The 70,558-nt window shown below is 50.9% G+C and overlaps 1 protein-coding gene across 2 annotated transcripts; it reads right to left on the bottom strand.

The window, feature by feature from the left end:
- Positions 1–16,587: 16,587 nt before the first annotated feature.
- On the bottom strand, positions 16,588–61,950 carry FAM167A (family with sequence similarity 167 member A). Of its 2 annotated transcripts, none has more exons than XM_010384583.2 (3): positions 61,631–61,950; positions 39,552–40,330; positions 16,588–19,742 (listed from the first exon to the last, which is right to left on the bottom strand). In XM_010384583.2, the coding sequence occupies exons 2-3, from the start codon at positions 39,930–39,932 to the stop codon at positions 19,479–19,481; spliced, it is 645 nt and encodes a 214-aa protein (XP_010382885.1). In that variant the 5' UTR covers positions 39,933–40,330; positions 61,631–61,950; the 3' UTR covers positions 16,588–19,478. The 2 variants fall into 2 exon arrangements, with proteins under 2 accessions (XP_010382885.1, XP_030794002.1); XM_030938142.1 differs by lacking the exon at positions 61,631–61,950 and adding an exon at positions 41,915–42,008.
- Between the last annotated feature and the right edge of the window lie 8,608 nt (positions 61,951–70,558).

Below are 70,558 nucleotides of genomic sequence, written 5' to 3'. Positions count from 1 at the left end.
GCATATTTACCAATTTTCAGAGGTTTTTCTTATAGAGGCTGTGGACCAAATTTTAGGCTAGTGACTGAGGAGACATTTAGCAGTTGTCTAAATGTCTCCAAAGTCCAAATGAGTGGACAAAACGTCCATTTCTATTTCCCAGTAGCCATTTCTCCTCTTTTCAGCCTCAGGGTGCTTTTAGCAGACCTGGAGTCCAGCAAGAGTCCTCTGTGGAGGGTAGTGGCCTAAGTTCCAGTGATCACAGGGTTGGACTTGGAGGGAAAATGTCTGGCCGGGGTGGACAGAGGGATGGAGGGTGAGGAATGTGATCAGATACCAAAGGTGGCAGTTCTCGCTAAACTGACTTACTAGGATTCTTGTTAAAACTGGATTTGTTGCGTTTTCCTCTAATTTCATCTTGAGGTTTCTCTAGATATAAATTCTAGCCCTGCCCTGATGGGTCTCCAGGAGGGGGTGGTGGATGTTTACAGTCTGCCTTTCATGGGATGCTTACTTATTCTGGCAGATGGCTTAATGCCTAAGTGTTCGACCTGTGGCCAGGGGTCCCTCTCACAGCAAATTTGTTTATGCTAGCAGACATTCTTGTGGCTCTCAGCTGACCTATGTCCAGTTTATCCCCACCAAAATAAACTCTTCGTAGGAGAGCCCTGACCAGGAGGAGAATCAGGTTTGGTTGTGTCAGTCAGATGAGACACAGAAGAAGATTCAAAATAGATGGTAAAGCCAGGTACAGTGAAGCACGCTTGTAGTCCCAGCTATTTGGGAGGCTGAGGTGGGAGAGCATTGCTTGAGCCCAGGAATTTTGGGGCCAGCCTAGGCAACATAGCAAGAGACCACATCACTAAAAAAAGAAAAAAAAAAAGAAAAAAAACCAACAAAAAAGGATAATGAAGCAACATACAACTTACTACAGGATTTTATGACATAAAATAGTAATTCACTACAGGATTTTATAAGAAAGTACACAGATGAGCCTTGGAGAAGGTTCAGAAGCTCAACTGAAGTTTGGCCATAGAAACCAGAATCCAGCATACCCCCGACATTTTCTTGCAGGAATTTTCCATTCACTGACCACCAAATGCAGGAAGTCAAGGCTTGAAGGAGATGTATCAAGGATTCAAGGTAACTGGATGAAAGACCAAAAGTGGCACAAGGAAGAGGGAGGAGGAGTAAATGGAAAGAAGAGGTCTTAGAGGAGCAAGTTTGGGGAGATCTAAAGCTTCACAAAGAAGCCAACGAAGTTCCACAATATTCTTTGCAAAAATCATGCCAAAAAAAAGGAGGCTCAGGCCTGTCATCCCAGCACTTTTGGAGGCCGAGGTGGGTGGATCACTTTAGCCCAGGAGTTTGAGACCAGTTTGGGCAACGTAATAAAACCCCATCTCTAAATTTAAAAAAAAAAAAATTAGTTGGGTGTAGTGGCACACACCTGTGGTCCCGGCTACTCAGGAGGCTGAGGTGGGAGGATCACTTGAACTCAGGAGGTGAAGGCTTCAGTGAGCCATGATTGTGTCACTGCACTCTATATCCTGGGTGACAGAGTGACAGCCTGTCTCAAAAGGAAAGAAAGAGAAAGAAAGAGAGAAGAAGGAAGGGAGGGAGGGAGTGAGCGAGTGAGAGAGGGGCGGGGGGCAGAGTATCTAGTCAGCAGGGGTTTGAGAAGAGGAGTTTCAGTTGACTGAGAAGTTCCCATAGTAGAAGCAGGATCCAGTAAGGAGCACAGAGAGATCTTAAAAAAAAAAATTACTGGGATTTTGACTGGGATTATATTATATCTACAGATTAATTAGGGATATTAAGTCTTCCAATCCATGGAAATGGTGTGTCTCTCCATTTATATTGCCTCTTTAGTTTCTCTCAACAATGTTTAGGTCTTATACATATTTTGTTAGATTTATATCTAATTATTTCATATTTTCAGGTGCTATTTTTAAAAAATTTGATTTCTTAAACTGACATGGTGAATACATAGAAATATAAGATTTTTCTATGTTGACATTGCAACCTGAGACAGCATTACCCTCACTAGTTCTAATAGCTTTTTTTGTGGATTCCTTAGTGTTTTCCTACATACATGGTCATATAGTTGGCAACAAAGAGAGTTTTGCTTTTTACTTTTTAATCTTTCTGCCTTCTTTTTCTTTTTCTTGCCTCATTACATAGGTTAGGATTTCCAGTTCCTCATTGAAGAGGTTATGAGACTGGGCATCCTTGCTTTGTTCCTAAACAGGAGATGAAAATATTCAGTCTTTTGCCATTAGGTATGATGTTAGCTCTGGATTTTTTACACTTTTATTTATTTATTATGTCAAAGATGTCTTCTACTCTTAGTTTGCTAAGAGTTTTTTTAAACATCAATGGGAATGTTTTCAGAATCTTTTCAATTTTTTGCTACATCTATGGAGATAAGTTTTTATTCTGTTATGGTGAACTACATTGGTTTTCAAATGTTAGCCAACCTTCAATAACAGAGAAATCTACTTTCTGTATATTGCTAGAGTCAACTTACTATTATCTTTATTCTTGAGAGATATTGATCTGTACTTTTCTTTCTTTGTCTAGTTTTGGTATTGGGGTAATGAAGACCTCATAAAATAAGTTGAAAATGGTTCCTTCTTCCTCTATTTTCTAAGAGTTTGAATAGAACTGGTATTCTTTTCATTCACCAGTGAGACCAGTTGGACCTAGAGTTTTCTTTGTGGGGAGGCTTTTAATTAGAAACTTAATTTCTATAGTAGCTATAGGAATACTGGGATTTTCTACTTTTACTTTAGTTAAATTTGATGAATTGCATTTGCTATGGTTTGAATGGGTTCCCTCCAGAATTCAGGTGTTGCTAATGTGATAGTATTAAGAGGTGAGGCCTTTAAGAGGCGATTAGGCCTTGAGGACCTCTCCCTTGTAAATGGGATAAAGGCTCTTAAAAAGTAGCTTCATGCAGCATTTGGTTCTTTTTGCCCTTTTGCCTTCTACTGTGTGAGGACACAGCATTCCTGCCCTCCAGAGGACACAGTGGCTAAGGCTCCATCTTGCAAGCAGAGAGGAGCCCTTGCCAGTTAGCTTGTATTTTGATCTTGGACTTCCCAGCCTTTGGAACCATGAGAAATGAATTTGTGTTCTTTTAAAAATTACCTAGTCTCAGATATTTGGCTGTAGCAGCACAAATGGACCAAGGCATGTGTCTCTCAAGGAGTTTTTCCATTTCATCCAAGTTGTTAAATATAGGTGTCAAGTTTTTTCTACTTCCTTATTAGGCATTTTACAGGAATCGGTGATGTCACTTTGCACTCCTGCTATTGGTAATGTGTGTCTATTCTCCCTGTGGCTCTTGATCATGGTAGTTAGAGGCTTAGCATTTTTACTGATCTTTTCAATTAACTATTTCCTTTTCAATTAACTGTTTTATTTCCTTGATTTTTATATTAATATTTACTGGTTTTGGCTAGGCACAGTGGCTCATGCCTGTGATCCCAGCACTTTAAGAGGCTGAGGTGGGAGGTTGGCTTGAAGCCAGGAGTTCAAGACCAGCCTGGGCAACAATGTAAGACTCCCATCACTACAAAAAATTTTTAAAAATTAGCTTGTTGGGATGGCATGTGCCTGTAATACCAGCTACTTCAAAGGCTAGGGCAGGAGGATTGCTTGAGCTCAAGAATTCAAGTCTGCAGTGAGCTATGATGACATCACTGCACTCTAGCCTGAGCAACAGAGTGAGACTCTGTCTCAAAAAAAAATTATTGTTTTCTTAGTTCTGCTTACTTCAGTTTTAATTTGCTCTTTTTTTCTAAGTTCTTAACATAAATTGCTAAGGTAGAATATTTATTTTAGAGCTTTCTTCCTTTTTAATATAAATATTTAAAGCAAATTTCCCTCTAATCATTGCATTACCTGCAATATAAATTTTAACATATCATGTCACCATTTTTCAATTGATTTAAATTATTTTCCAGCTTCCTTTTTTAAATTGGATCTCCCTGTTGAACCTTTGCTATTTGGTGGTATACTGTTTTGTTTCCAATTATTTGGGGATTTTTCAAATAGAGAGGTGTAGAGAAAGGAAGACCTTCACAGGGCTCACTCGGTGTGCTTCGTATGCCTCTGGCCCCTCTCAAGGATTCAGTAAGACCATGACTTTTCTTTTCATCTGGCAGCTCATGTTTCAAAGCTAATTTTTTCCCCTAAGACCCAGGTGTGGTGTCTTCCTACCGAGGACACATTGAGGCTGGCCACACCTTGAAGGGCCAAGTCTTGCTTTGCTTGTGACTTGCTTTTTCTATGGATAATCGGAAAAAGAGCCAGCAGAGGGGCCAGTGGTGCAGGTAACGGGACATCATCATCCAGCTTTAGAATGTCCAGTTCCGGCTGAGCTCAACTGTAACCAAGCAACAGTGCTATTCAACCCCAAGGACCAAAAGAGCCACTTTTTATATACATTTGAGGTGGATAAGACTTCTGAAGTCATTCTGAGACTACTCATCATCCTCACATTTATTGAGGGGTCTGCCTATTCTGGATGCTGGGATTGGTATCGAGACTCTAAAGAGGAAACTTACAGTCTAATTGTGGAGTCAGGATATACATGGGAAAAGAGAACCACCTGTTCAAAGAGGTGGAGACAATTAAAATAGAGATAGGTAGAGGGAGAGAGAGATAGAGAAGACTGGTCAATGGATGCCTGAAACGCCCTGCCCAGGGACTCTCACTGAATTGCTCTGGAGTCGGACTCTGGCATGGATAAATGTTTAAAACTCCCCAGATGATATGTTTACACTTAGCAATTTAAAGTTTGGTAACTAATTTCAAATTGGCATTTGGACTGGTCCAGAAAGAGCGTCACACATCCAACTCCTGAGGTTGTGGACGTTGCTTAGATGGCTTTTGTTGTATATTCTTGGGTTCCGATCCTTTGTCCATTCAGGTTTTGAAAAAAATACTGATGTAGGTTGCATTATTTCTTGAACCTGAGTTAATAGTAAGCTAAGAAATCCTTTTAAAAAAGTATTTCGTGTCCAAGGGATCCAAACTCTGTTAGGAATCTGTCACAGGAATCTTGCTTGCAGGGGTAATTTATGTCTTGGCATGTTTCCAGGGATAATTAAGGTGCAGAAATACCGGTTGTTTGCACAGAAGGTAGCTATCTGGAGACAGGCGAGCAAACCAGAAAGGCATCTTCTCCTAAAGGTAAAAATAAAAAGCAAGCAAGACCATAACAAGATGAACTGAGACACATCTAACTGGAGAAAATGTGTTACTGGGAAATTGATATTATAAGAACAGATGGCCTTTTGTGAAGTGATCTTTTTGCTTCTGACTCATGGGAAGAAAGGCAGCAACAGAGACGGGCACCAGGAAGGCTGAAGAGGCAAACCAGAACATTTGGTAATGGTCCCAGACAGTTGCCCCCTTGAAGAGACAGCCAAGCTTTTAGCTGCAAGCTGATAAAGATACCAAAGCCAGAGCTTTGAAAGGGGTGAAGCCAACAGGGTGAAATCTGAAGTCTGGGCAGGCGGGGGGTTAATATATGAAAACAAGCGATAGAAAGATGTAGGGATTTCTTGCTTTTCAGTTGTAATGGGGAAAATGGCTACATTATTGAGCAACTGTAGCTTTTCAAAATTAGAAGGAAAGCCCTAAAGTAAGTAACAGATTGAGAAATTTAATAGGTTAATAATGGCCATCTATTTTCTTTATTAAGAATTGGGTTCCAGGCCAGGCACGGTGGCTCACGCCTGTAATCCCAGCACTTTGGGAGGCCGAGGCAGGTGAATCACCTGAGGTCAGGAGTTCAAGACAAGCCTGGCCAACCTGATGAAACCCCATCTCTACTGAAAATACAAAAAAATTAGCCAGGTGTTGTGGCAGGTGCCTGTAATCCCAGCTACTCGGGAGGCTGAGGCAGGAGAATGGCTTGAACCCGGGAGGCGGAGGTTGCAGTGAGCCGAGATCATGCCACTGCACTCCAGCCTGGGCGACAGAGTGAGACTCTGTAAAAACAACAACAACAACAACAAAAACTGGGTTCCAGAGCGAGATAAAACATGAATTTCAGCTTAGATGTCATGAGCAAAACCAAAGCATTCTATGCGTTTTCAGCATCTAATCATTGTGTTTCCCAGAGCAGACACCAGGCTTGGCATGCACAAGATGCTAAAAAGTATTTGTAGAATTTAATTGAATTGTGCAGAGTACTCCAACCATAGGTTTTGGGTTTGAGCAGTGGAAGACAGCATTTGAACTTTTAATTTTTCAGCAAACATGGCAAGTGACAGCAATTGCAAATGCCAAGAACACAAGCAACTATCACCGGCGTTTTTCAAACTGTTTCTCAGAATGCACCTCTAAAGCGATCTCTGTGTCTCCGGCAGGGGCGCTTTAGGATTTCCTTAACACAACGGGTCTGCGGGACACAAGGGAAAAAAACGTTTGTTTAAGAGGCAGAAGGGCAAGACCAGGACAGATTTGTGTTCTCAGACCTCCTCCACTGCGGCTCTGGCAAGGAGAAGGTGGAGGAGGCGCTGCAGGGAAGAGCGAATGAAGAGTTCCGACCACTCCAGCGCCTGGACCTGCTTCTTGTCATAGGAAAGACCCCCCTGATTGCTAAAGCCCTCTGGCTCTGACAGCAGGTACTGCTCTAAGTCATGTGTCCCACCAGCTCGGGGACGATAGAAGGTCATGCCTTTATTAATATTTTATGCGATATAATTCTGAGCCCCATTTCATCACGACAAGTCTTTCTCCTCTCCTTTTTTCCACCAAGACTCGCTTGTCCCTGGGGCTGCCCCTCACAGGTCTGCTCTGCCCCTTGAAGTGGAGGATGGCCTGGGTTCCCAGTGTCATGGCCCCTGTGACGGGGCTCACCCATGTCCCACAGTCTGGCCCGTCTGGGATCACAGCATTCTGGCAGTTAGAGATGCTTCAGTAGCGTTCATCTGGGAAGAAGCCAGGAGCCCTTTCTTCTGCAAGGCTTCTTGGCCCCAACACAATCACTTGTCCACCCCTCCCTAGCAATCTCAGTGGGGAGTGGAGGGTCTGGCTCCCGCAGAAGAAGAGTCCTGACTTGCCTTTCCTCTCACTCATTGAAAGAGGCCATGTCGGTGTTTCAGGGAGACTCACTGTCTCATCTGCTAGAAATAGAAGTGGCTGGAGTCTTTTAAACAGAAATTATCTTACTTAAAAGAAATCAAGTTCTGCTTCTCAGGGTGCCCTGCAACATTTTCATGATGGTTCCATCAGCTGTGTCTTTTCTGAGAGAGAGAGAGAGAGAGAGAGAGAGAGAGAGCGCGCGCGCACAGGCAGCTTTGCAGAGCAGGGTGGCTGGATGGGAGCCCGGATCCAGGAGGTGACCCTGCTGTCCTTTTGCCCGCTGCAGAAAGTGGGCATTGGGGCCTCCTGCCTTCCTGCTTTGGGCCCCCTGAAGGGCTGTGCTGTGTGGAGGTGACCTGCCATAGGCCTGCCCAGAGATGAGAGGGGACTGCAGTGACCTGCCTGGCTGAAGCTAGCTCTGGGTTCACATGGACAATGGGTGATGGCAGGTTGTCTGGCTGGCGGAGTGGTGTGTCAGGGAATGGGGGCTCTTGCAGGGCTGCTGGGTCTTGCATCTGCTCCTGCCCCTGAGTCTCAAACTCAGAAGCTATGATTTCTAGGCCCTGTTCTTAGACTTGACCAGAACATTCTGGAAAGGGGAGAGGGGGGCAGTGCGGGAAAGGAAGGCTGGTTCATGTGCTTGGATATGGTACCCATATCCCATCTTAAAAATAACCTCCTGCGTTTCACTGTTTCTTGCACCTTCCCTCTTTCTTGGCCTTCTCCCCATTTCTCTCTCTCCTTTCCTATCTTCCTCCCTCTCTCTCTCCCCACCTTCTGTTTGCTACCCCTGCTGCTTCTGACATGGGTTTCATTGTGGGTTTGAGACAGGAGTTGGGCAGGGCTGATTTTTGCAGGGTACAGATCACAAAGACCCTGCTGATAAAACGAGATGTGGTCAAGAAGCCGATCAAAACCCAGCAAAACCAAGATGGGAACAAAAACAACCTTTGGTTGTCCTCACTGCTCATTATATGCTAATTGTAATGCATTAGCTGCTAAAGGGACACTCCCACCAGTGCCATGACAGTTTACAAATGCTGTGGCAATGCCTGGAAGCTGCCCTATATGGCCTGAAAGGGGGAGGAACCCTCAGTTCTGGGGATTCCCTGCCCCTTTCCTCAAAAACTCATGAATAATCCACTCCTTCTTTAGCATAGGATCAAGAAAGAACCATAAAAATAGCCAACCAGCAGTCCCGGGGCTGCTCTGTCTATGGAGTAGCCACTCTTATTCCTTTGCTTTCCTAATAAACTTTCACTTGACTCTGTCAGCTCACTCTTGAATTTCTTTCTCTGCAAAGCCACGAACCCACGTGGCCTCCCAGGCTGAACCCTGGTTTGGGGGTTTGTCCTGTGACAGGTCTGTCAAGGGGAACACAGCCCAGAGCAGATTGGCAGAAATATGGTGCTTTTTACCCAGCAACTCAGGTGTGTGCAGACACTGTCTGTGGCCACACAGGGGCAGCAGGACATTGGGCAGAGGCTGTGCCTGTGCCATCTCGCCAGAGGAGGCATCATCCCTCGTCCCGTTGGCACAGCCTGAGGTTTGGATGCAGGGTGAATCCAATATGGTGCAGGCAAAGGTCGGGCCTCACCCTTGTCTGACTTGCCCTCCATCTGTGAAAAGGTTTGTGCGTTCCCCAACAGATTTATTCATTATACAACACGTCTGTACCAGTATATTACACATATTTAGAGCACACTGAAAGCAGAAAGAGGTTTAAAACATTAATAGAAGTTCTCGTCTTTTTGCGGGTGTGTGACAGGGTCTCCTTCTGTTGCCCAGGCTGGAGTGCAGTGGCGTGACTGTGGCTCACTGCAACCTTGACCTCCCCAGGTGCAGGTGATCCTCTCATCTCAGCCTCCTCAGTAGCTGGGACTACAGGCACGTGTATGGCTAATTTTTCTACTTTTTATAGAGATAGGGTTTCACCATGTTGCCCAGGCTGGTCTCGAACTCCTGGGCTCAGGTCATCCTCCCACCTCGGCCTCCCAAATTGCTGGGATTATAGGCAGGAGCCACTGCACCTGGCCTCTTCTTTTCCTTTCCCTCCATCCTGCATCATCTTGGTACTGCCCTGTGTCTACACTGCAAGTCAGAGTCCACTGGTCAGGGTACCCTTAGGGCTGCAGGCTGATGGGGTTTTGCAGGTCCACTCTGGATGGGGTGAGGAAGAATGACAGGCAGTCACTAAGATCCCATCTGGAAATAGTCCAGTTCTCCTCTGCCTGGGGGCCCGGGCTAAGCTGGTACTTCTCTACCTTCTGGAAGTCAGGTTTGGCCATCTGACTTGTTTAGACCAAGGAAATGTGAGCAGAAATGACATGAGTCACTCCCAGGCGGGGGCTTTAAAAGCTGGGGGTTGGGGAGGGAGGAGAGGAAGAGGGGACAAAGAGGAAAAGCAAATCTCCATTGGCTGTGACTGCCATAACAAAATACCATAGACTGGGTGGCTTAAATAACAGACATTTATTTCCTCACAGTCCTGGAGGCTGGAGGTCCAAGATCAAGGTGCTGGCAGGGTTGGTTCCTTCTCAGGCCTCTCTCCTCAGCTTGGAGGTGGCGTCTTCTCCCTGTGTCTCCAAGTGGCCGTCCCTCTGTGTGTGTCTGTGCGTTAATCTCCTTATGCAGATGCCAGATTGGATTATGACCCACCCATATGACCTCATTTTACTCAAGTTACCTCTTACGTAGTCCCATTCTGAGATGCTGGAGGTAAGGATTTCAACATGTGAATTTTGGGGGGACATAATTCGGTACACAATAGCAAGTGAAGCTTTATTGCTGGTGGTGGCAGCAGGCAGAGGTGTGGACAGTCCTCTTGAGAATCACAGGGTTTCCAAAGCTCTTCCAACTGCAGCGATACAAAAAAGGTGCCCTGCTGAGCTGGCTGAAATCCGGGCAGCTTTGGGGATGAGCTCTGTGAGTCACCTCTTCTCGCAGCCTCTTCCCGGACACTGCCTGTCCCTGCCCTTCTAAGGGTTCTGTGAACTCCTAGTTCCTGAATCAGGTCCTTTCCTTCGTGGAAGACCGAGGGGGCTTCCACTTTCTTGACCAAACCCAGACTGGTACAGAGGCAACAGGTTGGAGACACATTTGTCCTGCTCCAGACTCAGGCGCCCCTCCCGGATGAGGTCCAGAGTGCAGTGGGTGGTGGTGCAGAGGTGAGCTCCCTGAGAGCCCTCCCTCCAGGCCTAGGCTGGGCCCACCTGGGTGGGTGAGTCTCTGGGAGAGAGACAAGGAGTGTGGCTTGTCATCTCTAACTCAGGTTTCCCTTGGGACTCCAGCTGTTCTTTAGCAAATGCCCCTTTCTTAGCTTCAGTAGTCTTTGCATGGAGAAGGGGGTAAGAGAATGAGCAGTGCAGGGTTCTCTGTTTGACAAATGGTTCAGGAAATACCCTTCTGTCCTGCAAAGCTGCACCGAGCCTCACCAGATTCTTTCCTGCTAACCATCCTGCAGGCGGGAATGTTCAGCATCGATTTATCTCCTTGCAGTGAGTGGTGGATGATGGATTCCTACAGCCTGCAAACGCCTTTATTTTTTCTGATTAAAAAATAAAAAATAGACAAGGGTGGGGTGTGGTGGCTCTTTCCTATAATCCCAGCACTTCGGGAGGCTGAGGTGGGCAGATCACTTGAAGTCAAGAGTATGAGACCAATCTGGCCAACATGGTGAAACTCCATCCCTACAAAAATACAAAAATTAGGCAGGTGTGGCAGTGCACACCTGTAGTCCCAGTTACTCAGGAGGCTGAGGCAGAAGGATTGCTTGAACCCAGGAGGCAGAGGTTGCAGTGAGCTGAGATCCTACCACTACACTCCAGCCTGGGCAACAGAGCGAGACACTGTTTCGAAAAAAAAAAAAAAAAGATGAGGTCTCTCTGTGTTACCCAGGCTAGTCTTGAACTCCTGGGCTCAAGCAATCCTTCAATGTCAGCCTCCCAAAGTTCTGGGATTACAGGCATGAGCCACCATGCCTGGCTCACACACCTTTTTTCCCTTTTAATTAAAAAAAAAAAAGTATAATAATTGTACATATTTATGGGGTACATAGTGATGTTTCTGTACATGCCATGTCTAGTGATCAAATCAGGGTAATTAGCATATCCATCACCTCAAGCATTTATCCTCAAAGAAATGATAAATGTTCCAACACATCTGAGGTTTCTCTTCCTAAATCAATTTCCTTTGGAGACCGCCTAGCTGTCTCCACTGCTGTTTGCTTCAAGCCTATGAACAGGGTACTTAAAAACAGCTCTGTCTGAAACCTTCAATCTGCTGAGCAGCTCCCATCAGATAGGGCCTGGTTACGACAGGCCTGTCTGCTCTGGTCACTGCCAACTTCTTCCTCTTCTGCCCGCCCAACTCCTTCCCCAAGTCGTCCAGGCCACAGACTTCAGGCTTTGACATGGAGAAGAAGCCAGCGGGAAGTGCTTCTGGTCTTGTTAAGAAGTCAAAGGGGTGTGTATAAACAGAGTTTACCCCCTTTCCAAACATAAGAGAGATGGCATCTCTGAGAGGTCAAGGAAGCCACAGTTTGACATCACCAGTCATGGGGCAGGGCACCCGGCCACTCTCAGCAGGGTGCCAGCAGCTAATGTGGCAGCAGGCCGAGTCTCTGAATGGAGAAGCCGCACCACATCTGAATTGTCGCTCCCACGCTCTCCATACTCTGGTCACCACCTGTTCAGTCTCGATCTCTCCTGGACTTACCCTAGCAACCCCAGGTGGTATGGAGACGGCTGGCCATGCACCTACCTCCAGCTCTGTTGGCTCTCCTGTCCCATGTTCTCTCGTCCCTCTTCCCTCCTGACTCAGTCCAACACTAAGACTGCTCCTTTGCAAAAAAATTCACTTTTGCTGTTTCTATCCTCTGCCACCTGCTTGGCAAATCCTATCTCCCACTGCCTGCCTCATCTCTGTATTGGAACTTCTATATTGGAACGTCTGTATTGGAACTTCTAAATATTGCTGAAAAAATAAATCACTCCACCAGGCTTGCTGGACACACCCCACATTTATGACCACAACCTCAAGTGGGTAACCCCGCCACCAGACCAGACGGTCCATCTTCCCTTTCCTAATTAACTCACCCGTTCTCAGGTAATCATTTCAAAAATGTCTTTGCAGACCTCCGATATCCCACCCTCTCTGACTCACTTCCCTATTTCACAGACAAATAGGAGCGACCTCATGGGCTCCCTTCCTCTACGCCACTGATGTTATTGAAAAGAGGTCCTGATCCAGACCCCAAGGGAGGGTTCTTGGATCTTGCACAAGAAAGAATTTGGGGTGAATCCACAGAGTAAAGTGAAAGCACATTTATGAAGAAAGTAAACAAAAGAATGGCTGCTCCACAGGTGGGGTCTGCTTGGCTGGACACATTTATAGTCATTTCTTGATCATATGCTAAACAAGGGATAGATTATTCATGGGTTTTCTGGGAAAGGGGTGGGGAAATCCTGGAACGGAGCAGAGGGTTCCTGCCCGTTATAGACCATGTAGGGTAACTTCTGGCCTTTGCCATGGCATTTGTAAACTGTCACGGGGCTGATAGGAGTGTCTTTTAGTAGCGAATGCATTATAATTAGCATAGAATGAGCAGTGAGGGCGACCAGAGGTCACTTTCGTTGCCATCTTGGTTTTGGTGGGTCTTGGCTGGCTTCTTCACCACATCCTGTTTTACCTGCGGGGGCTTTGTGACCTGTATCTTGTGCTGACCTCCGATCTCATCCTGTGACTAAAAATGCCTAATCTCCTGGGGATGCAGCTCAGTAGGTCTCAGCCTCATTTCCCCCAGGCCCTGTTCGAGCCAGAGTCGTCCTGGTTCCAACGCCCCTGACAGTATCAGTGATGGGCACCCCTTTAGCTACACCCTGCCTTCTTGCCCCAAGGAGGAAGTGCCCGGTCCTGTTCTCGGAGCCCGGTCTTCACTCGCAGTTGCCGGGGGCTCTCTCCCCTCCTCCAGAGCTGCACTGCTGTGGCTGTCCTCTTCCCTGTGCACATCGTCTCCCTTTCCACAGGCACTGACCTATCTCAGATGCCAACACCTTCATTATATTATACGTTGTTCTGAGAAAACCCCAAGCCACTCTCTGGACCTTATCTATGTCCTTGTCCAACTCCTTGTCTCTACTCCCTTTATGGCACATTGATGCAGCAGGGTGGTCCTTATTTCCAGCCTCTACATCCTCACTTCCTGCCTCCTCCTCAACCCTGGCCTTACCACTGTGCTGAAATGGTCGTCTCCACCATCGCTGCCATCACGGGGGAGGTGGGGGGAGGCTCCCTCTTGCTGAAGCCAGTGTCCACCTATCTGTCCTCGTCTTCCTTGATGTCTTAGCAGCACTGGTTTAGACGACTCTCTTATTGAAACAGTTTCTTCCTAAAGGCTCTCAGATGCCCTGCTTTTCCTTCTACCTTACTAGCTGAATGTTTTGTTTTGTTTTGTTTTTAGTTTTCTTTTTGTTTTTTGAGACAAGGTCTCCTTCTGCTGCCCAGGCTGGAGTGTGGTGGAGCGATCTCAGGTCTCCTTCTATTGCCCAGGCTGGAGTGTGGTGGAGCGATCTCAGGTCTCCTTCTGCTGCCCAGGCTGGAGTGTGGTGGAGCGATCTCAGGTCTCCTTCTGTTGCCCAGGCTGGAGTGTGGTGGAGCGATCTCAGGTCTCCTTCTGCTGCCCAGGCTGGAGTGTGGTGGAGCGATCTCAGGTCTCCTTCTTCTGCCCAGGCTGGAGTGTGGTGGAGCGATCTCAGGTCACCGCAGTCTTAACCTTCTAGGCTCAGGGCCCACCTTAGCCCCCGAGTAGCTGGGACTACAGCTACATTTTTTCCCTAAGTATCCTCTGACCATGCCTCTTTCTCTGTCAGATCTTTAAATGTCGGGGTGCCCAGGCTGCATGTTCACACTTCCACGAAAGCAAGCTGACTCAAAGAGGCAGGGAGCAGAACGGGGGAACTTGAGGCTGAGAGCAGGGCGTGGGGATGTGCTGGTGCAAGGGTTCAGGGTTTCAGTTAGGCAGGAGGAATAAATAATGAGCATTTGAGGTGATGGCTATGTTAGCTTGTTTCAATCATTCCACATTGTACATATAGCAACACTTTGTACCCCATAAATATATACAATTAGAATTTGTCAGTATCCAGTGAAAGTAAATAAATGAATAAACACACACTGGAGTCCCGAGGCTGCCGAGTGCAGCCTTCTTCTCTCCTACACTCCTTTCCTTTTTCTTTTTTCCTTCTTTTTTTTCCTTTTTTTTTTTTTTGGACAGTCTCGCTCTGTTGCCCAGGCTGGAATGCAGCGGTACGATCTCAGCTCACTGCAACCTCTGCCTCCCAGGTTCAAGTGATTCTCCTGCCTCAGCCACCCAAGTAGCTGGGACTACAGGTGTCTGCCACCACGCCTGGCTAATTTTTGTATTTTTAGTAGAGATGGGGTTTCACCATGTTAACCAGGATGGTCTCGATCTCTTGACCTCGTGATCTGCCCACCTAGGCCTCCCAAAGTGCTGAGATTACAGGCGTGAGCCACCGTGCCTGGCCGGTACAGTACTTTTAATATTATCTAACATCTGAATCCAGACTCCCAAATGTATGTCTCCAACATGGGCCCTTTCCCTGAACTCCAGGCCCTGTGTCCAACTCACTCCCCACTTGTATTAAATCGACATTTAAATATACCATGAACCAGCATCACTGCTGCCATCCCTCCGCCCTCATTCATTCTGAGTGAATGGCACCCCCTCTTCCTCCAGCTGCCGACCGGAGGGTCATCCCTAGTTCCTCCATTTCCTTCACACTCCACATCTTAATTGTCCCCAAAGTATGTCCCCAAAGATGTCCCTAAGCAAATACCCATCGGACCACTCCTCACCCCCTCCACAGCTGCTGCCCCGTCTAGATCATGCTCACGTCCACTGCCCGTGCCCCTAACTGCCCCCTGGGCTCCACTTCTGCCCCTCCTCCCCACTTACTCTCTACACAGCAGTAAGTACTTTCTACTTCGATCTTATGAAAGTTTACATCAGATCACATATCATTCAAAAACCCCAGAAAACTTCCTACACCACTCAAATACAATCCCAGCTCCTGACTCTGCCCTACCAGGCTGGAGAGTCCCCGCCAGCCTTTGCAGCCGCCTGCTGCGCTGGCCTCCCTCTGCAGACCTCGGGGTCTGGCACTATCTTTTCCTTCCTGGAGCACTGTCCTGACCTCTGTACAATTGCCACTGCTGCCGGAATAGCTATTCTCCAGGAAGCTTTGACCATCTGGGAAAAGCACCCCCGCCACACGGGGTGCTGTCTCACATTTTTTCTTCTCTGTGGCACTAATAATGGCTGAATTTGTTTGGATGTCACATTCTCTTCCCTCTGGGCTGAAAAAGTGCGTGTGTGGTCCCACTGGCAGGGTGGAAAGGCCCTGGCTTCTTGAATGCCCTTTGAGCCACATGGTCAGGGTGGATGGCAGATTCCCAAGTACCCACTCCCCACCCACCTCACACCCCACGCTCCCCCCAGCAGCTTATACTGTGTGCTGTGTGTGGAAAGAGACATCACAGGCACTCCTCTTGGTATAGGCAGGGGATATCATCTCAAGGGATAGACAGAGATCTGCAATTGTTGTTCAGTTGTTCCTTCTACAAAACGGGATTAGTGACACCTGCTTTGACCCTCTGACACAGGCCTTTGCTGAGAACACAGAGATGGGATCAATGAAAAACAGTGCCTTCCCTTGCCTGCTTTGTCTTCCAAAGGTTTCTCAAAGTGTCTTTGGACCACCTGTGTCCATCACCTGGGGCGTTTGTGAAGCCTGGAGCGACACAGCCAGAATCCCTGGGGCTGGAACCCAGTACTTCTCCTGGGAATATGTATTTGTGACAGCAGCCCAGGTGATTTTCATGCATGCTCGATTTTGAGGTTTAAGAGGTGCTTTAAGTGGCTGAAAAAATTTCAGGCAATATGATCACCTTTGGAAAAGGCCACTGGAGGAGAGTAGGTTTACTTTGGCTCTGGCTTTGTCAAATTCAGGAATAAAGACTGCATTTTTTAACTCTACATCAGCTCGCCTGTGGAACTCCCGATGGTAATAACCACCAAGTAGCTTCCTCAAGGGAAGACACAAGAAAGGAAGAAGAGTGATTTGGGTGAATCCTTGCTTCCATCCCATGCCTCCATCTGGTTGCAAAAATCCTTCTTTCCTTCCTTCCTTCCTTCCTTCCTTCCTTCCTTCCTTCCTTCCTTCCTTCCTTCCTTCCTTCCTTCCTTCCTTCCTTCCTTCCTTCCTTCCTTCCTTCCTTCCGTCTGTTGTCCATCCATCCATCTGTCCGTCCATCCATCCATCCATCCATCCTTCCTTCCTTCCTTCCTTCCTTCCTTCCTTCCTTCCTTCCTTCCTTCCTTCCTTCCTTCCTTCCTTCCTTCCTTCCTTCCTTCCTTCCTTTAAGTTAAATGTTTGGCCCTGTGTGTGCTATAACACGGAAAAACTAAAAGGACAAGCATTTTTGTCTCCTTTTTTTTTATATGGGTATCTTCTATTGAAGTATTTTTATTTCACTTTTTCTAACAGCAATATAGAAACAAATAATCATAAAAAATAAAAGTATAAATTGTCCATCGATTATGTAATAGCACTTGGTATTGCTACAGGGAGTGGGTCTTGGACTCGGTCAGGCATTGTCAAGCCTGCCCAGGCCCTCCAGGCCTCTGCGATGGCTACTGAGCCCCTGAAGGCATCAGACACGACCACACACAGCAGCGTTGGTGGAGACTTCACGTTTTATGCCCGGGGATGCTTGGGGATGGCAGAGAGATGGATGGATGATGAGTACAACTGCAAACAGCACTGTACACATGTGGTGAGCCAGGAGGGTGGGATGGAGGTTAGGCCAATGTTGCTGCTGACTCAGAGATCCACAGAGGGACTTCACAAAGCTGAATGAATGTGGTTCGTTGTGTTCACCGTGGAAAGTAAGGAAGCCAGCCAACACTGGACGATGCTTAGAAAACATCGCTGTCCCCTCCACTTCTCATCCGGGGTCACCTCCTCATCCCATAATAAAGTTCTCTTAGGATAAACTGAGCAAAATAGCTCAGACATTTAACCTATCCCCAAACATGTGTCTTGATCTTAGTTTCCTCCCAGAGAATGAAGAAAGCAAGCAAACACTGGGTTACCTGAGCAACTAAATCACTCAGTTGCATCCAACTTAATTGGATTGACTATATTCAACTAAATCTTTCTGTTTTAGTTGAACCCAATGGTTTCGGTTACTGTAATGACTGATCTCTAAAAGAGAGAAAAACCTAATTTGGCATTTTTTTCAGAATATGGGATGGGCTTTCCTGCATGGGCTCAAGGATGTTTACGGTGTGTTCTCTGTCATGTGAGTGGGTGTGTGTGTGTGTAGGGCAGCCCAAGACCTCAAGGGCTCATCTGGAAGGAGGCTGGCAGGAAAGGAATGCCTCTTCAGGACTTGGCAGTGTTTGTGCCGAGCTCTGAGGAAGGACAGCAGTGCATGGTCCTCAGGCCTGCAGACTTCACTGCATGGAGCACGGCAGACAGTAGATCTCAGCTGTGTTGTTCTACCTACTTTGAAGGTAGCGTAGAACTTCTGGCTCTTTGAAATTATAAAAAAGAGACCAAGTTCTTTTCTGTCTACTAGAGATCCTTCATTTGCATTGTCCTACTCTCAGCCCACAAAAGAAAAGGAACCTCTCCCCTATGTGGGTCATGATGTGTGGGTGGACACAGGCCCCACTGAGATTACACAGGAAGAAGTCACAGTAGACAGAGCAGCCAGACGCCGTGCATAGACCATGGGACAGTGATTAGTGACACATGCCCTGTGGGGCCACTGTCCATGCCTTGCTCCATATTGACCCAAATGTTCTGAATTGCAATACTCTGGGAGATGTGGTGGGGGCTGAGGTGGAGAGTGGCGGGGTTGGCAGTGTGTGGGTTTGGCAAAGCATCAAGACCATCTTTGGGGTTCAAGTTCATTGACATGTGATCTACTAGGCATTATCAACAATGGTTTCACACATCAATATTCTACAGCCTAAAGAGCTGTGCAACCTGAGGGAAGTCCTTCTCCCCCAGGTTTCACTTTGCTCCTTTACTAATGAGAGGACTCGACTAGATGACATCAAAGGTCAGAAACACTTCTGATCTTAGGATTCGATCAGTCTGGCCGAGGAACTCCTGCCATGTGGCATGACCCCAGGTTGACCTCCCTAACCTGCTGGGGTCTTAACTTGCTGATCCTTAAGCCTGTTGTGAGGGATAAACTCTTAAAATCAAATCCTACACACTGTAGTTGACCTGCACAAGTGGCTTCCCTATTTGGACAAAACTCAGTTATTAACAAGTGAACAACACATCAGTAACAGTCTTATTGGATTAAAACTAGTTGTTTAGGTCAGGCACAAAATCTAAAAGGAGGCTCAGGATGGGCCTCTGGGCTCCCTCGATTGTCTTTCTGGAGAGGGCAGTAAGGTGACACCACCAGAATCCAATCAGGAGGCCCTGGTCACGCCCCTCCAGGAGATTCAGTTATGGAAAATGCATTCAGGACCTGCCTGGTTCAGTCACCATTGGTCTCCTAGGCTGTCACCCTGGGGTGTGGGTGGCAGTGAAGAGGCTCTTTGGAGATGCATGTGGCCAGGGGAGACAATGGGGACATCTGTGTTTGTTGCACCCAAGCTACGCTAGTGTCCCCATCACATGTCCCAGCACACGCCAGAATTGACAATTTACACAGCCTTGTAGTGCCAGGGTGGGAGACCGACAGCAGCCTGGGCCTCAGGCTCACAAAAGACTGGCTGCCAGCCATTGGGGCTGCATCTCCAAGTGCCCATTTGTCATGCCTTTTGATTTTCCTTTCCTAGTAGGTCCCTGTCAATGTTGCTGAGTCATGTACTTAGGGTGAATTTGAGACAATACTTAGAGGACAGCAACAGCACGTGAGACAGGCACATGTGACATATCTAATTTCCCCAAGGCCCTTGTGGGAGAGCCTTCTGCAAGAACGACAGCTTTGTGGGGTAGCCTCCCTTTGGGAATCCCAGTTCATAGCACCAGTGATTCCAGGAAACAGGAACGTGACCATGGAGGGATGGATTATGGTGGGAACCCAGGTCTCATTTAACATCTGGTTGGAGCGGCCCTTCTGCAGAGCTCTTTGGGAATTAAGCAAGAGCCAGTCACAGAGACACTGGCACCCACATGCAGGGCCCCTAGGAGAGCACCACTGAATAGGTCCTGGGGCCCTTGAGTCACCAGTCCCAGGGACCCCTGCCTCTGGGAGGCCCACTGGAGTCACTTGGCCTCAGCTTCCTCCAACACCCTCCAGCCCAAGCCCTCTGCTCCAGCCCCTCCGCCCAGTCTGAGGGCTCCTCAGCAGAGAGAGAACCTCCGAGAGTTGATGTTCATCTTGGTCACACCAATAAGCTTGAGTGGAGTGGAGAGGCTGAAGGAGGAGGCAAGAGGGGAGTCGCAGAAGAGGTCGGCCAGCTCGTCCCGCTCCTCCAGCTCGTAGGTGGCGTCGTTGAGCATCCTCCTGTGGAGGCGGCAGGTGTGCTCGATTTTCAGCTTGTTGATGTCGCTGCGCAGGCGCATGAGCTGTCTGGCCAGCTGCTGGTCCTGCAGCCGCATCTCCGTCTGGAAGGGAGGGGGAGCAGGCAGGGTCAGCAGAGAGTGGCTCCAGAGTCCCTGACAGGCACAGACTGGTTAGCAGGACCCTGACTAATGTCTTAGATCATTAATTGGTCCGTCTAGAAATATGAGCACTTTCCCTGCTCAGGGAGGTGAAAAGACACAGAAAGCAAGGTGACAAATGAGGGTGTACTTGCAGAACAATACTTTGTGCTAGGCTAGTTGCTATATCTAAATCTTTCTGAAAGACATGCATATTCGTCCTGGCTTGAGGATACTTCCAGTGCCTTCTCCTTGTTTAGAGTTGCATTCAGATGAAGTAAGAGTATAAAGGAAAGCACAGGGTGACAGCTATCAAATTCAGGAGCATGGTTGCCTCTAGGTGGGAAGGAGGGACTGTGATTGGGAAAGGTATATGGGGGCTTTGACTGTGATGGCCATGTTTTCTTACGCTGGGGAGTGTCATGTTGTTACATTACTCTTTAAACGTTTTAGAAAGTCTGAAATATTTCTTAGTAAAGCTTTGAAACAGCCAAACAAAAATTGGGTTCCTAGGTACTGGATGTTTTCTTATGAAACAGTTCTAAGCCCTTTGGGTCTATTAACATGCAACAGTTAACCGTCACTACAAGCTGTGAAGTGACGTCACCATCCCGCCGCTTATAGAGGAGGACGCAGAGGCACAGCCAGGGAATTAGCTGTGCCAGCTCACAAAGCTCATCCACAGCTGAGCTGGGCTGAGGAAACTGGACAGCTGGACTCCAGAGCCCAAATGACTGACAACTGAGTTCTGCTGCTGCTCAAGGACGAGCTGCAGTATGCTGTATGGAGCTAGCTGAGTGCTTAGTGACCTTGTAGAAGGTTCCTAACATATTTTTTTAATTATTATTATACTTTAAGTTCTAGGGTACATGTGCATAATGTGCAGGTTTGTTACATATGTATACTTGTGCCATGTTGGTGTGCTGCACCCATCAACTCGTCAGCACCCATCAATTCGTCATTTATATCAGGTATAACTCCCAATGCAATCCCTCCCCCCTCCCCCGCCCATGATAGGCCCCGATGTGTGATGTTCCCCTTCCCGAGTCCAAGTGATGTCATTGTTCAGTTCCTAATATTTTTACTGACTTGATGTTTCCTACTGACGTGTAAACAAAAAATAAAATCCTAAGCCCCCCAACTGACTGAACAAGCCCCCTCTTAATCAAGAGGACCCCAGAGAAACCTGAAAACTGATTTCCCAGCCCTGATGGGATGGAGTTCAGACATGCTTTGTTATACCCACCTTGCTTTTGGAGTTTAGGCACAGCAGATTGGCATTAACATTGAAACAGAGCTCATAAGACTGACAACACAGACTCTTTGTGGCAATAAGATACCAAATTCCTGCCTCTGGTATAGCATCACATAACAGATAGCAAACCCTGAAGAAAATACAAATATTTTACCCCAAAATATATTTCTTTGACATATTTTGAAATGGCCCTGCAAAGCCATCTCTTGTGGGAGATATTTACATCTGTAGGGCATTTCCATTAATACAATCAAGCCTTCCCTTTCTAGGCCTTTCCAAGATCTAGGAGAGATTAAATAAGAGTTTGGCAATTTTAAGGTCTGAAAAGAGACTTTTACCATCTATTTTCTCTAAAGGCTTCTATCTGGAGGCTTCATCTACATAACAAGAACCTTGGCCTCCACAACCCTCCTTTGTCTTAAGCATTTCTTTCTCCTGACTTCAAGTCTTTAGACAAAACTTAACTCTTTCAATCAACTGCCAATAAAAATATCTTTGAATCTACTTAAGACCTGTAAGCACCCCCACCCTCCAAGCACCTTCAAGATATCCCACCTGTTTAGGCTGAACCAATGTATACCTTCTGTGAATTGATTTATGTCTTCGCTTGTAACTCCTGTCTCTCTAAAATGTGTAAAAGCAAACTGTAACTGGACCACCTAGGTAGGGCAAGCTTTCTCAGGACCTCATGAGACTGTTCCCTGGCCCCTGGTCACTTATATTGGCTCAGAATAGACCTCTTTTTTACAGAGTGTTTTCTGTTAACAAAGAGATGTGATAATAATTTCTCACCTGGCTTCACACTCCCAGTTTCCCAAACCCACTGTCAACCAAAAGTGTCTGAGACCGGTATCAACAATTTAGAAAGTTTATTTTGCCAAGGTTAAGGACGCATGCCTGGGAGGCAGGTCTATAACTTTCCTCAAAGATGATTTTGAGGGCCTTAATATTTAAAGGGGAAGGAGTGAATATTGGGGGAAGAGGAATAAATTTTTTAAAGGTGTAGGTAGATAAGAGACAAACGATTGCATCCTTTTGGGTCTTTGATCAGCCTTTGGTTGATCAGTCTTTGATCCACCGAATACACAATTTACCTGTGTGTTTAGAGTAGAGGAAAAGTCACTTATGCCTTAGTCTGGCTCACTGAATCTGCATTTTTATAGAAGATAACAGAAACACAGGGCACGTGAAGCAATCAGATATTCATTCGTCTCAGGTGAGCAGAGGGATGACCGCGTTCTGGCCTTTGTCTCACACCTGAGAAGATCAGCTGTCAATTTCCTTTGCCAGGGTGAAATTCAACAGAACTGCTTTAGGGTACAGATCTAGGGGCCCAAAGGGAAGTTCCTTGTGGGTCATTTGTGAGGGAGGTATGTAGATTTTATCTTTGCAGCTATCTTATTTAGAAATAAAATGGGAGGCAGCTTTGCCTGATGCAGCTCCCAGTTTGACTTTTCCCTTTGGCTTAGTGACTTTGGAGTCCTAAGATGTATTTTCCTCTCACACCATCCACATGTTTAAGCCTGATGGGCCTCACAGCCACTCCTGAGGTACCAGCAGGACAGTCTGGGTCCGTATTTTACCAGTCAGGATGCTAGCTGGAGCTCAGAGGGCTGGCTTCTCAGTTGTGACGTGGTACAAAGGGACTGGCTTAGTGCAGAGCACCTTCTGTAAGCAACACTTTGTCACTGAGATAGGTTGCCAACTGCTCCTACTTGACTCGAGATCTGAATCCTTCTCACTATTTCCTCTGTCTGTACTTGTAAGTGGTTATTGTTTAAGTATTTCTGTGACGTGCTGGACATGATCGGCAGTGCCATTTACCTAGTGCCTGGAGCCAAACCGATTTAGAAGAATGAGCCCTGAGATGCCCTGCAGTTATGCAAATGAAGGCAATGTTCTCACTTTCTCCCTGTTAGGTTTATAATAGAGCACATTGCTGGGTAGAAAAATGAAGTGACCTTGCCAGCGAGCATCTCTATGTTCTTTTTTTCTCTTTCTCTCATTTTTTATGCACTTGTACAGATCTCTTTTCTCCTGTTTTCATATATGAGAAAAATCAAGATAGAAAGTCTTACTTGGGAGTCAGCAAGGTATCTGATGGCAAAATTGGGATTAAAGTTCATAGCCACATTCATTAGTTTACTTTTCAATCCTTGGGCCTCAAGGATTGAATAAACTCAAATTTATTGCCAAGTAGATTCTATTGATCTAGAATGGCACCAATTAATGATGATAGGGTGGCTGGTCATTTGTTTTTTTATGGTGTCCCTAACTGAGCCTGGAACTGAGCTAGGTGCTACCTAAACCCTTCTGAAGGAGATGGGGGTCAAACCTGCCTGAAAGATATTGTCTGCGAACACCCATTGCCTAAATACAGTCATCTGTCACTTCTCTTTGGAGTGTTCTGTAATTTGAAAATAGATCTTTTTGAAAAACTAGGAACCCTATGGCTTAGATTTGAGCTATGGCCCCAGGAATTGCATCTTTGGTGTGAAAAGATCCTTTAAAGTCGGGGAATGTGGGGTGTGGCCAGGTGTCTAAGACTGTGAGACACAGGCTGTGGTGGACACATCTCTGTGGGGCAGCAGGAAGGGGCTGTTTTTCTGTGGCTGACAGATCTGGTCAAAGGTCAGAGAACAATTTAGGCTTTAAGACGCATCAGAGGCAGCTAGAAAGAGGGCTGACGGTAAGGCCTGTGTCAGTTTCCATGGACTGGACAAAGGCCGCCTGGATGGCGTTGCCTTGCACGCCCCTGCTGTGCAGATGCATTCAATTCTGCGTAAGGGTGAAAAGAGAAAGCAAGCTGCAGCTTCAATAGGGATGGCGATTCCAGCCAGTCTCCCTGCTTGGGCCCTGAGAGAACATGAGGAGGGGGCTGGGAATCGCAACTTCCTCAGTGGGCTTTGGTTCTAAGTGCGTCTCATAGTGTGAGCATCTCGCTAGGATGCACTGTGGGTTCTAACATTTAGATGCTCACAATACACACTGTGTTGGGACCTCTGCACACAAATCAACAAATCCCTCTCCTGCCCTAAAGAACAGGGTTTGTTCCCGGGCTGCGGGAGCTCTGGCTGTGCTGCGCCCACGCTTGGCTGATCCCTGGGCCACACAGGCATTTTGCAAAGGTGACTTTGCACCTTAAACACTAACTTGAGCCCCGATTAAGAGGTCACTCTGCTGTAATTGAACCAAATCCGCACAAGTTCCCACAGCCTCTGAAGAAATCTGAGCAAAGTGTGCAGGGCTAAGAGCCTTAATTTGTTTCCAGAATTTTTTTCTAGTTGTGATAAAATCCATACAACATAGAAGTTATCATCTTAACCATTTTTAAGTGTACAGCTTGGTGGCAATTAAGTACATTCACGTTATTGCGCAACCTCCATCCGTCTCCAGAGCTCTTTTCATCTTTCCAAACAGAAACTGCACCCATCAAACACTAACTCCCCATTCCCCTCCTCCAGCCCCCGGCACCCACCCTTCTACTTTCTGTCTGTATAAATATGACTACTCTAAGAACCTCACAGAAGTAGAATCACACAGTATTCGTCCTTTATGACTGGCTTATTTCGCTTAGCATAACGCCCTCTGGTTTCTGATTACTAAGAAGCTTTTTATAAATTAATCTTTTTAGAGATTTGCAATGAACATATGTCTTTGCTGGTCCTGTGTGGAGTTAGTCGGGAGGATGGCGGTTGCCAGGGAAGGCACAGAGGGCTGTGCCAGTTCAGGAGAGAAGGTCTGAGCCGGGGCTGGCGTCCCTCCTCCTGTTTTCCCTTCAAGCTCTGCCAAGGGGCCCCTTGGAGGCGGGGATGACAACACAGCCCTGGCTGTGGCCGCACACGTTTGACATAGATTGTTCCATCGCGTTTTCCCACAACTCTAGATGGCAGGTATGATTTCAGTCTGTCTTACAGACAAGGAAACTGTCTCAGCGAAGTTAAGGAACTGCTCAGGGTCAGCCAGCCTATGAATGGTGGCATCTGGACCACACTTGGGCCTGTCAGTATCCAGAGTGGGAGGACTCTCCTGGGCTCCTGTCTGCTCAGAGGTGAGCTGGGCCCAGGGGTGGCAGAAAAGGCACATCCACAGCCCTAGGTTAGAACCCAGGTTCAAGCTGAGCTCCACTCCTCACTCACTGCCACCTGGAACTTCTGTGTCCTCATCTGTAGAAAAGAGATAAGGTCTCTTCTCACCTCTTCCAAGGACAATGAGAATGAAATTCGACAACAAATAGCATGCCAGAAAATATGAACCATGCTGGCCAAATCAAAGGAAGAGGTGCTCCATCACTTAAGTCCTTTCTCTCCAGGCCACAGCACAGAACATGGAACCCAGCGAGGACCTCCCAGTTTTAAGCCCTCACTAAAGAGCCCGAGAAGCTGGCCAGGGTGGCTTAGCTCTCAGTGTGGGTTTCATGCCGTCCCTGGCAAAGGCTCTACCGTAGGATGTGCCGATTTCCAGTCCCTGCTCCCAGCGTGGCCTGGTGTCTGTCTGAGAACAAAAGCACTTGCTGAATTCTCAGAGGTGCAGCCTGTAATCCCAGCAACCCCATAATCAGGGCACAGAACTTGTTGAAAGGGAAGAGATGTCATTGGTCGGGGGCTGTCAGAGCACTGTGGTGACAGGGGGTCCCCACCAGGGTTGGAAGAAGTGAAGGGCGGCAGCCACACGTGGCCCCTTTGAAACAGCTGTGCTTGTGATCTGTGCTACAGATGTTTGGTTTTTTGAGGCAGACAAGAATACTCATTAAGATGTGAGCCACGGCACCTGGGTGAAGTGTTGAAATGTTCTAAAATTATATGTGATGATGGTTGCACAACGCTGAAAAGACTAAAAACCACTGAATTGTACACTTCAAATGGGTGAATTGTATGGTATGTAAAGTTTATCTCAATAAAGTCTTTTTGAAAACATTTTAAAGACCAATTAAAAAAGAGAGAGAGAGCGAGCCAGGTTGTTTCTCAAGGTAGAAGGCAAACCCCCGAGGGCAGGATTAACTCACTAAAGACAGTAATTAAAAGGCTCTGGAAGAGGACAGAGATTTCCTTACTTCTAAGCTTTACTTGGTGAGGGGAGGATGTGGCAAGGGGGCCGGAGGAGACGGGCAAGGAGGCCCTGGAAGAAGGGCCCAGAGAGGAAAAACGCAAGGGGAAGGTCAGCTGAGGACATTCAGATCATAGAAAAGTCTAATGCATCAAGCCAGTGGTTTGCTGGGGGGTCTCTCTGTACCTGGAGATTTTCCTGGGGAGTCAGAAGAGCTGACTCCTACCTTGGAGCTGGGTGGAATAAAAAAAGCCGTAGGAAAGGTGTGGGAAACAGCATGGCAGGTCCTGGAAAGTTAAACAGAATTACCATATGACCTGGCAATGCCACTCCAGGTACACACCCCAAACAAAGGAAGGCAAAAGCTAGAGCCGGCATTTGTACATCCATGTTCACAATCATGAATAGGCAGAACCAACCCAGTGCCCTCCACGGATGAATGGATCCACGCAATGTGGTCTATCCATAAAGTGGAATATTATTCAGCCTTGAAAAGGAAGACAATTCTGGCACATGCTGTAATATGGATGAAGCTTGAGGACATTATGCTAAGTGAATCAGCCAGACACTAAAGGCCAAATACCGTAGGATTCCACTTAGAAGAGGTTCCTAGCGTAGTCCGATGCATAGTGATGGAAAGCAGGACAGTGGTGCCAGGGGCTAGGGAGAGGGGATGAGGAGTTAGTGTTTAGTGAGCACAGAGTTTCCATTTGGGAGGATGAAGTTCTGGAGATGGATGGTGGTGACAGCTGCATAGCAATGTGAATATACTTAGTGAACTGTACATATAAAATTGTTAAAATGGTACATTTTATATTATGCATATTTTACCACCATTTAAAAAAACAACAGTAGAGTCTGCAAATTTAGAGTGATCAGTTCAACCCAGTTTGCCCAGGACCTACCTGGTTCTAGCACTGAGAGTCCTGCATCCAGGGAACCTCCTTAGTCCTGGGCAGATAGAGATGGCTGGTCAGCCTGCCTGTAGCAAGCGTGGCTGCAGGCGCTGGGGAATGGGGGCCCAGCCTGGACGGTTGGAGGGTGGTCTCAGTGGTGCTGTCTCTAGCCCGAGTGGCACTGGAAGCTGACGAGACCCTGAAGAGTAGTCTGAGAGGTAGAAGGGCCTCTCTGTGGGGTTACTGGAGATGGAGGCCACAGAAGGAGGGTATTGGACCAATTGGCAAAAAAAAAAAAAAAAAAAAAAGTATTTTGTTGTTTGCCAAAGGCCTGAGATGCTGGCTGGGGTGACTCAACTCCCAGTGTAGGTTTCATGCTGTCCCTCGCAAAGGCTGTACTGTAGGATATGCATTTGGGAAAGGCAACATTTGTGTGGAATTTGCGTCCTTACTCAACATCCCCTGGCTGATCTGTGTTCACTTGCTTGGCCTGAGTGATTTCTGAGTGATTTCTTCACATTCAAGGGAAGCAAATACTTTTATTCTTAGTCGCCAATGAGATCTGCTCGAATACTTTCTCTGATCCCAGGGACTGATGTCTATGGGTCTAAAACCACCCAAAGATTTTAGGAATTAAAATATTAAAAAAGGGCATGTACTATCATCAGAGCGAAGAGGCAACCTACAGAATGGGAGAACATTTTTGCAATCTATCCATCTGACAAAGGGCTAATATCCAGAATCTACAAATAACTTAAACAAATTTACAAGAAAAAAACAAACAACCCCATCAAGAAAAGGGCAAATGATATGAGCAGACACTTCTCAAAAGAAGATATTTATACAGCCAACGGACGCATGAAAAAATGCTCATCATCACTGGCCATTAGAGAAATGCAAATCAAAACCACAAGGAGATACCACCTCACACCACTTAGAATGGCGATCATTAAAAAGTCAGGAAACAACAGATGCTGGAGAGGATGTGGAGAAATAGGAACGCTTTTACACTGTTGGGAGTGCAAATTAGTTCAATCATTGTAGAAGACAGTATGGTGATTCCTCAAGGATCTAGAAGTGGAAATACCATTTGACCCTGCAATCCCATTACTGGGCATACACCCAAAGGATTATAAATCATTCTATGATAAAGACACATGCACACGTATGTTCATTGTGGCACTATTTACAATAGCAAAGACTTGGAACCAACCCAAACATCCATCAATGATAGACTGGATTAAGAAAATGTGGCACACAGACACCATGGAATACTATGCAGCCATAAAAAAATGATGAGTTCATGTCCTTTGCAGGGACTTGGATGAAGCTGGAAACCGTCATTCTCAACCAACCATCACAAGATCAGAAAACCAAACACCGCATGTTCTCGCTCATAAGTGGGAATTGAACAACAAGAACATACGGACACAGGGAGGGGAACATCACACACCAGGGCCTATTGGAGGGTAGTGGGCTAGGGGAGGGATAGCATTAGGAGAAATACCTAATGTAGGTAACGGGTTGATGGATGCAACAAACCACCATGGCATGTGTATACCTATGTAACAAACCTGCACATTCTGCACATGTAATCCAGAACTTAAAGTATGATAAATAAAATAAATAAAAAATAAAAAAAGATATGTAATTGTCAGACCATTGGGAGCACAAGCAGCAACTCTATGAAGGCATTACCTTTAACCCACCATGGTTTCTGCTTCCTAAAATAAAGGCAATGCACAGACCGCCAGACAGATCCTCCCCTTTCCAACAAAAGTCTTACCTGAAGCCCTATTAATAATTTGCCTTTTTTCTGTCATCTAATGCTTCCATTCTCTGAAGAATGTGGCTGTGTGCACTTTGGCTTATGGAACCCTCTGTTCTTTTAGTTTGGTGAAATAAGGGCTGTGATGGCAGCAAATCTGAAAGCACGTTTGGGGCAGAGATTTCTGGATGCATCTTTAAAGCTGGCTTGAGAGAAATCCCAGTGCACAGGGGCCAGCCAGAGGCGAGGGAGTGCTGTCCTGGACAGCATGGTAATTAGCCCAGAGCTGGGCAGCAGACAGAAACCCAAGTGGCGAAGGGCATTTTGTCTGGTCCCTTCGTCTCGGGCTCTTATCTCTCCTATCCCAGCCTAATAGCTACAATTAGTCTCTGATGCATGCTGAAAAGAGGCTGCGTGTAAAATCCAGGCTGTTTTGCCAGCTGTATGTGCAGGCCCAGAACATGTTCCACTGTCCCACGATTTGGGAATGAGACTTACAGTTCTTGAACCCTGGAAACAATTTGTGTAATCACTTTCCTTATCTTATTTAACTTCACCTGCAGGTCTGCCTTATTATTTTCATCAGTGTTGTGTAGGAGAATCCACTTAGAAGCCTGGGTAAAATTGTATTACATGATGTCGGGTTTGGTCCCTGAGAGAGTCAGATTAACGCTGGCAGGAAAGAAAGCAGGAGTGCCCTTCAAGTGCGCCACTGAAGGGCAACCGGAGGTTCCGGGGAAATGTGAAGAAAGAAACGCAAACACCCCGAGGAACCAGGCTGGTCTTGTGAATTCATTTCCAGGGGAAGGCTGGAGCTTGTTTCGCAGAGGTCTCGATTCTGGGAGGCTGCAGCCCAGCGGGAGGGAGCTGGAGCTGACTCTCCTGGCGAGTGGAGGCCGCAGGCACGCTCTGCAGCCTGGGGCCTGCAGGGCGGGGACTCTGAGCCCGGCTGGTCCTGGGTTCTCTTTCGGGCCCCTGGCCAGGGGCTGTGGGTGGGAGGGGGACAGGTGCAATGGCTCCTGTCACTGGGCTGACTCAGCAAGCAGGAAGGAGACAGCAAGACGAGTCCATCTGAGCCAGTCCTCCAGGGATCCTCCCTGCCAGGGGCTCCTGTGCCCCCTGGGGAATCCTGAGTCTAGTAGGAGGGAGAGACGACAGCCCCAGAGCTGGGCAGAGAGCAGGAGGCTCTTTGGGCCCTGCCGAGGACTCCACAGCAAGAGCCAAGCTCTACCCCTGTGATGAGGCCTTTGATTTTTCAAACTTGGAAGATGTGGGCCAAACTACACCTTCCAGGGTGAGGCTGGCCTTTGGGAAGCACAGTGGTGCATTCTGAAGAGCCCGTGATCTGCCGCTAGGAGCTCTGGGTTCCAGTCCTAGTGCAGCCTCTGATGACATGAGGGACTCTGGACAGGTGGCATGTGCCCTTCACAGAGAGAGGATGGTGATCACCTCACTCCCCTCCCATCAGATTGTATCTTGGAAGTGAGGGGGTTCTGGAAGCTGTACACCCAAGGAAGGCATTATGTGCCCAAGAGAGAGCAGGAGAGATGTGACTGCTGCTGGCTGGGTGATGATAGGCCCAGATCAGTGTCACTGGCACCCACCCCTGCACCTGGGTCCCCTGCACCTCAGCTCCCAGCATCTGGGACTCCTCTCTGCCTGCCTCCCCCTCGCTCAATCTGTCTCCACTCAAGAGGCTGATGGGCAGGTCTCCCCGCTTCTTCAAACCTTTCAAAGTATCATGGGACCCTCCTGTTCCCTTGACCTCTCCAGCCTCCTCTCTCCCACCCTGATGCCCTTGCCCCCACAGGGCAGCCACAGTGGGCTCTGTCCCCTCTCCTGTGGTCCCTTCTCCACCTGTCACCCTTCAGGACCAGCTCAGCCTTTGTCCCCCTCCCTGCAGAGGGGATGACAGCCCCATAGGCGCCTCCTACCACTGCCCCTCCATGCAGCCTCCACCATGGCACCTACGTGTGGGCATCGGTTTCATTTTTTATCATGTGTCTCCCATTAGATGACAAAACACCAGAGATAGAGACTGTGTTTTCCAGGGGCCACCACAGTGCCTGGGGCATGCTCTGGTGCTCAACAGCCATTTGTTAGATGAATGAATCAATGAATCATTCCATTACTTAAATTTCCCCAGAGCCAAGTCTTGATTTTCCACACGCCATTACCCAGTACCTGTCTCCATGGCTGGGACAGTCCTAGAGAAATCACTCCTCCCTCTGCTACCCGGGCTGACCGCTACCCTCTGGGATCTCTTGCTGCCCCCAGGCCTATGGAGAGGCAGCCAGTAGAAAGGACAGAGGAGCAGCCCCTGGTTCAAAGTCCTCCACAACTCGCTGGTGACGCCATCCTGGGCAAGCCACGCCACACCTAAGTCTCAATTTCCTCATCTGCTAAATGAGCATAATAGTACCCACTTATTGATAATAATTGACAATAATTAAATGGGCACACTACTGATCACTTATGAGAATTAAATAAGCCCATATACACACATTTGGAAGAGGACATTGAGTTCCAGAATTACTAGTTCCACTGTATCCTGTTTTCATACACAGAACCACACAGCAAACCATTCAATTACGTTTTCACTTCGCATGTGGCGCTCGCCCCACCTCCTGGCTGTGGGGTCCCTGCAGGAACCTGTTTTGCTACTCATGGCCTGGCTCAGTGTGGATCCCCAGCCCAAGCTTTACCTGCCTTTACTGAGTGCTCCCTTATCTCTGACGACTGTACTGCCGGTCACACGTCACCAAGCATGTTCCGGGGTTGGGTAGGGCTGTGTTATCGTCTCTATCACCAAGTGTTGCCAACATCAGAGGGCTGGTAATGCCAAAGCACTTCAGACTGGAGACGCGGGGGGGACCCTCCTGCTCAGGGGTGTCCTTAGCTTGCACATGAGGAGGGCCAGGCCCACCACTAGGGACGAAGGCCTTCCTCAACTTCCCTGCCACTCCTCTGGAGAGCAAGTGGGGGTCCCGTGAGGCCAACCAGCCAGTCCCAGGACTGCTGCTCCCGCCAGGCTGTGAGCACGGCCCAGGCATGGCTGTTCCTGCTGGGACGCTGGCAAGACCTGCAGGAAGGGCTGGCTCCCTCATCTCTGTGAGCTTGGCCACGCTGCTGGGCCCTCTGGGCCAGTCGGTGGAGGGAGAAGACACCCCTAGCAGGGGCTGCCTTCTTGCTGTGACAGGAGCCCCCTTGCACGGCCTTCTCAACTGCACCTGCAGGAAGGACTGGCTCCCTCATCTCTGTGAGCTCGGCCACGCTGCTGGGCTCCTCCATCTGCAGGCAGGAACTAGAACTGGACCTTCATCACATGAAACTGGAAGCTTTAGCCAAGGTGACAACTGTCCTATGGAAACAGAGGGCCTAAGTGCCCTGGGGTCACCTGAGAGCCCTCAGAAGACCCTGGGGCGCAGCTGGTGGGATTTCTAGGCTTTTCTCGGGTTCTCTATTCCCTGGTTTGGAAACAGATGTCGCGGAAGCTTCACATCTGATGCTGAGCGAGAACACGTGAGCAGGCTGCTGACCTCGAGGGAGGGAGAGCTGAGGGCAGGACATGAGCTGCTGGAGTGGGGCCCTGTGGGAGTAATTAGGGCTCCCAGGCACCTGCAGTTGCTATAGCTTCCCGCCTGCACCTCCAAAGGGAAGTGAAGCAAATCTATTTTCTGTCCCACCCTCCAGGCTAGTTTGAGGCTGTTTTGTTCTCCAAAGTCACTTCATACTCCATTACTCGGGTACCTGTTTTCTTGGGAAGAACATGCTTTGGGCTTCAGCTGCCAGGGTCCTCACAGTTTCCTATAGCATTGTGGGTGAATCCAGACCCACTGCAGGGCTTTGAGGTCAGGCAGATCTGAGTTCAAATTCCTGCTCTGCTGGTTGATCTTGGGCAAGATTTTTAACCTCAGTTTTCTCATCTGTGAAATGGGGATAGTAATCGTGCCTACCCAGAAAGATTGCTGTGGCTATTGAATGATGTGAGGCATGTGTATAAACGTGTAACACAGCACCCAACCATCCCAGGGCCCCAGCAACTGCTCAGTGCCCTAATGCTGCTCATTCCCCTCCTCCCTGCTCAACGAGCTGCCAGGTAGGGATTTATTATCCTCATTTTACAATCACAAAACCAAGAAGGCTTAGTTAATTGGTTTACCTAAAGTCACACAACTAGGATATGGTAGAATCTGACTTGAAGTTGAATCTAATTACAAACAGTATGCTTTTTCGACAGCACTCTTGACCAGTTAATGAGCCAGTTACATCAGAATCACTTGCAGGTACTTGTTAAAACCCCAACACCTCCCCAGGTTTATGGAAGCTGAATTTCCATAGAGGGCTGGGAGGGATCTGCACTTTTAGCAAACGCTCTGATTGCCTCACCCAGTAGTCCCTATCCCATACCGTGGTGTGCTGTTATAATGGGGAGGGTGCCCATAATAGGAATTGGGTATATTATTATAGAAGAAACGTGAATGGGAAATAAGAAGCTTAATGCAATTACATGGACAGGCATGGATCTGGCTGCCGAGGAAGTGAGGAATTTGCGTATTTCCCTTTGGTTAATTTCATCATCCACTCAGCATGGCCCTCAGCTCACCAGATCATCTCAGAACTCAACTTACTGCACCTCTATTAAAACTTTTGTCACACCGTGCCGCTGTGTTTATGTGCCTGTCTTCTCCTTGGAAGGGAAACTCCACAAAGACAGGAACCCTGACCCATCCACCTTGGCCTCACCCCACCGCAGCGTGGAAGCCAGGCGGCTGCTGAATGGACATGGGGCTGGATGAAAAGACTCCCGCCTGCCTCTCACAGCCCCAGGATCACCATGAGCTGCTATTCCAGTGAGGTGCTGCCCCGGGGATCCTCCAACTCCCTCCTCCTTGACCCTGCAAGACAGCCAGGAAAGGGAGAGCAGGCAGGACCTCCCGGTTGGGGTCAGCTGCAGCTCCCTGGCCAGCAGTCCCGCCTCATCAGCTCTCACATCCAACAGGAATGTTGGGAGACTGAAGGCCTTATTTTTTTAATTCTAGGAGATTCTATGCCTTAAACAAAATCTGTAGAGTACAAGGTGAAGAATGCACACTGAGTACATTGGCAAGGGAGAGAAGAGCCTGGTGCTGGCACTTTTGTTTGTTTTTTTAATATTCTCTTTTCCCCTTGATTATACATGATATATTCCTATTTTAGGAATTTTGAAAACTATAGAAATGTCAAAAGAATAATATTACCACTCAGAAATAACGATCATCAAGTTATGATGTATTTCCTTTGCTGGTTCTTTTGTTTATAAATTCTTTAGTAACTCCCGAAAGGCCTCATCTGCCCAGATGAATAGAACAGGAATCTTCCTCCTGCAGGGCTGGTGCCAGACAGGCTGAAAGCCCCGGGCTATGCAGAGAAGACTTAGCCTTGGGTGAATAGAGGCTGGGACTAGAAATTCTCTTGTGAACCAAATCCCTGCTCAGCCAGTACCTTGCTGATGGCTCTGAGCAACTTGCTATCTTCATCCTGAAACAGTACAGCTGCCCAGTCCCTGCTAAATTGTTACGAGGCATTGCTAGCAACTCATTGCTGTGTGACCTTTTGCAAGTATCCTGTTCTGAAGGGTTGAAGCACAGGCTTTCTGTCAGCTCAGGGCCTCCTGACTTGGACATCTGATGTGCCTAGAACAAAGGAAAGAGATCTGGATCCAGAGCCAAGTGATGTGTGTCTGTGTCGTGGCTTAGCCACATCCTTGCATATGACCTTTGCCAAGTCACTTTAAACTTTCTGTCCCCCAGTTCTATAACCTTTCCGAGCCTCAGTCTTTCCGCTGTAAGATGGGAATATCAAATACTTCCAAGCCTTCACGAAGGATAGTGTATATGGAAGTCTCCCTAGATGGGGGGTATCAACCTGGCTGCATCGCCTATTTCCCATCAAAAGATGCTTGGTGAGTATGACCTGCCATTTGGCCATACTGCTTAGCACACATGGATGACACCAGCCTCAGAGGGCTGTCCCTGGACATACCAAGCAGGCAGCACGGGCGACAGAGGGTTAACGGGGAAAGGGCGGTCCCTCGAAGCCAAGCGGTGGCCACAGGGGGGGCAGCTGAGTTTAGGTCACAGGCCTCCTGTGACCTAAGTGACAGGCCTTGAGTAATGAAAACTTGTCAAGGTTCTCCTCCCTTTTCCTAACAGCCATAAACACCTTCTTGGTGCGGGGGGAGGGGGGCAGCAGGAGGAGGGTGTCTGCAGGGATCACACACCTGTGTGAAGCTAAAAGAAAAATATCAGTTGGTGCCCAGGGCTTCTCACTACAAACTGCCCATTAGGAAGCCAGAATGTTACTGTGTTCATTCTGGCACTGCATAAACCACGCAGAAGACTGTATTGCCCTTTTTCTCTGTCTTCCAGGTTGGCAAGGGGAACTTGTGGGTGTGACTGAAGAGAGAAAACAGAAAGGAGGGTCCCTGCTCCCCTGTGCTGAGTGCCCAGGGCTCCATCCCAGGGAGTTGGCTGATGGACCCAAGCCTGGGCAGAGGCGTGTGCGAATGCTCTGAATTCCCGACTCAGCTAGAGAGGAGAAAATCCCACAGCTCCAGGTCATGCTCTTTCTAGCTCCCCTGCTTCCTGAAGCAGTGCCCTCCCCCTACTCCCAACCAGGCTACTTGGCTGCCTGGAAGGTGAAAGCTGGGGCTGTGACCTTCTGGTGACCTGAGCAGCCTAGAACTGCAGCTGCACAATGGCAACTCCCTTGAGCCAGTGTCCCAGAAGCAGAGAGACTGGGCCTCGCCTGGAGGAGTCAGGTGGCCGCAGGCCTGCCTGCCACAGCCAGAGAGCCACACACCCCCAACTCCGCCCAGGGAGCCCAAGGTCAGGCCGTCTTAGCTGGGAGTGGCTCTAAGAGGCTTGGAGGATCTCCATCAGCCTTGTATCCCGAACACATTAGCCTGAAGGAAAATCTGATCCACTTGCTGGTCCCTGGAGGGCGTCAGGAGTGACAGTCATTTCCTTGAAAGCTGAGAGGGAGAGCTGACCCCTGAGAGCTGTTAGGATCCTTCCCAGCCTCAGAAATCAGCCACGGTCAGGTAGTCATTCTGCCTTTTAGCTGGTCTTGCAGGAGGCAGGAGCAGACTAAGACAACGCTTCCAGACCCAGCACTGCCTGCCTCTGGATGGGGTGACATTGACCACTGCCTTCTGGGAGAGCTGCTAGGTGGTCAGAGGACAGGTTAGAGTCTGCCTTCTCCTGTGGTCAGAACTCCCATTGAGTTATGGAAAATATCCACACGACTAAGGGAATTGCAGATTTCCAATCGATTTCCTTGGCCACGTGAGAACAAACAACACATTTGCCCTTGAGCCTAACAAATCTGTAGGAAGGGCTTGCCCAGGCGTAGAGAAAATCTGCTTCTGGGCTTAAAATACAACGAAAAAGGTTATGCAAATCACTTTTACTGAGTTAAAGAACAGGTTAATTTTTAAAGGTGCCTTCAGTGAGTGAAGACGATGAATGAGGGAAACCATGGCATTAAGCTTAACGTTTTGACTGAGACTTAAATAGAGCAGAATGTGTTTGTTCTCAAACGTTGAACTCTCAGTTTTCAATCCAATCAAAGGGTTTTGCAAGTTGCTGTCTAATCCTGGCAGCAGGCGGAACTGCACGTCCAGCCTGCCTGCCTGCCAGTCTGTGTCTGGTCTGCTTTGGGCCTCAGAGTTGCAACCTTCTGAACGAGTGTGGTTCTTGGACCACTCAGAGTGCGATGCTGTGAGTCCGTTCACTGAGGCCCATTCACCGATGGAGCCCCAAGCCACATGGGCAGCTATGACAGAGACAGGGCTCAGAGAGCTCCCTTCTGGGGATCTCTGGGTCTGTTTTCTGAGGTTCCTTATTGATCCCCTGGCCCTGGTCTTGCCTCCTTTCATTCCCTGATACTCTAAGTGTGGCCCAGGCACTAGCAGAATAGTGTCAACTTAGAGCTTGTTGGAAATTTGAAAGCACAGGCTCCGTTCCCAACCAAAGGGACCAGAACCTTCATCTGCACAAGAGCCCCAGTGACCTACATGCACGTTAGAGTTTGGGAGTCAATGCTCCGAGAGATTCTCTATCCTGCAACCAGTATGATTTCTGGAGCATCTCCTTGGTCGCTGCTCTTTGAGCATGCCCAATGGAACCTTCTGTGTTGGACCACCTCACGAGCCTCACCTGCTACCTCTCTCCCCATCGCTCTCTACTCTGTATGAGTTCCAGCCCCAGCTCTGTCGCTCACTCATCATGTCATCCTAAGCAAGTCACCTGACTTCTGTGGACCTCAGTTTATTCGTCCATAAAATGGAAACAGTGAGGGCAATCACGCAGTTTTGTTGTAAGAATCGGAGATCACAGAATGAGGCTGGAAATCATTCAATCCTGTTTCTCTCTCTGCCCCGGCCCCCATGCATTCTGTTGCCTGCTGACATTTTTGTGATTTACATTTTAGGAATCAAACAGTAAAATTGATTGCCTGTGGAGGATGCCATGTCATACGGTGGCTGAGCAGAGCAATAGTAATGCGACCAAATGGGCCAGGGTTTAAATTTCAACTTTCTCATGTATGAATGCATTCTTCTCTGAACCTGTTTCCTCTTCTGGAAAAGTAGGGGTGTCAGGAAGGTCATCCGACAATTAGAAGAGGTGAGTAATGCCTGCAAACTGCCTGGCACACAGGACGCACCCCTGGTGGCACAGGGAAGTGGCTAGAGGAGTGGAAACACTGCAAATATAAAGCATTTTTAATAATGCTAATATTCCCTTTACCCTATGTATGACAGTCTTTGGTAGTCAGATTAGTCCTGACAATTTCTGCTCTGCTGTTGGCCTATGGAGACTGGCTCTACACATCACCCATGGTTGCGCCTCACCCGGAGCCACCCTCCTCGCTTGGCAAGCACACTGGGCAGGGCACCTCATGCTGCTTGGCTCACAGGACTGGCAGGAGATGTGAGCGTGACTTGTAGATTCGAGGCCCAGGCTGCCCATTGGAAGCACGCACGAGCTTTAAAAACCAAATGTGTGGTTATTACCCCCAGACATTCACTGGATTGGTCTTCGGTGTGGCCTAGGCTTTGGGAGTCCTAAAAGCTCCCCAGGTGGTTCTAATACACAGCCAGAGTGAGGGGACTAAAGGATGATGAGCAGGACAAGTTCTAGGAAGCTCCATCCTACTGGGTGCTATGCGGAGTGCTAACTTCCTTAAAAAGTAAAAGCCTCAGCTCCCACAAGCAATAAAATCTCAAATGAACTTGAAACCAACAAATTGTATCTTCGATGAACAGGGAAGTTTTTTGTTCCTCCTTAAGAAAGCAAATCAAAGCGGGTTAGCCCAGCCATTCAAAGAGCAGCTGGGGGGCTGTGAGCGGTCTCTCCTGGGGCACTGTCCAGCTCCCCTCACCTCTTATACCCCTCACCAAGAACACCAGGGGTGACAGAGCACCCCAGAGATGTGGCTGAAATCCGCAGGTGCCTCATCTTCTCCGAAGCCGACAGCATGTGCACCGTCTCATTACTAGTGACGGACACAACAGAATGGTGTATTCTGAGAAGCAACTCTAGGCATCAAGTGTTAAAACCCAAACAGGTTTCCAATTAATCAGTCAGATCCCTGTGTCCCTGAGCCCCGCCCCACTCCAACCCCAGTGAATTTTCTCAGCCCTGAGGCATTCCAGGCCTCATGGGGATTTAGTTTTCAGGATTCTGCAAAACAAACCAAGCAGGCCTCAGCCTACCCTGCTGACCCCAGAGCCACTGCCGCCTCTGGAAGGCAGCTGCCCCTGATGGCCAGCTCACCTGTGGCCAGACTGGCCTGACTCGCAGGTGTCACCTGGGCCTCAGGGGACGGGATGAGGCAGGGGTTGAGAGCTGGGGGAGGGTTAGCTTCATGTCTGGTGCTGCTGAGAGGCTGTCCTGCCAGACATAGGTGATTCTCCCCTGGGGGGTGGGAGGGGACAGGGCACCCAGCTCTGCACCCCCACCCTGTTCTCAGGCTGAGTCACCATGCACAAAAGATGCTCCTATTGGGAATCTGCTTTGCCTATGGGCAAGAAAGTGACTGCTGCAGTCCCAGCTCAAACACAGTGTGCCTTTCGCTCACACCTGGCCCCGCACTGACTTCTGAGCCAACTCCTCCTCTGAGCCTCCTCACCGAGCTTCTCCCCAGGCAGGACCCATCCCGCAGGCTCTGGGCGGCTCCACCACTCCTTACCACTGGAGCACATTCCACACCGAGCCAGCTCCTTACAGGAGTGCCCTGCACAGCCACATCCCAGCCACTGTGCCTCACGGAGCCACCCAGCCAGCGCCCAGCACAGGGAGAGGCCGCCCACCTGCAGAATGGGTGGTCCCCGGAGTGGCAGGCAGCTGGGGTGGACAGCAGGGTGGGGCGGTTCCAGCGCAGAGGGAGGGGCAGTCACACCCCAGGAGCCCCCTTCACAGTCCAGGGAGAAGTGTCTGAGACTCCAGTACTGGGAGCAGTGTTGGGGGGAGAGGGGGACACCTTAACATGGGTTCAAGTTCTCCCAGAAAACACCTGCTTCCTCCATTAGCATCTGCAATTAGGGGCTGATGACACCTGGGTCCCCCCCAACCACATACAAATGAGGCCTGCCCTCAACTCATGGGAATATTACACATGTGCACTTGGTGGGTAGAGAGAGGGAAGGAAATACATGGTGGGGGTGGGGAGACAGACATAGACAGACAGAGAAAGAGAGACACAGAGACAGAGAGATGGTGGCACCTTCTCTTTTCTGGGGATTCTCGGGGGCAGCCACTCACCAGTTCCTTCCTGAGCCAGGCTATAGCTTCATCGATGCTCTGAAAGCCTTCCAGCTTGCCAGTGGACAGGGGTGTGGTGCCCCGGCTGGCACTCCTGGCAGGAGGGGGGTGCTGCCCAGGTTCTCTCAGCAGGAGCAAGGGCTCCTGCCCCCCATGCTCCCCCTCCTCCAAGCTTGCCTGTGGTTCCGCAGCCGGCCTCGGGAAGGGCCAGGTCTGCTCCTCCAGCCTGGCCTGCCATTCCAGGTAGGAGGGCCTGCGGGTCTCCAGCCTCAGTTTCTCAGTGAGGGCCTTCAGGCTCTGGAGGTGGTCATCGGGTGGTGCGGCTGCTCCTGCCCCCTCTTCTGCACCCACTTCTTCCACGTGGATCTGGGGCACAGACATTCTACAGTCTGCCCTGGCAGCAGGACATGTGAGGGGGCGGGGGGCACAGGGGGAGGGTTGGTGGGTGGCACAGTTGGGTCCCTCTCTGGGATGGCCTCATCCAGGTGCCCGAGGGCATTTCCGGGATGGGAGCCGGCCTCCGAGGCTGGGTGGCAGGGGAGCTGAGAGGGACTGTGCAGTGAGCAGCGCAGGGCACCCTCCTGGAGGCTCAGGTCTACGATCCGTCCTGGAATCCTGTGGGTGCCATGCTCCACAGAAGGCAGGAACAGACAGGCATCGCAGGAATCTCGGGACAGCCTGTGCCAAGGTCTATCCGTCCTGAAGGCACTTCAAGACCAGACTGGCAGGAAGAAGGCCCAGAGCTGTCTCCTCTCAGGAAGGGCAGGTGGCTGGAGACCCTGTGGGAGGGATGAGAGAACTGCATCAGTCCCGATCCCTGCCCTGCCACTCAGAGGTGGGCATGTCCACTCCACAGGAGGGGAAACGGAGGCTCAGAGTGAACTAGTGACTGCGCTTCTCATGGCTAGTCCGGAACGGAAGTGAGGTCATTTCAATACCTTAATTCAATGCAGAGAAGTTAATGACCAATTGATAAATTGTACAGTGTTTTTACCATTTATAAAAATGACTCCGCCTCTACTATTTCATTTAACGTCCCCAGCAAGTCTGCAGGGATTTGTTTTTATTCCCATTTCACACACAAGGAACCCACATCTCCTCAAAGTTAAATGACTCACAGAGATCTCCCAGCAAGAAATTGAGGAGACAAGCTCAGGCTGTCTGAATCTGAGGGCACAGGTCTCTCTTCTGTGTGGCAACTGCTGGAGGGTCCTCAGTGCCAGCCAGCAGGGCAACCACACCCCATGCAGGATCAGGTGTGTCTGCTCCATCCAGGTGCCACTGCCCCCTCACCACCTCCACCCACCACAGCCCCTGTCCTCCAGCAGCAGTTTCTACATCCAGGTCTTACTCCACGCTCCTAGCTTCTTCCTCCAAGAACAACACCTTACCTCACCTCTACAGAGACAGAAGCAAATAAACCTGCAGCTGTGAAGGGAAGAAGGCGGTGGCATCTGGGCTGGATGGCTAAGCAAGCAGGCTGTGACTCATTGTTCTAGAACGAGGCTTCTTGTGCTCACCTAAGTGCCCGCATGGCAGCACCTGTTTGGTAAGGACTTCAGCTACGGGATCTGATTTGGCCTCCTCATCTCCAGAGAGGAGGCATAAGCCAAGGCTCCTACGTTAACATCAGACATAGGGTGGAAACCTAACTCCCAGTAAGAAGAGACCACAGCCTCCAGACTCTGTGGCCCGAGGTCCATGGGGCAGGCAGCAGAGATGGGTGAACCAGAGTAGGAGATCTTTGATTTGGACCCAAGCAGTAAGCCCTGGACTTTCAGGGTGTGTTTAAAAAAAAATCTGTGCTGGGGGACATGTGGCTATAAAAAAGAATGAATTGATATGGAATGATATTCAAAATAAAGCTTAAATGAAGAAAAGTACGATTCTCAGCAGCCTGGAGAGTAGGCCACCCTTGGGGTGAAAAAGGAGAAAGAAAGAGGGATTGTTACTGACTTGTAAATGACTAAAAACATCCCGGCCAAAAAAACAAAAAAAGGAATGGAGTAGCCATAGCCATAATTACTTGTTTGGAGTGAGGGGAAGTGGGCAGAAGGGAGGTGAGGATAGAAGGGAAAAGAATTAAGATGAGGGTGGCAAAAGCTGAACAGTGAGCAGGACCACCTCGGGGTGTCCTGGGATTCCTCTCCGACATGGCACGCAGATACTCAAGAAGGAAGAGCAGAACTTTCCAGTCCAGACCTTTTCCTTAGCCCCAGCCTGCAGTGGGGATGTGACCGGAGGACGTCCTGCTGCCCGACCTCTGCCACCCTATGCTATGAGCCTGCCCTGGCGAGGGGCATCCATGGAGAATGAGAAGGAATAGTCCACCCCAACTGGTAAGAAGAGAAACCCGCTCTCACCTCCAGGTCTGCTTGGAGCAAGTGAGAATCCCCCTGAGGAGCTGGATTCTGGTTCAGTTGGTCTGAGATGGGACTCAGACAGCAGTGTCTGCTCCCCCGGTGATCTGAGTGTGCAGCCAGGTGGAGAACCGCTGTCTCCAGATGCAGACACTAGACTTGGGATCAGATGGCCTAGCTCTAGGTCTTGTCAGGCTTGCTAAGCCTCATTTTCTTCATCTGTAAAATGGGGGTGATAAATACCAACCTCCTATGCTCTAGCAGATTGGCAGAACTAAAATTCACAGGCACTCTCTGAAGACTTAGCACGCTAAGTCTGCAAATGCGAAATGTACTCATGGGAGTCTTCCGTGCAGTTTCACAGTCAGAATCTGTCCAAATCTAAAGACTTATCAGCTGCTTTCTGAGGCCCCTCCCAGGCGCCGTCTGCCTCTTTGCTGAGGTGCCAGGATCTGTTTCGAGCGTGTCTGGGGCAGCTGTACCTACAGGGCTTCCTTCTCCCTGGCAGAGGGGCTCTGATTAGATCCATCAAAGCTTCCTGGAGAGGATTCAACTGCAGGCGGATGAGCGGCACCTTCCCTCCCTGAGTTCTGTGAGCAGATACCATGGATGAGGAGCCATGGTGGCCCACCCCTCGCCCACCAGGCCATCCCACTGCTGCTGCCGCTGCTGGGTGAGGGGCTCCTCTTGGGTAGGAAACTGCTACAAGTCTGTAACTGTATTGCAGGGAATTTACGTCAATCATTGGTTTCGGGTTTTTTGGTTTTTGTTTTGTTTTGTTTTGTTTTGTTTTGTTTTGTTTTGTTTTGTTTTGTTTTGTTTTGTTTTGACGGAGTTTTCACTCCTGTCACCCAGGCTGGAGTGCAATGGCACGATCTTGGCTCACTGCAACCTCCGCCTCCTGGGTTCAAGCGATTCTCCTGCCTCAGCCTCCCAAGTAGCTGGGGTGACAGGCAGTCGCCACCATGCCCAGCTAATTTTTTGTATTTTTAGTACGGACGAGATTTCACCATGTTGGCCAGGCTGGTCTGGAAATCCTGACCCTCAGGTGAAGGCCTGCATAGACCACGTCAGGACTATCTGGTGGCAGGGGTGGCAGCCCCTGTGAACTGTGACCAGCTAGTCCTCAGATCTGCTGAGCTTAGTGAGGTGCAGAAAACATAGTGTGCACATTGGCCCATGTGAGCCCCAAAGTAGCCCCCAGAGGCAGGTGAGATCACCCCATTTCACCAAGGAGAAATGGCTAGGTGAGGCTAGGGCAGCTGAAGCGCCTCACCCCCTGGTCACAGGCAGGTGCCAGCAGCTGGACCTGGGCACAGTCATTTGACTCTGTCTCAGCCTCTTTCTACTCCAGAGAGTGTGGGCTCTGGGGTTAGAGCTCCAGGGCAGCCACTGGCTTTGTGACGTTGGCACATTGCTTCAGGACCACTCTGCGCCTCTGTGTCCTCTTCTGAGAAATGAGAGCAACCGGAATAACTACATAATTTTCAAGGCTGCGTGTGAAATGAAGATGCAGGGCTCCTTGTTTAAAAAGTTCTAAGAATTTCAAGACAGTGACAGCAGAGCATGAACCCACGCGAGGGGCCCTGTACCACTGCCCACGACCTTGAGGCCAGTTCTGGCGATACTAACATCTACCTCGGAGGTCATTCAAGGGATTTAATAAGGTTACAAATGTGAGCTCTCAGCACACTGCCTGGTCTACAGGAAGCCCTAGACACAGTCATGTAGCCCTAGTCACGCTGTTTAAAATTAAGACGACGTAACCAATCAGAGTTATGTCACCGTCACATCACAGATCATGCCCCTCCAACTGCACTGAGCAGCCGCCCTGTCACTCTCTGACCTGCTGGGTGGCCAGAGCCAATCCCTGCACCCTCACATCCTTCCCTGGACACCAAACGACACGAAGTCAGTTGATCCCACCTCCCCCAGATTTTCAGGTCTCAAAACTTAGTGGAGTCTGTTCTGCCACAGAAGGGAGAGAACAGCTCCACTTACTTTAAAACCATTCCATGCCCACTCCCTTCCCTCTCTGCTCACATTGTAAATGCCCCGACCACAGCTCGGGGTGTGGGGGAGACTCCACCATGTGCTCTTTGCATGGCAGACCAAGGCCAGGCCCCAAAAGCCTGGTTTCTGGTGCCAGCACTGCTGACAAGCAGGGCATTCAGGCTCAGTCCTCTCCTCGTGGCCTCAGTTTCCTAATTTGTGGAGTGGCTGAGGATCTATGGAACCTTGTATGTGAAAGCTCTCTTTCAACTGCAGAGAGCTGTACCCACCTGAATAGCGTGTGTGCAACGTGGAGAGGCCTGAGTTAGGGAGTCACCATTTTAGAGCACATGGTCACCTGCAGATGGCAGGAACGGGACTGCCCCCAGCACAGCCAGGCCATGAGGAGTTGCTGAGTCAGCATGTGTTTTCCTGGTCATCAGTGTCTGGGGAGCACTATCCCCCTGGGTGTCCTGGTGCCTGAAGAAGCCGAAAGGGGTTTCTTCCCTCCCACTAGGGACAGGAGTTGAGCTGGAATGTCACCCACACAGGCCCAGGGATGTGACAGCAGAAACGCTTGTCATTGCTCACTGGGCACTGAGCTGGACCCGGCCTGAGCTGGCAGAGAGGTGCTGGCTGGGTGCCGGGGAGCAGATACCAGCACTGGGCAGCTTCCTGGGCTGGAAAAGCAGTGGAGGTCTCCCTGCTTGACAAACCAAGGACTCCTGGGGCCCAGTCCCCGGGAGGAACGGGCTTTCTTTACACGTAACCTGGGTTGTTCCTGGGGGTGGAGGAGCCAGAGAAGGAAGCCAAAGGACGCTGCCAGACCTGGGACCCAGGGTGTCTAGAAAAATGAAATCAGACCCTGTAATCCCACCAGGCCCAGGCAGGCCCCTCCAGGCAGGCCACCCAGCAGCAGTGGGGACAAGCCCTTGGGAGGCGTGTCAGGCTTTCTGCAGCTCTGTGCCAGCGCCGACGACCCATGCCACACACAGGGACTGCTGTTCCAACACGCTCCCTGGCTCCCTGGCCCACAGCGGCTCCTTGAAGGAGCCTTCGCCAATCATGAGCTAATTCCTCTGGCTGCTGGAGGAGCCAGGTGGGGGCAGCTCAGCCAACACTTTGTCTCATTATGACCTAATCTGTTCACCTGGAAAACTGTCAAATCCACTTCCTTGATGGGCTCCCAGGGGCAGGGGAAGATGCAGGCACTGCTGACCCATCCCCTCTGCACCTCCTCTCTCCTCACGTGCTCCTGCTGTTCCTTCCAGCCTAGCATTCTCCACTAGAATCCTTTCCTTTCTTCTCCATAAGACACAATCTTTCCAACCCCCGACCTAGCACTCCTGTCCCGCCAAACACCATACTCTCTCACACCCCTCACTCGGCACAAGCTTTCCTCCAGCCTAGAAAGTCCTTCCCTCCCTTCTATGCTTTAGTTCTCAGGGATTTTCTCCTGCAGGAAGTTTTGCTTGATTTGCCCAGGCTGAGCTGTGTGTACCCAGGACAACTGGGGCACATTGGAGAAACAATTACATCATCACAACATTAGCTAACGCTTACACAACACAACACGAGGGGTGGTGCTAAAAGCTTTACATATATTAACACATTTGATCTTCACAACAGCCCTATGAATCTGGGGTATCATCATCCCCATTTTACAGATGAAGAGACTGAGGCACAGACAGGTTCGGTACCTTGCCTGAGGCCACAGAGCTTGTAAGTGGTGAAGCTGGGATTTGAACCTCTGCAGTCTGGCTCTGATCTGGCCCCTAACCACTGGGCTTACCGCCCCTCTTAAGCCGCAGCACTTACACCCAGGGTCTTGTCGATGGTTGCCTCTACCAGACTCTCAACTTCAGGGCGAGAACCAAGCCTTTCATGCTGGACCCTCCAGTACTTAGCACAATGCTGCTCTCTTTAAATGCCGTGGAATGAATAAGCCAATAAAACAGATTTCCTCCCACTCACAGAGACCTGTCCTTACTCAAATCTGAGCCAGCTTGGATGGGCTCAGAGAGGTGGAAAAAGAGACCCAGGCTTCCTAGGATGGTACCTCCCCTCCTGTCCCCACAGATGCCACCCACCCTGTCTGCCCTGACCACAAGTGTCCAGACATAGGTGTGCAGGCTCTGGGCCTGCAGTGGGACAAAGACAGGAACAGCCGCAGCTCATGCCAAATCCCAGAACTCTGTGCTGGAGTTGGAGGGGACAGTCTGGTGTGACAGACCTAGCACGAGGGCCTCCTTGGGGTCCAGTGCAGGATGAGGTCATTTCCATCCAGCAGCTTCCTCCCTCTTCTGGAAAGTGCACTCCCTTTCCCATGGGAGCCCATCCCTGGGGTTCCCTTTCTCCTGGGGTGTGGGGAGACACTGGATGAAGTTTTGGTGCCAGAACCACCCAGAGGCCAGCCTTGCTCTGAGCTGGCCGGTGCCGCTGGGGCCACCGTGCTCACCACATATGGGGAAAGGGTCTACCTGGCGAGCCAAGCCAAGCCAAGCCAAGCAGACAGTGTGGCAACCTGGCTCTCAGAGCCCAGTGGCAAGGAGCTGGAGGCCAGCAGCTGGGCCCTGTGGAAAGCCACCCGCCCTGCCTGGATTACACAGCGTATACCTTCCGCCTTTTATGCTTCAGCTACTTTGAGTGGGATTTCTGACATTCGTAACTGACTGACACAGCACGCACTGGAGAAGGAATACGAAAGAGCACAGTGGATGCTTGCTGTTATTTGTCTTTTGTTGAACTGTCTGTTTGCCATATCCAACCCCCTCTCCTTTCTTGTATAGAGGGAGCTCCCCATTTTGTGCAGAGCAGCAGGCAGGCTGTGCAGCCTTCTCTGCAGCCAGAGGACCATGTCCTCCTCTTCCTGGCTCATGCCCTGGTGACCAGGTGTGAGCATGTGACCCGAGCTTGGCCAGTCAGCTGCTCAGGCCCCGACTCTGAATTGGGTGTGTGCGAGTCTCAGAGGAAGAGATAGTTAGGGCGCATCTATGAACCAGCCCTGGAGGCAGATGAGAAGTGCAGGGGCGGTGGCATCCTCTTAGCCAAACTGTCTGCTGAAGGACTGGTCCGGGACCTCCTGCCTCTGCCTTCTGGATCTGCCCGGGTTCTGCCTGTTTTCTGGTCTTTACCTCCTGCCAATTCTGTGGGCGCCTGGCAGCCTTACAATAGTGTCATTTTCTCTTGCTCCCAACCAAGAGCCCTAACTGAAATGAGACAGGAAGCACAACTCATTTGGGAAAGAAAATATATAACTGAGAGAAAACCAGTGTCATAAAATGTCATGACAACCCAAAGGCTCCCTCCCCAACCATTCCACCTGTGCCTTGGTGGTGGGGGGTGGGGGGGGCGGTGCGACCTCCCATTGAGAACCACAGGGTGGATGGTCGCTGTCCTCCTAATGAAATCTTACTGAGTCTGTCCACATTCAGAGTTGACTTGTCTCCTAACTCACAATCCATGACAGGCTATGCTTGATGAGGACAGAATGACAATTTCCCATATGAGTGAATTTACCCTTGCTCTGCTCCTCTGGCAGAAATGCCACCCTTTCCCTGTGCAAAACGGATACATGCTGGGTCATGGGACCAGCCCAGCTGGGCTACAGCCGGACATCAGGGCAAACAACTGAAGGGCCGACCAGCCTGGCAAGCTGTGCTGTTTTGGGAGTGGCGCCTCTGGGCTGTTTCAGGACTGTGACAGTCCCCAGAGGGAGAAAGGGGTGAGCAGAGGCAGACAGAGTACGGAGGAATGAGCCCGGGCTGCATCTGTCTCCTGCAGGCTGCTGCTTCCTCTACCTGCGGCTCCTTCCCTTCTCATCGTCAGCCTCCACCCCTCGAGGTTGCCTCGGGTCTGTTCCTGCAGCCTGGAAGAGGTGCACTAACCCTATTAAAATCCCCACTTTACAGGTGAGGAAATGGGTAACTTTTCTCATGAAACCAGTGCCCAAACTCCCATAAACAGACATGATGGCCTGAGATCCTGGCCCAGGAAAAAGGGTGCTTTATTTAGCACCTGTGAATGCTGGGGGAATTTGCAGACATGTTCCCCAGCGCCAGCACGGGCAGAGCAGTGGTAGGTCACCTTAAAGTTCACCAAGCGTCAGCACACACATTCAGGTCTCACGTCCTCTGACTCCACACAGGAGAAAGCGGAGGCCACAGAGGCCAGAGGGTTCCCAGAACACAGGCCTGAGGCAGGAAAGCTGGGGCGATCTTCACCCTCCGTCCCCTTCATCACAGCTGCCCCCCATACCCCTGCACTCCTGACCCCTCCGCCTGAGCCTGGGGACGTGGACGCTGTCCCCGTCTCCACAGAGCTTCCTCCTCCAGGCTTCCTCTCCTCTGTCCTACTGCCGGTTATCCTTCTAAAATGCAACTCAAATCCTGCCCCTTCTTAATAACTTTCCTACTAAATAACTTTGTTATTGAAATGAGGTCTCACTGTTGCCCAGGCTGGAGTGCAAGTGGCACAATCACAGCTCACTGCAGCCTCAGACTCCCGGAGTCAGGTGATCTCCTGCCTTAGTCTCCCGAGTAGCTGAGACTACAGGCATGTGCCACCATGCCTGACTCTAAATGACATTTTAGTAACATGTCAAACAGCTAATATGTATCAAGCACTCAACATATGCCAGGCACTATAAAGAGATAGCACCTCACTTATTTGCATGAGAATCTTGTGAAGTATACACTGATTGTCCCATTACACAGATGAAGAAACAGAGGCATAGAGATAATAAGGCACAGGCCCAACAGCACTCAGACTGTACCTGGCAGGGCAAGGACTGAAACCAGGAGGTGCACAGCTCCCTGTGGAGGTGGAGGGGAGGGCTGCAGCAGGAGCCAGGAAGGCTGAGCTGGGGACCAAGACCGGGTCAGAGGCTCTGTGATCCTCTCCACGGTCTACTCAAATAGAACAAAGCAAGAGTGTCCTCTGGGAATCAAGTTGCCCCCGGAGATAGCCAGCTCTGTCTTGGTTCTGTGCTGACCTGTGACACTGGCCACTCCTCACCAGAACCACCTTCATTGAGTTTATGGAGCATGTCTACACTGGAGCATATCTACACTGCAGGGAAGGCTGGGTCTTCTTATCCTATCACGCAGCAAACCGAGGTGGCAGCCTATGTGACCAACCTAGGGCCCAGGGCTCCTCAGTGACAGCCCAGAGCCTACTGCCCATACTCCTTGGGGTTGCTGTGCCATCTTCTGGAACCTACTATCTGGACAGGACTGGCTATCACCCATGTGGAAAGCTTTCCATCTGCAGGTATAACTGGGTTCTCCCAGAAATTTCTGGAAGGAAGAATTAGCTACACTGTGACTTAGGGCCCTGCAGGATCCTCAGTAGGGCAGGTCTTGGGGGATAGGATGTCCTTAGTGCTGGTCTCACTTTCTTGCCCCTGACACTGTCTGGGTTGCCCATGGCTCTGCTGCCAAAGCCAGGGTGGGCTCGGCTGGCGGGCGGAGGCCCATGTGTGTGTGCAAAGCGCTCTGTTTCCTCTGCTAAGCCTGCTGTGCATGCCACCAAGCCTAAAACTCCGCATCAGAGAGAGTCGTAGCTTCACTCAAGGACAGCGTCTTCTGACTCCTCCGTCAACACCTGTCGGGTGAAGGGGTGGCAGGAAGAGGCATCTCCACTCTACCTTGCCCTGATGTTGCAGTTTCAGCCAGGCCAGGCCCATCAGCAGAGGACCTAGCCCTGATTTCAACCGGAGACAAAGGCAGGGGCCATGAGCTGAGACCTGGGGTGGCTTCAGAGGCCAGAGAACAGTGAGGCCAGCCCCACAGCCAAAGGAGTGCAGAGGCTCTAAGTGGTTTCAGAAAATTCAGGGTGGTGCCGGGCAAAGCTCATGCCTGCATCTTTTCCTTTTGTTTTCTGAAGAGGCGAATCCCTTTTTTCTGGTGAGAGGTCAGGAGGTCTGGGACACGGGTCCACAGTCGGCCGAGGAAGGCGGGCCTGGGGTGTGCAGGCTTTTCTGCCTGGGTTTAACCAGAAACACTTATCTCACCCAGAGGTCCAGGCAGGACTGGGCTGGCCTCTGGCTGGGCTCAGCACTGACCAGGCAGCAGCCAAGAGGACTGGGACACAGCCCTGGGCCCCACAGAGCTGCTGCCGGTAGCCAGGCTGCCCTAGTGGTCCCCTCCTCCTCCAGGGTTGCCATGGCAACCGAGCAGGAGGGACCCTGCTGTCTGGCCCTGGCACTCATCTCTTGCTTTTCCAGCCTCATCTACATTCCAACCCTTGGTAAGAGCCGGTGTCGGAAGCCCTGACACGGAGATGACATCCTGCCGAGACCTGACCCTGGCCCCAGTGCTGCGCGTGGCAGGGATGGGTTGCTGGTGTGTGTGTGTGTGTGTGTGTGTGTGTGTACGTGTGTGTGAGAGAGAATGTGGTGGGGTTGCGTTGCTGTGAGTGAGAGTGTGGCGGTTGGTTGCCCTGCTGGGTGTGTGAGTGTGGGGGGTAGTTGCCTTGCTGTGTATGAGTGTGTGGGGTGGTTACTTTGTGTGAGTGTGTGTATGGGGTGGTTACTCTGCTGGGTGTGTGTGTGTGTGACTGTGGGGGGGGGTGGTTGCCTTGCTCTGAGTGTGAGTGTGGGATGGTTGCCTTGAGTGAGTGTGAGTGTGGAGGGTGGTTGCTCTGCTGGGTGTGTGTGAGTGTGAGTGTGTGGGATGGTTGCTCTGCTGGGTGTGTGTGAGTGTAAGTGAGTGTGTGGGATGGTTGCTCTGCTGGGTGTGTGTGAGTGTAAGTGAGTGTGTGGGATGGTTGCTCTGCTGGGTGTGTGTGAGTGTGAGTGTGTGGGATGGTTGCTCTGCTGGGTGTATGAGTGTGAGTGTGGGATGGTTGCCTTGCGTGAGTGTGAGTGTGGAGGGTGGTTGCTCTGCTGGGTGTGTGTGAGTGTGAGTGTGTGGGATGGTTGCTCTGCTGGGTGTGTGTGAGTGTGAGTGTGTGGGATGGTTGCTCTGCTGGGTGTATGAGTGTGAGTGTGGGATGGTTGCCTTGCGTGAGTGTGAGTGTGGAGGGTGGTTGCTCTGCTGGGTGTGAGTGTGAGTGTGTGGGATGGTTGCTCTGCTGGGTGTGTGTGAGTGTGAGTGTGTGGGATGGTTGCTCTGCTGGGTGTGTGTGAGTGTGAGTGTGTGGGATTGTTGCTCTGCTGGGTGTGTGTGAGTGTAAGTGAGTGTGTGAGACGGTTGCTCTGCTGGGTGTATGAGTGTGTGTGTGGGGTGGTTGCCTTGCTGTGTGTGTGAGTGTGTGTGGGGGGTGTTTGCTCTGCTGGGTGTGTGAGTGTGAGTGTGGGGGGTGGTTGCCTTGCTGGGTGTATGAGTGTGTGTGTGGGTAGTTGCTCTGCTGGGTGTGTGTGTGTGAGTGCAGGGTGGTTGCCCTGCTGTGTGTGTGGGGTGGCTGCCCTGTTGGGTGTGTGAGTGTGAGTGTGGGGGGCGGTTGCCTTGCTGGGTGTATGAGTGTGAGAGTGTGGGTAGTTGCCCTGCTAGGTGTGTGACTATATGAGTGTGGGGTGTGTGTTCTGGGTGTGGTTGGGGCTGAGTTAGGGACATGAGTGAGGCTGGATTAGGGGAGCGAGTGAGGCTAGGTTAGGGACGTGGGTGGGGCTGGGTTAGGGAAGTGGGCGGGGCTGAGTTAGGGAAGTGAGTGGGGCCCTGGGTTAGGGAAGTGGGGGGTATGGGTTAGGGAAGTGGGTGGGGCTGGGTTAGGGAAGTGGGGGGTATGGGTTAGGGAAGGGGGTGGGGCTGGGTTAGGGAAGTGGGGGGTATGGGTTAGGGAAGTGGGTGGGGCTGGGTTAGGGAAGTGGGGGGTATGGGTTAGGGAAGTGGGTGGGGCTGGGTTAGGGAAGTGGGGGGTATGGGTTAGGGAAGCGGGTGGGGCTGGGTTAGGGAAGTGAGTGGGACTGGTTAAGGGAAGTGAGTGGGGCTGGGTTAGGGAAGTAGGTGGGGCTGGGTTAGGGAAGTGGGCAGGATCAGGGCTCCACAGGACAGTGCTCCTGGGGTTTTCTCCAAGCACCCTGTGGGCTACACTGCCGGGTGAGCATTCTCTCCAGCACATGTTGTCCAGCCAGGCAGCACTAGCCTTCCCCCTTCCTGGAAGCCTCCTGTTTGCTGCCTGGGTTTCCCCTCCCTGCTGCACACCCTTGTGAGAACTTGACGGTCTCTTCTGAAGGAGGTTGATGCTGTGCCACAACGTCATATGCTGCTTCATGCCTGGTTCTGCTTGAACGTCACCTCCACGCAAACCCCAGCCTGGGCCACAGGATGGAGCCCAGCACTCGCCTCCCTGGTGCTTCCTGGAGTTCATCACTCACTCCATGATGTTGGTTGGTGTCTGTGTGTCCCACCCTTGAGAATGCCAGCTCCTAGCAGGCAGGAGCTTCCGAATTCTGTTCCTGACTGTGACCCCGGCACTCAGAGCAGTGCCCGGCACACAGTGGGTGCTCAGGAAACTTGCTGAGTAAGACAGTGAGTACATGAATGAATGAAGAGGACTTTCTGGGCAGTCCCTCTGGCCCTTTGTCCTTGTCTTTGGCCCTCACCGGTGAGCTAGGGCCTGCACTGCCTGAAAGCTCATCTGAGGGCTCACCTCCTCCCTGAAGCCCTCTCGGATTCCCCACCTTCCAGGCCACCTTTCTCTGAATTCTCCGGGCACTTGCTTTCCTCATGCTGACTGCACACTGGCCCGCATGACCTTGAACTGTGGGAGTCTGTGGTCCTGTCTTCCTGACCAGACATGAACTCCTTGAGGGGCAGGACACTGCTGCACCTTTTGTGTGCTGAGCACAGGGCCCTGCAAACAGCAGATGTTCAGTGTGTGCTGATGATGCTGATGGGGTAAAGTCAGTGAACAAAGTCCAGCCAGAGTCGTTCACAGCTCCAGATGACATCTCCCCAGCAGAAGACCTCCCACAGCTTCATGGGTAAGACTTTCAAAGTCGGAATGCTTCTGGAGGCTGAGTCATCTTTCCTGAGCTGAGATGGGGTAGTTTAGGAGGCCGGTCTCAACTCTATGTCTCATCCTTCCCCAATAGCCTTATGTTTGAATTTGACTCAGTCTTCAAACCTGGGTCAAACAGCACCTCACTCGACAGTCTTCTGTGCTTTTCTAAATGGAGCTGATGGCTTCCTCCCTTCAGACTTCGATCTGAGCACTTTCCTGCCCACTCTCAGGTGCAGCAGTGCACCTGCTGGATGGTTTTACTGAGTCACATTTCTGATGTGCCTGTCGGGTGAACAGATCTATCTTTTTCCAGCATCCCTTCTGTGGACGTCACTGCTGTCTAATTTCAGGTGGTTCTGAAGCGACCATGAGTCACAGCACCTGCCCTTCACCCCAGACCCAGGAACACTCACGACACCCAGAAAAAGACATTCATTTTAGCCCTCACTCTGGCAATAGTGACTGGGCCTGGGGATGTGCACTGGGCCACAAAAGGCCAATCAGAATATTTTCATGTGATGTAAACACAGACATTTGGAGAAATAGGGTCTTTTCATCAGGAGCAGCTCAGCTGGGAGGATATAAGCTTGAAGTTTCCAGAGTCTGGAGAAAGCCCATTTGCAGTAAAAAGGGAATAAGCCCGAGGTAATGAGAACTAAGGGAAAAACAGAGAGAGAGAGAAAGACAGAGCATCCTGACATCTTCTGAGCCCTTACGCCCAGCAGAACCTAAAGAGCTAAAGAGTGAAACACACCAGAAGATCTCTTGCTGTCAAGAGAGGCCAGAACGGCACTGCCCACATTAGACTGGGCTTCAGAAGGGCGGACTCGCCCCTAGTTCTTCCCCCTGCTGCTCATGGCCACCTGCTGGGTGTAACCTGTTCAACTTCTACACATACTTTCTGATAATAAAATAAACACATGAATGACTAGTTTTCTCGCTATCATCCATTTCTCTATTTCTCATTTATACAGAAATAAATGAAAATTGTTAGAAGGAGGAGGAAAAGAAAAGACCTTTTTCCTATTGTGCCAGGCACTGTGCAATGTCTAGTTTAACCCCTGAAATGACCCTGAGGCATGACTGGTATTATCTAGTATCTCGTATTATCTCTACTGCAGGCAAGGAAACCACAGTTCATAAGGAGGTCAGGGAGGGAACCACCATTCCAGCTCAAGTCTCCCCAGCTCCACCATTGTGACCATCTTCCCAGAAGGCTCCATTTGTACAGAAGTAACAGGCATGTGAGCTTTATCGTACTTAAAAAGTCCAGTGTTCCTAGAAACCTCAGGGGCAAATAACAATGCTGAAATATTCCCAAGGCAATGCTTTGTTTTTCTGTAAAGTTGTTCTGGGCAGAAGAGGAAGAAGAGACCGAGCACCTCGGTCTGCGGTGCCCAGCATGCGGGTGCTGTGAGTACGGCTGCTGTGGCGGGAGGGCCTCTTTCTGAGGCTGGGGTCTTAGTCCTCAGGCAGGGCTGGGCAGTGAGGGGACCTCAGCCTAAGGGAAGTTCTGTCATTAACAACCTGTGACCCTGGACAAGTCACACGACTCTTTGGAATTCAACTGGAACAAGGACTCATTTCATTTCTTTCTTTTTCTCTTTCTTTCTTTCCTTCCTTCCTTCCTTCCTTCCTTCCTTCCTTCCTTCCTTCCTTCCTTCCTTCCTTCCTTCCTTTCTTTTTCTTTCTTTCCTTCTTTCCTTCCTTTCTTTCTCCTTCCTTCCTTCCTTCCTTCCTTCCTTCCTTCCTTCCTTCCTTCCTTCCTTCCTTCCTTCCTTCCTTCTTTCCCTCCCTCCCTCCCTCCCTCCTTCCTTCCTTCCTTCCCTCTCTCTCTCTTTCTTTCTTTTTTTTTTTTTTTTTTACAGTATTTTGCTCGTTACCCAGGCTGGAATGCAGTGGTGCGATCTCAGCTCACTGCAACCTCTGCCTCCCAGGTTCAAGTGACTCTCCTGCCTCAGCCTCCTAAGTAGCTGGGATTACAGACTCCCGCCACCACACCTGGCTAATTTTTGTATTTTTAGTAGAGACAGGGTTTCACCATGTTGGCCAGGCTGGTCTTGAACTCCTGATATCAGGTGATCAGCCTACCTCAGCCTCTCAAAGTGCTGGGATTACAGGCGTGAGCCACTGCACCTGGCCAGGAACTCATTTCATTTGTCTGTTTGTTTCGGTTGATGGGGGTGGCTCCTGGGCCAGTCGCAGGGACAACCGTGATGCTGTCCCTGGGGCCACCAGTGTGAGAGGATGGGTACATGGCATGAAACCCAGTACAGGACTCTGACAGGGGGCAGACGCCCTAGTGGGCTATACCCCCAGATTGCCCTAACACTCTGACTTTGGGCAGCCCTGGGTGCCTCCCACCTGGGGTCCCAGCATTGCTGATGGGAGTGGGAGAAACATTTTAGACAGACCCAGCCTGGTGTGGAAGAGAAGAGATTTCCTGGCCTGGGAGTCAGCTACTGGGGTCCCGTCCCACCCTGAGCCACGGGTTTGGGTGTGATGACCTCTGCGCCCTCTTCCACCCTGACACATGCAAAGTCAGCCCACAGCAGAAGGTAGGGGGACCACCATGTCATGGAGCCACACCCATGGGGTCAGGGAGTAGAGGCGCCGACTCGCCTATGTTTCCCTGGGGACTGTCTCCCAGCAAAACCCGGTCTGCAGTGTCCTATGCTAATGGTTGCACTTCAGCTCAGGATTGAAGCTTCTGTTTCCACATCTGGAGCAACAGAACAACCACATGCATTTTTTAATCACACTGCATTTGCAAATTTTTTTCCCCACACACACAATGACCTGGGCTAGGGAGGGCTCCCTAAGAATTATACCACAGAGAACTGCACACCAGAGCCATCGAAAGAACTGCCCCAGGTCCCACAGCTCCATGAGTGGGGCTGGCTGGGCTTGCACCCAAGTCTTCTGACTCCAAGTTGAACTTTGCACCTTGCATCTATTGTCTAGGAAACAGGGAAACCTTGCTTGTCTTGCTGGGACATTATGAGGAAAGAATCTATAAAAATACTTAAGACCTTTGCAAATTCAAAGTGCTGGGTCCATGCTGAATAATTGATGGGCTCAGGCTACTTGGAGCTGAAGCACAGTCCTCCTGCAGGAAGGCTGGGAGTGCGGAAACCTTCCTTTTCATTTAGCCCAGTGAAAGAGGCTGCCAAGAAAATTGCCAAGAAAGCCTGCTTCCCTGTTGGTCAGAAAGAGGCCCTGGCTCCTGGGAGCCACAGATCTAATTTATAGCCTCCCTGAAAGGCAGGGAGAAAGCCCAGGGCCACTGCAGGGAGAGGGGCTCTTGGGACACCCAGTCGCTGGTGTGTCCGTTCCAAGGCTGCAGGGCTCTGGGAAAGGGTGACCCTGGCAGGCAGGGAGAGGTGCCTGAGAATCTGAGAGTTTGATTTTGGAGGAGATGGGGAGGGGAAAGTAGCCGTGGGAAAAGCAGGGAAGGATGTGGTTTTCCTCCCAGGAAATGCTCAACAAGGCATGGATGCTCAGAAGGGCTAAGGTAGTCTGCTGCCGCCCCGCCAACTGCCACATGAGACCCAAGGTTTTTCTGGCCAAAGGCCATGGTGGCAGTGGGGATTAGAGGGCAGAAAGTAGACACAGAGTGGCCTTTAAAGCAATCTGCAGAGATGAAAGCAGAATGCAGCGCGGGCCAGTGCCCTGGCTATACAAACAGGAAACACTTCCCAGCTGGCTGAAGCTTAGACGCCAGGGCACAGCTAAGGACACTGGGGATGTGTGCCCTCCCTCATGGCTCCAGCCCACCAGAGTGGCTCCTCACCAGCTGGCATTGGCCTCAGCCTCCAAACAAGGCAGATCTAGGACTATTCGAATCCACAGGATAATTGGCTCCAAGTTGAAAACAGGCAGAATCAACAAACTCCAGCTCAAGTGGGGATCTGTCCAGATGATCTGCTTTCTATTTTATCCGCAGCACAAAGTCCAAAGCCCAAGACTTCTAAAAGACTTCCTAAGGCCTTTCACGGTGTTCCCTGTGCTTATGCCAACTGGGCACCTCCGTGTTCAGGCCGGGGGTGCTGACCTATCAGGGACTAGAAGGGTCCTTAGGGTTTCCTGGTGTTTGGACGCAGTGGGGTCCCAGTGTGGCCTCAGCCCAGCCAGGACTGCCCAGTGCAGCCTGTAACTGGCTGCAGGCGCAGCGCTATGCCTGCACTGGGGCTTGGCGGGGATATGTGGCCTGAGTGCCTGCGGGCAGGACAGAAAATGGGATGTGTGACTTCGCTTCCCTGCCGTGTCAGCTTGCATTGGGGGTACTGGGCTGCTGAAGCCTCTCAGGTTCACACCTCACAGAGGAAAGGAATCAGGAGCGGGAGAAAGGGATGGAGCAGGTTAGCAACAGGGCAGAGCCGGGTGTCGGGGGACGTGGGTTGGTTGACAGCCAGCCCTGCCACTTACTAGTTCTATGACCTTGATCAACAGATTCAACCCTCCTAGGCCTAGGTTCCACATCCATGAAACAGGATTATAATGGATCGTACCTCACAGTCTTGGAAGGACCAAATGAGATCAAGTTTACATGAATTTTTAGTTACACCTCTAATAGGACTGTCACCTCCTGCTCTTGACTGTGCTTGGCTGTTACTCTCCTTGGTCCATCGAATTAGGAAATGGCTCCTGCACTGCGAAAGTTAACTGAAGCATGCAGAACAGCATCTTACTGTCAACTCAGGACTCCACTGCATAAACCGCCTTTACTCATCAGCAGCCCCGCCCAACTGTATGCTCCCTGAGGGCAGGGCCTTCACCTTCTGCTTCCTTGGTAGGGTGGTGCATTTGGATCCTAAACTCCTTTGCAGAGATGGTGGGCTGTTCTGTGTGGTTTCATTATTCCAGCTGCAACCTGGGTGAATTCAAATCAGTAACACCCACCCCCACCCCACTCGCAGCCACTGCCCTCCCAGCAGAAACATCTGCATCAGAGGCAGCCGGGACAGGCACTTGGGCGTCTTTATCTCTGGTCAGCATTGGGCATTTGATGATTAGCAAAGTAAACATTAGAAATGCGTTCTCATTGGTAAAGACAGAGGTATTCAAGATATGTGGGTTGGCTAAATGAATTCAGAGACACTCTTGACTCAGGAAAGAGCAGGAGAAAGAATCCATGAGAGCTCCAGGGAGGTGTGGTCAGGGCAGCAGAGAGCAGATTGCTGGGCTTCACTGAGCCCACAGGACAGGCTGTACAGACTGGTGGACCTGTGTGCAGGTAAATATTTGTCCAAAAATGTGTACATGTCTGGCAGAATCTGCTCTGAGGCTGCTTTCATTCAAACTTGATAATGAGGTTGTCTTCACCTTCCTCCAAGTTTTCAGCAGCTGCTATCAAACAAATAAACAAAACAGCAGCAGCCACACAACCAAACCTGGGAGGTGCCTTTGTGACTCAAGGGACTTAGGTTAGTTCACACCTGGCATGAGGCTTCCAGAGTGAAGTGCATAGAGATGATCACAGGACTAGCGAGGTAGTGTCACTTTCAACTTGATGGTGGACAGTGGGGGCCAGGTGTCTAAGGCAAGGACCCTCATCCAGAACCTTCCTGGGTGGCCACCACCTTAAGGGTGCACCTGCTGACCTAGGGGCTGCTGTGACCAGCCAGCTTGCAGAGGCTCTGCTGGCTTCCTGGAATGAGGAAATGAGCTCAGCCTTCGAGAAGGCCTGGAACTGCAGCCAGTGCGCAGGTCACTGCCTAGGCTCTTTCCATACCTGCCACTGGACCTGGAAAATGGGGTCTGACCTGGGCCTGTCCCTTTAGGTCTCAAGGGACAAGCCCTGCGAGGGAGCCCTTGGGCATCTACTGCCAGCTTCCACCTTTGGATCAGGATGCCCTGGAAGGAACTTCTGGCCACACTGAAGAAATGGGGGCTTGGTCTATGCCCCCAGCGGGAGAAGGTGAACCCCATCCTCTGCAGGTCTCTGCAAAGGCCCCTGGGGAGGAGGATCACACTTACGGGTACCGGAGGGACCCTTTGGAAACTCCTCAGTGAAGGGAGCTTTGCAGTGGGGGAGCAAAGCCACTCCCCACTAGAGATGACAATTTGGGGGAAGCTACTGTGCACTGAGGCCACGTGGCAGGGCCCTGGTGTGGGGAGGAGCCTGATGCTAGACAGCTGCTGCTAGAGAAGAGAGGCCCCCTTGATGGCTGTGCCCACAGGGAGTCTGGGCTACTGCTCAGCACAGTCCTTCTCTTGAGAGTGGTTGATGGATGAGATTTGATGCTGCCTGGCAGAGCTGAGCAGGCAGGCAGTGCCCAGGAGGAAAGGGGGTGAGGTGGGAGCAGCCCCCCTCAAACTGCTTTGCTCACCTCTCTCCAGGCTTGTCCTTCCTCTCCAACACTTCTCCAGAGGGAAGTGGTAGGGGTCAGGGTGGGGAAGAGTTGGCCTTTAATGGACAGGGCAACGGTCCTAACCAGGGAAAAGCTGAGACCTGCGGCCTACCCGACTCATCCTGGCAACACAGCCCTCGGTGGCAGCTCAGACTCTACAGATGATCTCAGAGTCAGTGAGGGTCACCTGTTGCCCCTTCTAAACTCTTTTCCCACCCTGCCCCATCCTTCCTGCTCCCCACCTCCCGCTGCCTGCCATGTAGCCCATCCTCAGCTCCTCAAGGTCTGTTTCAGTCTGCGCTTTTCCTTCCTCTCTCCACATGACAATCCAAATCTCAGGGGTACATTTGCATAATAAGAGCCAGCCAGGCTAATCCTAAGGGATTTCCAGTTAGTGGCACGTGAGTGCTCTCCCACCCCTGGTCTGGAAACCAGGAGCAAAGTTCTCAGTTATTCATCTTCCGCCTTTGCAAGCAGCTCAAGTCCCTTGGGAAAGCACAGCTCCCAAAGGGTTCTGGGAGTTCCAGGAGCTCCTGTAGGGCCAACGGGGCTTTCTACGAGCAAGATTTGCCTAGAGAACACAGCAGCCAGGGTGTGAGAAGCCTAGCAAGTAGTTTCTTCCTCATTGGCCTGGGGCTCTGTGGCTCTCTCTCAGCAAATAGTTAGGTAGGGCCCTAATTTATTTCCCTGCCAGAGTCCCTCTTGGAGGGGGGCCAAGCTCGTAGACAGGAAGGCGGGGACTGGCAATTTAGTGGAAATCCATGCATGTACTTGGGAGGACCAGAAGAACAGGAGCAAGTGCGCAGGGAGTCTGGGGGTTCTGGGCAGGCAAGGAGGAGAACACGGTGTGGGGGAGCAACCCTTTCTTCTGCTTCAGGTGAGAAGAATTGAGGCTGGCCAGGCCCGACAGCACAGACTTGCAAGCTCCTGATAGAAGAAATGGCTTTCCTGGCTCCACCGGTTTCCTCAAGAAGGCAGGGGACCTTCTCAGGTCACGAGATGAGCCCCACCACATGGTTCTCATTTCATCTGGGTGTGAGTGGTTTCTGTCCCTCTCTGGGCCTTAGGTGCCTCAGATTTCCCAAAGCAACCTTCCTTTGAGAGCACTGTCCCAGGAGTCAGGCACGTGAGGCTGACTGTCTCTGCTCTCTCACCAGGTGTGGGAGCCACACCAGGTCACTTAATTTCTCAGAGTCCCATTGGCAAAACAAGGATAATAGAGTCCCCTTGAAGGGTGATGGGGAGGATGGAGCGGCCAAGGGATGTGAAGGGTTTCGAAGTAGTGCATGGTCCATAAATGCATTCAAGAAAGAAGAACTGTCATCTTTATCTACTCCAAGCACAGCCCATGGCTGCTTTCCAAGCTCCTTAAAAACACACTGCAGAAGTTCCTATCCTGCTGACGCTCTCAGGCAACAGGCGCCACAGCACCTCTGCTTTCCCAAGACTTTGTCTACACTCTCCAGGCTCTGTCCTGAGCTTAGCGAGGGGACAGGACTGTGCCTACTGTGTCAATGGGAAGCTGCTTTGGAGCACGTGTCCCTTTGGGAAAACCCTGTGGATAGGGACCTGATCTCATCTTCTGGGATTCTCCAGCAATGACGGGGAGTTTGTGGAAACTTGACTTCGGAGAACCTGCTTGCAGGCATAAGGCACTGGCCAGCCCCCAACCTAGAGTCAATCCTCCTTCCAGATTTTCCCAGGAGGTCCCAGTCCTCAGAATTCCCTCCAAGCCCCCCGGGGAACAAGAACCAGGCAGGAATGGGTTTGCAAAAAAGCAATACATTCAACCTGACTTGGCTGAAGAAGACACCCCACCCCTTGTGGTCTGCGGCCCCGTGTCTGGGTGACTCAGGGTGCCCACCTTCAAGGCTGACCTGCTCATTCCCGGGGGCCCTTTGGGCTGTGCTGTTCCCTCCGGTCACATTGGCTTGGGTCCTTAGAGCACCCTGGTGCCCACGGGCCCTGGGCCACTTCTCCTGAGTTAGGGATCGCATCCGTGGGGACAGAAAACTTCCATCTCACTGAACCTGAAGACAGGAGCCAGGCTGGGCTTGGAGGTCACCAGCTGCCTGGGAGTGGACCTGCAGAGGCTAAATGGGGCCCTCCCTCTCAGACGGCAGACCCCAAACCCCCACCCAGAATCCGAACCCGGACAGGGCCAGCAGGGAACTGGGAGATGAAGTCCAGCCCTGGCTGCCCGGCTCCTCTGGGAGGGCAGCGAGCCCGCAGGAGCGGGAGCGCAGGAGCGGCCTCTCCCTGGGGCGGTGGGCGCACGTCCCCTCCGGGGCGCTTTGGGATCCGGCTGCTCCGCGCCACCGCTCGCTCTGGGGACCTGCGACGCCTCAGCCCCTGCCCAGCGCGCGCTGCTCGCCGCGGCCACACCTCCCAGCCCCTGGGAAAGTCCCCGCCGCCGGCGCGAACCCACCTTCCGGGCGCCCAGGGGCCCCGCTGGGGACTCGCCGGGGTCCCCGCTGCCTCCTCCTGGGCGGGTCTGCGCTGCCCGGCTCCGGCCTGGCCTCAGCTCGGCGCCACCGCCTCGCCTCTCCGAGCTCCGGTGAATTCTCGGTGCTGCTCCTTTCGGAAAGGACTTTTTTTTGCCCCTGCGTTGCGTCAGGGCGGTTGCCTGGCGACGGCGAGCTCTCAGCCGCGAGCCTTTCAGCGCGATCCCGGCCTGGCGTTCTCGCCCCGGGTCCGAGAGCGCCCAGGGTCCTAGCGCCCCGTCGGTTCTCCGGCCCGGGCGGCTCCCGCCAGTGGAGACGAACTGCACGCCTTTGCCAAACCCCAGATGAAACCAAACCCAAACATCCATTTTCTCATTAAACCCGAAACCAAGGCAGTTTCCCCCAATTGTGGCAACGTGGCTGCGACACTGTCAGCAGTTTGTCTGCATGGAGGGGGCAAGGGGACCCCAAGCCCACGGCCTCACCCGCCTACACACGCTGGAGTTCATAGGACCGGCGGCCACGACTGCTCCCGAGCGCCTACCGTGGGCAACACCCCCGACGTGTAGGCATCTCTGGCTGCCAGATGAGGAAATTGAGGCGCAGAGACCTGAGCGTTTGCCCCACTAACCACAAGGTGCCTGTCCCGCCAGGGGCGCGGCATCGGCCACCTCTGGCTGTCCTTAGATTCTGAGACCCAGTCTCTGCTCCATCAAAGCCCAGAGCTGCAAACCCTAAGGCACACGCAGCACAGCAGCCCGAGCTGCCCGGCCCGCGGGTCTTCAGGACCAGTCCCAGCTTCTGACGAGGGGCGCAGGCCAAACTCCGGAGGCCCCAAGGCTGGTTACTCGATGAGAGTCTCTTACTCGAGACCTCACCAAGCACCTTTCCTAGATGCCCGGGGCTGGAAGCGTCTTTCAAAGCTCTCCAATCTGCCATTCTTACGATAGCCCTGGGCGTGCGCGCAGGCGCCGTCTAGATGGGCAGACGCGAAGCTGAGCGGCGGTGGGGCCGCAAAGTGACTGGCGCAGGCTCCAGGCAGGCGCACGGCTGGTGGGGCCTTCTGTGGGGCCTTAGCCCCTGCAGGGCCCGAGATCCTCGTGCTGCCCTCTGGTGCCCGTGTCCTTCACTGCAACTCCGCATCCAGCCCTGACCTACTCCCTTCTTTTCTGACCTTCCCTGGAAGGTCCTCTAAGGGATGTCGTCTAAGGAGACATCTTGCCAGTACAGACCTAGTCATGCCAATAAGGCAAGGGTCCTAAGCCAGTGGGTGTATTAACAGGCGTCTTTTGGAGAGTCACGGAGTTGATCCAGATCTTCTGATTCTAGCTCCTAAACATCACACCTTCCTTCTTCCTGCCCCCTGCCACTGTCCCTACCCAAGCCACCAGCAGCTTGCCCTACCCAGTTCTGAGACCTGCCACCCGGGTCCAAGCGTGCGCACAGTCTCCTTACTGATGTCCCTTTACCCACTCTCAGCGCCTCCCAAGCCAGTTACTCCTCCACATGCAGGGGAAACTTAAGAATGGAAGTCCAATCTCAGCTACTTCTGCTTAAAGGCCTTCAACAGCCTCCAGTCCTCTGAGGATTAAGAGCTAGCTTGGCTGCAGGGGCCTGACTGGCCTCTGTCCATCTCTAGGGCCTTCTCTTGCATGGACCCTTGCTCCCCAGACAGATGCTCTTCCAGTCCCTCTGTACACCTGCTCCTCCCCACGCGCTGCTGCAGCTCTGCCTCCCAAGGGAACCCCAGGTTACAGGTGCTGGCAGACCCCTGCCTTATCTCCTTCATGGACCAGTTATAATTCCAGGTTTACCTGTGAGGTTATTTGATTGGTGCCTGTCTCCCTCTGAGGCAGTAGGCTCCGGAAGGGCAGGAGCCATGTTTGCAGGCAGAAGCCTCAATCTGGACTTGGGGATGCAGCATCCTTCTGGGTGCTGGCTGTTTCTGACCGCAGCCCTGGTGCTGAACCCTAGTTGGCTGCATTGCTCACTGGTGTGCCCATGGCCCTGGCACGTGGTGAACGCTTCAAGGTCTTTTTGGATGGGCCATTCAGCCCCATCTGGAAATGCCTTGTCCCACCTCTACCTCCTGGCTCCCCATTTGAACTGTGGCTTCTATTTCTGGGAGTGCAGATGCTTTCTCATGGAGGAATTGTCGCATGCCTCAAATGGACAGGCAGCCTGTCCAGGGCAAGGGTGGCATCTTGCCCTGTGGCTCCCATTCCGCCTGGCATGTGCCTATGGGCAGGAGGGTGATCAGTGATGGGGACCAGGAAGAGAGTGGGCCAGAGGAAAGAGGAAGGGGAGGAGGAAGAGCGGTCTTGGTTGGAGTAGACTCGACTCCAACGTCAAACCATATGGAGTGGTCAAATACATGAGTTAGCACAGAATGGTATGTAGCCTTAGAAATAATATTCTCAAAAACTATTTGATCATATAGAAAAATACTAATGATTTAATGCTAAGTAAATAAGACTGGGACACCAAATCCTGTGTACATTATGAAACTTCTCATTCTAATATCTAATTCATATTCATGCATGGAAAAAAGATTGGAAGAGTACATGCAAATATTAGCTGTGGTTATCTCTGGGCTGCAGGATAATAGAGGATTTAAAATGTCTTCTGTAAGCCTGCATTCGTTTTCTACAGTGAATCGTTTTGTAACGAGAAACATCAAGAAACACTACTCAAAAGGGAAGATGGCACTGTGTTGGTGTTCCTGATAGCACTTCCTTTTGTATCAGGCACTCTGAAACTCAGTGATGGTGGGAGGATCTGGGTGGGCCAGAGAGGGCAGGGCCACCTAGAGGCTCCTCCTTTCCCTTGATCCCTTACAGAGAAGTTTTCTTTCAAGCGGTGCATGATGCATGAGACATTGGCTCTTATAGTCCTGCAGGAAGCCGTGAAATAGACGAGTCAAGAAAAATGCCCAGCCAGGCATGGTAGTTCACGCCTGTAATCCCAGCACTTTGGGAGGTCGAGGCAGGAGGATTGCTTGAGCCCAGGAATTGGAGACCAGCCTGGGCAACATGGTGAGACCCTGTTTATACAAAAAAAAAAAAAAAAAGGAAGAAGAAGAAGGAGAAAGAAAACTCAGCTGGGCATGGTGGTACATGCCTGAAGTCCCAGCTACTTGGGAGGCTGAGGTGCGAGGACTGCTTGAGGCCAGGAGATGAAGGCTGCAGTCAGCCATTATTGCACCACCGCGCTCCAGCCTGGGCAACAGAGCAAGACCCCGTCTCAAAAACAAAATAAGTAAATATATACATACATACATACATACATAAAGATTTAAACTTAAAATATTATTTTAGAATTTCTCTCAATTCATTTATTCATCTATTCAACAAATATGTATTAGCACCACTAAATACTGGACACTGTTCTAGGCTCTTGGGAAATGTTAGTGAACAAGTTAGATGAAGGACCTCGCCCTTGAGAGCTGATACTCCAGCAGACGAAAGCAGGCAGACCAACAAATACGCTAAGTAAATCAGCAATATTGTGAGCGATAGAAAAACAGAACTGTAGACTTGGATTGGAAGTCACAGCAGAGGAGGGAAAGAGTGTGCATGCTTTCAGGCAAGGTGGGCAGGGCTGGCCTTTCTAATAAGGTGGTTTTAAAGCAGATTTGAGGGAGATAAGGGAGGGGGTCTTGTGGTGTCTTGGGGAAGGGTGTTCTAGGCAAAGGGTCAGTGCAGAGGCCCTGGGCCAACAAACATGCCTGCCACAATCAGGGGCCAGCATGGGTGCCTCGAGGCCAGAATGCAGCAGGCAGGGAGTGGAGCAGGAGTGGGTGGGAGATGACGTCAGAGACAGGGCAGGGCGGGTGCTGGGGCAGAGCCTGTGGGCCTGGCAGACCTCATGAGGACTGGCCTTCCTCCGAGGGGAGCTCCAAATGCACAGCTGGAACCAGACTCTGACCTCTTGGCACCCTCAGGGCACAAAGCCCTCTCTAAATCAGTCTCTCCTGTTCCCTTTTGAGTCTGTGAGCTACTTGAAGGCGATTCCTGGGTTCCAGGGATACGAGAGAAGGAAGGATAAAATTTCTGTTGGACTCTGTGGGACAGAGGGCACTAAGGGTGGCGACATCCCTGCACTGCTCCAGAGAGCAATGAAGACTCACGGTCCAGGGCCAAAGTCCAACGGCCTCTGCTGTTTGCCTGTGGAAGGGACTCGTCCAACCGTGGGCCCAGGGTTTCAAGAAGAAGCCAGAAGTGACCGTCTTAGGCATGTTGAACAGCAACGGCTCCTCACTGCTCTCATCTCTCAGAAGACGCCGATTCAGGCTGAAGCTCAGAGGGGCAATGAGGGCCGGCTTTCTGTCCTCTAGGGAACCTGTTAGTTCCATTTAGCGGCGGCTGGCTCTGTGCCACCCGGGGGCTAGACATGGGGGTGTGGCGCATGCGGCTTTTTGGTAGGAAGATAATTAACAGAGCAGTCACCACACAGAGCATCCGTCCACCTTAGTGCTGGAGTAGGGAGGCGACAGATTCCACCTGAGCCTAGGTGAGGAAGAGGAGTGGGCTTCAGCTGGGAGAGGCGCCCACTCTGAGGTGTCAGAGGGAACAGCATCTGGAAGGGCTTGTGCAGAGGCGTTGTGCAGAGCAGGAGGTTGCTCAGCAGCTGAGCTGAGGAGTGGCGGGTGCAAAGGGCACAGCTGCAGGGCTCCGCGCAACTACAAAGGCAGGGGATGAGGAAGGAGCGCATCGCGGCTCTCCCAGCTCAGAGGAGCTGGGCAGGACAGGGGTTGAGACAGAAGGTCCACACAGAGGTTGTTTCTGTCTTTCTGCTGGCTCAAGGCGATGGGGCCCCCTGCATGTCCCAGGTTATGATGACACTGGGATGGCAATGGAGGTGGTGACAGCAGGAGACCCAGAGTCAGACCCGGGTCACATCCTAGCTCCTCTGGTGATTAGTATGTACTACAGGCAGTCACTTAAGTTTTCTGAGTTATAGTTACTTCATCAATAAGATGGAAATGATTTTACTATTCATAGTACTGTCTTGGTCCACGAGCAAGAGGGCTGCCTGGGCTGGGTTTTAGAGAACCCTGCCCTGCGCTTTCTCCAGGCAAGATGGCCGAGGGTCAGGGGGTGCCCTCTCAGAGTCCACTCCCTCCCTTCCACCTGGGATCCAGGGCCCAGGGATCTCCTGCCCAGATGGGCCACGTTCAGGCCTGTGTGGCCTCTCCCTGGTCTATGGGGTTTGGATGAAGGCTGGGCTCTCAGGCTGCTCCCCTGTCCAAGCTCTGGGTAGGAAAAGTAAGAGGGGGCCACAGGTGGGGCCTGGGGCCTCACTCTCACTTCCCTTCTATGCTCAAGGGTCCAAGGATGCAAATCAGAGCCTCGCTTTTGAAGTTGTTCTAAAGGTATATTTGTCAAGGCAGGAGAAAAGAACGAAACCTATTTTCCAGTTTATTAACTTGATTTATAACTTTCAAATATCTAGAGACACGGCATGTGAGCCTCCCTTTGTGCATTCGCTTTGGGCCTCTCAAATGTCAGGCTGGGACTGACTTGGGCCTTTCTTGCTGGTTTGTTTAAGGAGCAAATGAGGCAGCACACCGCACACAGACATAGCGATCACCTCCCACATCCTGCTCCTCTCCATTGTGATATCTTAGAGTTTATGGACTTTGCTGTTTTATCTTGTGAACACTTGTAAGAACATCTTCTAGAAGATGCTGTGGAATGTGTTTCCAGGCCCAGCACCAGCACATCCTTGGTGACACCTGGAAGGAGGCCTCGTGAACACGCACAGCATTTGTTTTTGTTGTGTTTTGTTTTTTTTGAGACAAGGTCTCTCTCTGTTGTGCAGGCTGGAGTGCCGTGGTGTGATCTCGACTCACCGCAACCTCTGTCTCCTGGGTTCTAGTGATTCTTGCATGCACAGCATTTGAAGGGCACCAGAAATGTCACCACTAACAACAGAAAGGCAGCGACCCTGATGGGCAGGGGAGAGCCTTCTAGACGGGATTCTAAGCAGTCCTCTCACCCAGTGAGCCTGGCTGCTTTGAGTAATGGAAAGAGCCCTGAGTAGGAGCCAGGGGGTCCAGATTCCAGGGCGGGCTCTGTTACTAACTGGAACTTTGTCAAATCGCTTCCTCCAGTTGGATGGCTTTCTTTTCCCTAGAACAAGTGGTTCCAGCTCTGTCATCCTCTGACCCGATTCCATGACACTCTGCACCTGCTGAATAGACTCTATCCTGCTGGGCAGAGGCAGGAGGCAGGACCAGGAACTGTCAATTAGTGGGGTCTGGCAGTTACTATAAATCAAGGCCAGCAAGAGAAAAGAAACAGGCTGGCTTTGAGGCTGGGATGAGAGCCAGCCTGGGATGCTCAGGAACAAGGCGGCACCCCCATCCTGGGGAAGAGCCTGCTTGAACTCAGGGTGAGATGGCCCTTCCTGCAGGCAAGACCAGGATGTCCAGGGCCTGCAGTAGAACTCTGTGCCTTATGGAAGCCAGGACAGGGAAGCCCAATGTCTTCTCCAACTCAATAGCCCATGGCAACATCAATGCTACAGGAGCGAGGACATAGGAGCTCATTTCATCTCCACCGGCCAACCCCTGATGATACCTTGAGAAACCAAGGTGCAGAGGACAGATCGATGAACACTGGTGTCAGGGGAAGCCTGTTGCACACAGTGATGATCATTCTGTCATCAGGAAGGCCGAGACATGAGGCAGGCTTTGGAGGCACGAGTGAGACAAGGTGGTAAAAGAGAAGGACAGCCTGTCATTCAGCAGTGCTGGGAGGGATTTTGGGGGAAACGGGCCTTTGGCTGTTAATATTCAACCCCTTTTCAAGAATTGTACCCCGAAGAGATACTGGCGACAAAGTCTCCCTTATACGTAACTTCTCTCCTAAAATCAGTTCTAACCCACTGCCCCATAGATATTCAAACAAAAGGGACGCACACCTTCTTTTCCAGCCCCATCCTGGCCGGGGAGGTGAGGAGGGAGTGTATGCGGTGCGGTGTGCGGTTCTACCCCCGGGGCTGCCCTTTGCTGTCAGGCTGCTTTGGGCAAATCCCTTAGTCTCTTGAGCCTCAGTTTCCTCCTCTACACGTCAGTGGTACCAAGAGCTACCAAGAAGGTCATTGTGAGGATTAGAATTAATGTCTAGAAAATGCCTGACAATCTTAGGCAGGGAGTAGCACACAGGCAACCGTGTTTTTTGTTTTGGGTTTTTGTTGTTGTTGTTGTTGTTGTTTAACAGAGTCTCTGTCACCCAGGCTGGAGTGCAGTGGCGCAATCCCAGCTCACTGCCAATCTTTGCCGCCTCGATTCAAGCGATTCTCCTGCCTCAGCCTCCCGAGTAGCTGGGATTACAGGCGTCTGCCACCGTGACCGGCTAATTTTTTTGTATTTTTAGTAGAGACGGGGTTTCACCATGTTGGCCAGGCTAGTCTTGAACTCCTGACCTCAGGTGATCTGCCTGCCTTGGCCTTCCAAAATGCTGGGATTACAGGCGTGAGCCACCATGCCCGGCCAATGGTGTTTTTTATCACGTCTGCGTGCCAACTGCTCTTGGCTTATGCACCACCTGGAAAGGGGTGTGGCTTTCACTCATTCTGGTACCAGGCACAGCATGAGCAAATGTTCAACAAGCAAACTGGCTGCATTCCTGGATATCTCAGCTGCCTTGTTTGTCTTCCCAGAGCACGAGGTAGCCCTGTTTGGAATCTGACACCAGCAAAACAGGACGGCGCATAGAACAGACAAACACGCCCCGTGGTTCAGCCACAGTTTTTGGGCACAGACTCCAGAGCACTTCCCGGCCCAGGAACGCAGCAAGCCACTCCAACCTGGTCAGCTGCCATGCGATGGTTCACATCTTAGGATCGAGACTTGGTTTCTGCTTCACAGAGAGAACTGGAAGCAGAAAGGAAGAGAAAAATCAATACAGGCACCCAGCGATGGGCTTACCTAGGGTCCTGGAAGATGCGAGAAGCCATGGTGCAGAGGACAGACTGATGAACACGCAGATAAATCACTTCTGCAAGAACCCACCGATGTTTCATGGTCTGATCAAAATGTTTCATAATCAGCCCTCCTGGAAAAATGACTGTATGGCCATAGTCATTTTGATGACTAAATGATGATGCCGTAGACTTATGGGGAGGAGACAGGGAGGAGGAAGGAGAAAGGGAGAGGAAAATGAGGGGGTGAGGAGGAGGATGAGGAGGCAGAAGGGGAGGGGGAGGAAGAAGAAGAATCACAATAACATCAAGAGCGAAGGCAACGTGAAGGAGAGGGGAGGGGAGAAGGAGAAAAGAGGAGAGAGGAAGGGAAGAGAGAAATGTTCAGAGTGAGATGCACTCTGCCTGGCAGCCAGGTGTTCTGGAGTGAGGAGCCCGCGAGAGTCCCCAGGACACTGTCAGAATAAACAAATGAGCAGGACTCTTCCCCTCTGACTGTCTCATAAAGGCCTTGGTTCAGCAGACTGGGCAGTCCAGCGGTTGCAGGAAGGGCCAGGCCAGTCTGGGGCTAACAGTTCTGCAGCCAAGGCCCTCTGTGGTGCCCCTACTTTAGGACAGGTTCCCCAGCTTTTCCTCTGGGACTCCCTCCCCACTCCCCTCCCTGTGCCCCTATAGCCTGGCCTCAGTTTTCCTACTCAGTTTCCCTATGGGCCTCTCTGCACCCTTGTGCACGCTCACAGAGTTGAAGGACTTGGATTTTCTTTGAAGTTTTCCAAGGGGGGAAAACAATCTGTTGGCAACTGGAAGTACCTTAGAGTGTCTGCATAAAAGCCTCCCAACCCCACCCCACTCCCAGCTGGGCCTTCTCACCCTGATGTTCAGCTGTGAAAGTCATTCAGGCTTGTAGGATCTCAGAGCCTAAAAGAAATCAGATAAGGCCAAAAAGAAATCAAGCAGAAGCCAAGATTAAAATACAGTTGAGA

The sequence above is a fragment of the Rhinopithecus roxellana genome, chromosome 9 (assembly GCF_007565055.1).
Source record: "Rhinopithecus roxellana isolate Shanxi Qingling chromosome 9, ASM756505v1, whole genome shotgun sequence".
NCBI classification, from domain to species: Eukaryota; Metazoa; Chordata; class Mammalia; order Primates; family Cercopithecidae; genus Rhinopithecus; species Rhinopithecus roxellana.
Note: the sequence above shows the minus strand (reverse complement) of the source record. Positions and strands in the feature narration are given on the sequence as shown.

Excerpts from the sequence above, each read along its gene's own strand:
- FAM167A (XM_010384583.2), bottom strand. The coding sequence starts at position 39,932 with ATGTCTGTGCCCCAGATCCACGTGGAAGAAGTGGGTGCAGAAGAGGGG. Across the intron at positions 19,743-39,551 it reads CCTGGCTCAGGAAGGAACTG|ACGGAGATGCGGCTGCAGGA; the intron begins GTGAGTGGCTGC and ends CCTCCCTTCCAG.